The 72,089-nt window shown below is 35.1% G+C and overlaps 1 long non-coding RNA gene across 2 annotated transcripts; it reads right to left on the bottom strand.

Annotated features, from left to right (window-relative positions):
• Nucleotides 1-20,414: 20,414 nt before the first annotated feature.
• LOC110311995 (uncharacterized) lies at nucleotides 20,415-40,935 on the bottom strand. 2 transcript variants are annotated; one of them, XR_002380015.2, is made up of 3 exons: nucleotides 40,877-40,935; nucleotides 24,325-24,383; nucleotides 20,415-21,372 (listed from the first exon to the last, which is right to left on the bottom strand). It is a non-coding gene; the product is annotated as an uncharacterized LOC110311995 (long non-coding RNA). The 2 variants fall into 2 exon arrangements; XR_015045768.1 differs by lacking the exon at nucleotides 40,877-40,935 and adding an exon at nucleotides 25,042-25,147.
• Between the last annotated feature and the right edge of the window lie 31,154 nt (nucleotides 40,936-72,089).

Genomic DNA, 72,089 nt, shown 5'->3' with positions numbered 1-72,089 from the left:
AGAATAAGAATACCATGAGAAATTAATTTTGATTACTTTTTATTTATATACATATGACTGTAATATTTGATTGATACTTTCCAATTTTCCTGAAAATTTTTTAAATATTTAGGAATTACAGCAGGTTTATTGATAGTAATTTTATTTTTCTTACTGTGTAACATTTGAAAAACTGTTATGTTTAATAAAGGTAATTTGGCGGTTTGGATGAGAATGGTCAGCATAGGATCATAAATTTGAATGCTTAGTTTCCAATTGGATGGACTGTTTAAGAAGATTTACCAGGTTGGTCGAGGTATCTTTTTGTTTGGAAGAGGTATTCCAATTCCAAAGGTGCTGACTTTCATGTTTCAAAGCTAGGCTCTCTTTTTACTGGAACATAATAGATCAGATAGAAACTTCACTTAGTGTCCTAGTGCCATGCCTGCCTGCTACCATGATCCCTCTCTTGGTTGTGAAAATCATGGACTAACCCTCTCAAACTGTAAGCCAGCCTCTAATTAAATGCTTTCTTTTATAAGTTGCATTGGTCATTGTGTCTCTTCAAAGCGACGAAAGTCACTCAGACAGAAGCATTTCTCCCAAAGAAGATTAATTGATGCATGCAACATCTAATTTGTAGAATGTTTATTTTACAGAACAATTCTAAAATACATTATTATTTAGTGTCCATGTAATATATGGGAATGGTACAGAAATGTGCAATAAATAACCTGATTTAAATTATTCCCTTTATTATACTTTGTTGTTTGCTTAGGGATTGTTCGTTAATTACCCAGATTTTATATATTTGAGAAATATAAAATTATTGTTTCATAAGCAAATCTAAAAAAAAGGAAAACTAAGTAGCCTTGATCATTGGAAACAAGCAACCCAAGGCAGAATAAGTCTATATATTTTATTTTCTAATGCAGTTCTGATATCTATATACATAGAACCATGTATACTTTTTTTTCCTGCAACATTTTCTTCTTTCAAGGCATAAGTGGTAAAAACCACCAGCAGCACCGCGATTCCCCGGAGACCCTATTAGTTGTTTTGTGTTTCACCCTTTCCATTCTGCCAGTTTTATTGGCTGCTTCTTCTTAGAAACTTGGTACATTTGTAAAACAAAGGAATCACAAAATTATCCTCAACTCCATCAATTATTATCTTCAAAAGACAAGTCTACGTTATGCCAGTTATCCATTATGGGTTTATAGAAACAAGTCACTTTCAGTTCTTGCTCAGCTTCCCATTGAAGACTGATTTCTACAAAAACATTCATGGAGGGTGGTGCAAGCCAAGTCCTACTAGGACTTCTTTTTAAATTGTATGTTTAAACAACCAGAACAATTCTCATGAATACCTTGGTTTTATTTTACTACATTTTATTCTCTTTCGATAATGCAGGCTATGATTTTAGGACTAATCAATTTTATTCTATTTACAGATTTAAATAATAAATCAGGTTTTCTTTCATATAAGAAATATGGAGGCTACTAAATATTCATTGGGAAGGAATGCAGTAGTCTGTCTTTGTTAATGTAGACTTCTGGATTTGGTTTTGTGACTTATTTAGTTAAATCCAATTGAATTTAATTGATTTAGCAAAGCCAGACATAAAATATAGAGAACTGGAGTGCCTTTGAGAGAACAAAGCAGTTGTGAATTCATAAGTAGAGGCCAGTAGAAGAATTAATAATAAGATCCAGGATGTAGAGCATAGAACTTAAAAGAGATAAGCAAAGAAAGTTTTATGACACTTCGGCCTCAATCTATTAGCAGTGCTCTCAACCATTTAACTTGTGCTTTTCAGAGGCAGAGTAGCTTTAACTCTTCCCCCTCTGCAATTTCCTCCTAAAAGCAAAGTTGCTGACTTATCACAATCAACTAGAAGAACGTTTTTATCTCTGACATTTTTACTCTCGTCCCATATGCAAAGTGTTAATTTATTCACTCAAGTATATATCTGAATATTTGTTCTTGTGAGAGATACATAGTTTGTTTCCTAAAATGTGGGATAAGAACAAAATAGAAGACAAAGACAATATAAGAATCATTTTTTAAATATCTGATTCTATAATAGATGTAAAAACAAAGATTGGGGAAACATTTTGAGGAAAGAATTAGAAATACTTAATTGTACTTAAAAATGAGTTCAGACTGCATATATATGTGTGTCTATATGTGAAGGTGAATTAACCTGAGACAGGCTGACTCTATGGCAGACTACAGATTAGCAGTTCAGGAGACTAAGTCTGAGTTTCTACTTCCCAGAAATGGGTAAGTCAGTTACTGGAGCTACCATAGGCTTATGTAAAAGGGACCCTCCCCAGCTTGTGCAAGGACAGTGAGACAAGCTTGGTGCCAAGAGATTCAGAGCTACCACACCTTGACATGAAGTAATAATAGTCTGAATCACAGCATCACTCAGACCCCCAGAGATAGAACCTATCAATCAAGGTATAGGTCACCTAACCCTCCCTGATGTTCTTCCATTTGGCTTTAAAGCTTAATCTGTGAATTCAACTGGGGTCATTCCATCCTGATGGAATTGGACCCTTTCATGATGGATTAAATGCTCTTTAATTCTGTATGTTATTTGAGTCTGGAGTATCATTCTTCAGTGACTCATAGATCTATATATATCTATATATCTACATCTGTATATATATCTATATCTATATCAATATCAACTATATCTATATCTATATCTATATCTATATCTATATCTATATCTATATCTATATCTATATCTATATCTATATCTATATCTATATCTATATATGTGTGTGTATACACACACACACATATACAGTTAGCTAGTTAGCTTGATAGTTAGTTAGATGAATATATAGATGGGAAGCCAAAATAAACTAAATTAAATAAAAATAAAAATAATTTAAATAACATAAATTAAAATAGAAAGGATATATGAAAAGAGGATGTATTACATAAACAACTTTTAATTATAAAACAAAGTATATTTTCTTGGAAAAGATAGATTAGTGGTGCTTCTTTTTTATTCAAAACACCAACTGTCAAAGAAAATGAACAAATCAATCCAACCAAGTATATTTAGCCAAAACTCGATTCATGGATCATGTAAAATATTAAACTGGTAAAAGAACATAGAGCTCCACCAATCAACTGAGAATGGGCCACTTGTTTTAGAGTGGTTCACCAGGGAGTTCTCATATTTGCCTCAAACATTACAAGAGCCATGGTTCCTGTCTACTTTCTAGAATTTAAGGGTAAGACCACATTTCTTTTTTTTTTAATTAGATATTTCTTTATTTACATTCCAAATGTTATCCCCTTTCCTAGTTCCCCCTCTGAAAATCCTCTCTCTGCTTCCCCCTCCCAGTGCTTTGCAACCCAACCCCTCCTGCTTCCTGGCCCTGGCATTCCCCTATACTGGGGCATAGAACCTTCAGAGGACCAAGGGCCTCTCCTTCCATTGATGACTAGACCATTCTCTGCTACATATACTCCTTCAGCTCCCTGGGTGCTTTCTCTAGTTTTCTTCATTGGGGACCCTGTGCTTTATCCAATGGATGGCTGTGAGCATCCACTTCTGTATTTGTCAGACACTGGCAGAAAGAGAGCACATAATTAAATCAAAAAGCATGGTGATCATGCTGCTGTTGCTAGTTATCTTTCAACCATGGTGAAAGTGCTACAAAAGCTATTGGTGGAAAAATGCAGTCATCAGTGTTACTCAGCAATGAACCTCTTGAGCTCCAGTAAGGACTGAGTTAGTATGACCTGCCCACTGGTGCAATAATGGTATAGCCTGTCATGGAAGTTACCAGTAACATTCTCATTGGATTGAAGCTCAGCTCCACAAGATGAACCTCATATCTGTAACTTCATCTAAGAATCTGTGGCAGGAGAGGTCCCATGACCCAGGGGAGAGTCTACTGCTATTATGATATAAAATGGACATAGTATTACGCTAACTCCAAATGACTTATCATTATAACCACCTCTCAATGTATCTCTTAACACATCTGAACATCAATTTTGAATAGCTGGTGATTAACATAGTTGATGATGTTCAATCCCAGTGCAAAGAGTAAAAGACTACAAATACTCAGTCCTAAAAAGAACATGTATACAGTAGTGTCTCTGCTAGTCTCAGGAATCATTATAGAAGAGGGACAAAATGAATGTAATGCATGCATCCACAAAACACTCTTATACCTATGGCTTAGGGAACAGTGTTTAAGAGGGGTGATTGTCAGAGCCAAAAAAGCAGGGGGGTTTCTGTGAGGATGAGCTCATTATTTATGTCAGAAACTATAACATTAAAGTCTCACGAACATGACTACCTAAATATAAACTGAACAAGGATGAGACCTAAGGAAAGCTGAGAGTAAGAGAGATGGCCTGTCCCAGGAAAGAATTCATCAGTTTGTTGCCAAGTGACAGAAAGTCAGTCCTGAAAACATATGTATGGGTACCACTTCAGAGATTTTTCAGGCTATTCTTAATAAATATATGTGTACATACATATGATCATATGTATAAGTCACTTTTGTTTGTCAGATGAAGTGTTGATATGAAACTCCTGTGCAGACTAAGTGAATCCATGATTTGGGTGAGCATAGACCATTTATACTCTGTTCTAAGTATACTTAAGCATAGGTCTGAAAGCTTCTAGCCTTCCAAACCATTTTCATTAAGCTCTGCCTGGCTTCATACCAACTTTGTCAATATGCTCTAATCTTCTTCCTCCTTCTCATTTTGCGGCTAGTTTTGTCTCCACTTCTGTCTAGCTTGATCTTTCTCTAACCTGTCTTTGTAAAACCATCCCATTAGAACAGTCATACACAAACACCATCTTTCTTCTCTGCTGTTGCTCTTAAGCAGCCTCTCTTTCATTGCTGTTCTCGGGTAGGTTGGGTTTATCCTGTCTCTGACTCATTCTTCCAAGTCTTTCTCTGATTCATCACTTTGTCTGCTTCTCAATGAAATGTCATTTTCAAATATGGCCATTTTCTTATACAATTTTACTGTTCAAGATTAAACTTGATACTAAAGGCATCTCTGTATTTCAGCCAGAACATGCTGAAATGCAGGGCTTGTCGGCAATCCAGCCAGATCATATTTTTGGATGTGATCTCTTGCCTGAACAGCCATGATAGAGGATTAAAATTTCTCTACAATCATATCCAAACAGTCTACAGCCTACAGTCACAATCAGCGCAAAATAAACCATGAATCTGATAATCAGTGCGGATGAACATATGGGAGGCCTTGGAAGAAGGGAATCCTTTTGAAAACTTAGCCTAGTTTGCTTTTTCAATTCTCTCCATTAAGTTTTGTCATAACTCAGAAGAAGATGACGATTCTTGTCACTATGTAGTTGAAAATAATTTAAGTGTTTTAGAGGAGTGTTTCTTATCCTTCCTGAGAAAGAATAGTACACAGGCAGATATGTCTTATATGCTTCAAATCATGGCTTTCTGCATTACAACTTGTATAATTTTGAACAAAATTTTCAGTCTTTCTCCGTTTTTCTCAAATAAAATGCAAAGGAAAGCAATAATACCTCAGTCTGATGTATTTTAGATTGAGTGGAAAGCAGTACATGTTATGCACATTATCTGAAACAATTTAAAAGAGTGACTCCTTTGTTTCAAATATTATTGTAAATATTATGATTTTACTGTACTTAATTTGAAATTTTTTTGTAAGATTTCCCTCTGGTCTTAAAAATAGAATTAGGAAAGGGGAACGACAGGGCCACGAAGTGGGAGTAGGTGGGGGAGCGTGTGGGGGACTTTTGGGATAGCATTGGAAATGTAAATGAAATAAATCCCCAAATAAATAAATAAATAAATAAAGACAATATTCAAAATATATCTGCACCATATATTCTGGCAATGAAATGAAATGACATTGTATTTGTTTTAAAACCAACCATTGATTAGTTTCCTCAAATCTCACTATGTTTATCACTGAGGACTTTTTGTTTTTGTTTTTGTTTTACAAAAGCCAACTCTTGTACCCAATCTGAAATCATTTAAATAATTTAAATACAAACTTCTTCACGAGGTCTAGAACAAGTGGTTTCAAACCTACTGTTGCATAAACACTGCAATGGACTGTGGCCTGCTAATTTTGAAACAAATAAAATCGGGAGAATGAAGTATATTGTAAACTAATTAAAACAGAGCACAACAAAAAATATTAATCTCGTGATTAATGACAGCATGAGGTGTCAGTCAGGCAAGGACTGAGACTGGAAAGTTGTCAGATGTTCCTAGTGGAAGGATGATCGATAAGGTATGTGCTTATAAGTACAGTCATATCACCTAAGACTAAACAAAATGACCTATACTCATTGTCAAAAGGTAAAGTAATCCAAATGATCACTTTATGACACATACGTAATATAAAAGGAAGATATTCAGCTAGATTAATGGAAAATTTTCAAGGAGAGAAATACAACTCCGTACCACCAAAATAATTGTCTTGTAATAAATAGTGCTTTTAATTTTATAGTAATTCCATTTAGCGTGTTAAACTTATTCCTAATTTTGATTTCTTTGTTCACTAAAAAGAAGTCACTGCTGTAGCTGCCCTTTGGAAAGGTAAATCCATCAAGCATGTGTTATGTCAATAATAACCCAGCTTTCACATGAAGACATACACATACTTGATATACATAGATACATCAAGTCACAGCCTGATTGATGCAGAGCTTCCTAAACTACAGTTTTTTCTTCCCATAATGGCATCTACTCAGAGTTCATTGCAGTCTGAAAGTCAGTCCATGAGAGTATATCGTCCTAGGACACATTTCACACATAGACTATTGCTCAGTTTTAAATTCTATGCTTTTGAAGAGACTAAAACAGAGAGGAACTGGCAGCTACCTGACTAAGAGTTAGGACAAGTATTTAGCAACTGACTCTGGTTCCTGACTCATGTTTCCACTGGCCTTTCTTAATACAGTGAGGACCAGCTTTGGAAATACAAAAAGTGGAATAGGAGAATGTTAGTGACTCGCATGGAACTTCCTAGAAAAGTTATATTACCGTGGGATGTAACTTCCACAAAAAGCTATGCAGAAATGAATGACTCCCACTATGAACTGGAGTGAATACATTTTTTTTTCTATCTTCAGTAACCATTATGAAGTGGGAAATTTGGCTTTATGCTAAATTACAAAAAGCTTTGGGAGAGTAAATGAAGAAGTAGAGGTTAGTTCTGAAGAAATGATGCTAGACTACATACCTCCCCCCCATTTTTGTTTTTGTTTTGTTCTTTTGATGTTGTTTTGGGGTTTTATTTTGTTATTGTTTTACAAGATCTTTCTATATATCACTAATTCAATATGTAGAAGAGGCTAGCCTTGATCTCACAAAGATATGTCTGTCTCTGCCTCCCGAGTGCCAGGATTAAAGACTTGTACTAGGATGCTTGGCTGGATACCATCTCTTAGCAGTACCTGCAAGGGCAGGTATTTTAATCCCCTTTTCAAATTTTAGTGTGTCCTTCCCTGATTTATGAAAAATTGTTAAAGATATGCTTTTCTATTTCCTTCATTGTTGTATCATGACTACCTCAGCCTCTTTACTCTGATTTACTGATCCAGATCCTTTTGTCTTATGCACTTCAGGATGAATAACAGCCTGGTGGGCCTCTATTACTGCAGACAGCGCTCCACTGCTAACAGCCCAAAATATCCTAAGATTTCCCAAATGTCCTCTGGGGATCAGTCATCCTGAGTGAAGACCAGGCTGCTGTCCATAGAAACTAATAGTAATTCTTACACAGGAAAGGGGATTTCACTCCAAGGTTACAAAGGCTTTTGACCTGGGTTCTCAGCACTCTGGCATTGACAACCAGCTCTACAAATCCATAGTTTTTATGGAAAAATCGTTTTTCACATGCCCATTTCCCAGTAGAGTCCATTGCTTCTATAATATTTTCAAGGACGATATGGACTTTTAAAATGGCTGAGTATTTTCCATGACACAGTAGTGTAATGTGTATGTCAAAAAGGTTCTTGCTTTGGTTTGTTTAACAAAGTTTATGCATGTGTGTGTGCATGTGTGTTTGTGTGTATGTATGTGTGTGTCTGTGTGTATGTGTGTGTACGTATGTATGTGTGTGTCTGTGTGTGTGTGCGAGAAAGAGAGAGAGAGAGAGTGAGGGACAGAGACAGAGACAGAGAGACAGAGACAGAGAGACAGAGAGACAGAGAGACAGAGAGACAGAGAGACAGAGAGACTGAGAGACTGAGACTCAACTCATATATTTCTATAGTGAGGGCATTCACCAGATAATGATCAGAATGCCATCGCATCCTCATGTTGATCCCTGAATGTTTACATGATGACATTATTACTAAAGAGAGGTTTTTTTTTTATGTTGTTCATATATTTCTGAACCATGAGATATTTGATTTTAGCTTTTTCAATGACTATTTTTTTTACTAGTTAAAGAATAGCTAATTGAAACCTTAAATGAACATTTATTGACTAGTTATGTGAAAAATATATCAAACCTCTCCTTAGCATATACTTCATGTGTTAAAAATTACTTTAGAAGTAATTTCATAGTTTAAAATGTAATAATCTAGTCATATGTATGAAAGACATTTTAAGTTTCAAGAAATGTCTTGCTATTCTCACATTGTAATGTTTTTCTTCATAGATCTCCACACAGATGCATATGTACTTCTAATGTATGCCTAGGACATATTTTTGTCAGTGCTGTGAAAAAATGTCATGGGCTGTCATTAGCTGTTGTTATTGATTGCTGCCTTTGCAGTACAAAAAGGTCTAGATGAAACAAGGACCTTTTATGTACTATTATTATGTCTGGTAGCCAAACACTTCTGTACATTTATATAGAATCTTACCACTTTAGAGTATGAATTCTCTAATTTCAGCTGCTATGTTTGTTTGCCAAACATATTTAGGATCAATTTGCATAATGTTATATATAACTACACAGACACTATCAAAAGTTTATGTAGAAGTATATTCAATTCCTATAGAGATTTTGATAGATATTCTACTTTGAAATATTACATATTCTAGACTTTAATTATAAGCTATCAAAACACTTGAGATATATTACTTAATTATTTTAAAATATTCTATAGAAAATTTTATTCCTATTTAAATTATTTATATTTTTAAAACGATTGTCAATGTAATTAAAAATAGTAACCTCATGTAGCTATTAACTTTTGTTGTTGATGCCATACAAATAAAGATAAAACTGATGAGTTGACCTATTTCAAATATGTGATTAAATTATTATTTCAGTTCCATATGTATTCTAGTCTAAAACTAGATTACAACTAACAGCATTTTTGTGGATATTTTTCCTGTATGAATGAGGAAATTTAATTCACTTATGCATGTGGTTGTTGGACGGTTCAAACAGCATGAGAATAGCTAAGTCACAATTCGTCAGAGTTGAATGGGAACCAGGAACATGGACAAGGAGTCAATTGCACAGAGGACACATTTTGTATCTAACTCACCCACTCACTGAATAGCTTATGCTAGTCACAGCATCAGTCTATATGTACGGAGTCACTTGAAGATTTCTTTTTCAATAGTATTCTTCTTTTGAGTCACATGATCAAATACAATGGCACATATGAGTCACAAAAGTAATATTAATCCTATATAGAGATTTCTTGGCTGTAAGAAGTAGAACTAATACAACAAATTAGAAACTCCTTCTCAAATGGACCACCAGTGACCATTCCAACTTGAAATCTATCCCATGGGTGGACAACAATCTCTGCTACTATTAGTGATGCTATATTGTGTCTGCAGACATGAACCTTCCATGGCTGTCTTCTGAGAATCTCTACAAGCAGCTGACTGGGACAGATGCAGATACAGCCAAACATTGGACTGTGATGTTGTAAAACACCATGGAAGAGTTAGAGAAAGGATTGAAGGAGCTAAAGTGGATGGCAATCCTGAAGGAACATGAAAAGTGTCAACTGATCTGAACCCCTGGGAGCTCCCAGAGACTAAGTCATCAACCCAAGAGCATACACAGGCTGGTCTGTGGCTTCCGCCACATATTCAGCAGAGGACTGCTTTGTCTGGCCTTGGAAGAGGATGAATCTAATCCTGTAGGGACTTGATGCCCCAGAGTGGGAGGACAACATGGGGGACCATTCTCTCAGAGGTAAAGGGGAGAGGAGAGGGAGGAAGAATTCTGGGAGGGGTGGCTGGGAGGGAGGCAACATTTGGGATGTAAATAAATACATAATTAATTAAAATCCCCTCCCTTGAATGAATTATATATTAAAAATTTCCAAAATAATGGATAAAGTAGAATGTTTTAGGGAATATGGAAATTATCTTGCTTTGCCCTTGCATGGAGACCTAGGGTATTTTTTTCAGTGTGTAATAATTAATAATTTTTTGTTTCACATTTGTCTGAGAAAAACAAATGTGCCTAAGAAATAACTAAACATTTGTATTAAATGTGATGGCAAATATAAATAATGTGATGGCAAGGATGTTGTATGCTATGTGTATGGGTGGTATATATGTGTGTAAACCATAGAGTGTATGGATGAACATGACAGTGCACACACATGGGGAGGCCAAAGGAAGATGCTGGGTGACTTGTTTTAGCAATGTGTGCTTTATTGCCTTAAGCTTGTCATTTTGGGTAGACTGGCTAGTTAAAGAGCTGCTAAGATCCACTTTCTTCATTTGCCAAGGCTGACCCATATGGCTTGGCAGCCTCTGTGTGTGTGTGTGTGTGTGTGTGTGTGTGTGTGTGTGTGTGTGTATGTGTGTCTGTCTGTGTGTGTGTGTGTGTGTGCGCGCGCACACGTATGTGTGCCTGTGCCTGTGTATGCTGGGGACTTTGGATCAGGTCCTTCTACTTTCATGGTAAATGCTGTCACACACTGATCCATCCCTTGAATGTTGTTCTTTATATCATGTAGAGTTTACAGTTAATTAATGGCTCTTTTACCCATCACAAGTAGTTGCAAATTTCGATATGGGTTTCAGAATGGACTGAATATACACAGACTGCCGTAATTAGAGCTAACATTGGTACATGAGACAGAGGCATCACTTCTGCATGAGTGACATCACAGCAATATCCCTCAGAAGACTGCTCATTTCCATGAAGCACCTGCAAGTTGATTCATACTTACTTTTTTTCTTTTTATTGGATATTTTCTTTATTTACATTTCAAATATTATCTCCTTTCCTGGTTTTCCCTCCGGAAACCCCCATCTCATCCTCCCTCTTCCTCCTTCTATGAGGGTGCTCCTTAGGCCATGCATCCACTCTCACCTCCCCACCCTTGCATTCCCCTAAACTGGGGCATGCAGCCTTCACAGGACCAAGGGTCTCTCCACCCATTGATGTCTAACAAGGCCATCATCCTCTGCTACATATACGGCTAGAGCCATGCTTCCCTCCATGTGTACTCTTTGGTTGATGGTTTAGTCCCTGCAAGTTCTTGGGGGTTCTGGTTGGTTGATATGTTTGTTCTTCCTATGTGGTTGCATATACATTTAGTGCCTTCTGTCTTGTCTCTAACTCTTCCATTGGGGACTCTGTGCTCAGTCCAGTGGTTGGCTGTGAGTATCTGCCTCTGTATTTGTTAGGCTCTGACAGAGCCTCTCAGGAGACAGGTATAACAGGCTCCTGTCAGCAAGTACTTCATGGCATCCACAATCGCGTCTGGGTTTGTTGTCTGAATATGGGAGGAATCCCCACGTGGGACTGTTTCTAGATGGCCTTTCCTTCTGTCTTTGCTCCACACTTTGTCTCCATATTTTCTCCCTTGAGTATTTTCTTCCCCCTTCTAAGAAGGACTGAAGCACCCACACTTTGGTCTTCCTTCTTCTTGAGCTTCATGTGGTCTTTGAATTGTATCCTAGGTATACAGAGCTTTTGGGCTTATATCCACTTATCAGTAAGTGCATACCATGTGTGTTCTTTAGTGACTTGGTTACCTCACTCAGAATGATATTTTCAAGTTCCATCCATTTGCCTAAGAATTTCATGAATTCATCATTTTTAATAGATTCCTACTTCTGAGCCTTTTGTCCATACATTTTGTTTTTCTGCATTCCTTGCTTTCTGTGATGTCTCAATTATATTCTCAATAACTGTATTCTCTATCAAAGTTGGTTGGAGTCCATTTCAGTTTATGTTCCCCAAGATCTTTCAAACGATAATATATTTTATTCATCGAGTCATCTACTAATCAATTTTAAAGCATAAAGTGCTAAAGGCTCTGTGTCAGGCACTGTAGTAAATACTTGATATATGTTTCATCTAAGTATACATAAAAGTAATGAACGTGATTTTTTGTCCCTGTTGCTTCAGTAGGAACTTGATTTGTACATATATATTTTCTAGTACTAATAATGGCTTGTGATGATGATAAAAGAAAGTTGGCTTAATCTTCAATATGCCTGCCATTTTTTTAAACTACCTGATTTTCTGCTAATTTTACAATAATAACTATGTTGCTGAGCCAACTTTTCATTCATTATCTGAGCTTCTGACTTTCATCTGTGACATTTCTAAAGAAAGAGACATTAGTGTGTTCTTATGAGGGAGGTGTTCTCCTGTCATGGTTGATTTTTTTTTTTTGATGGGAAATGTGTTTGAATTGAACAGTGAATGGTTACTGAAAGTCAATTAAAGGGCAAAGTATATAATCAAGTTTTCTTGGCAAAAGCAAAATTACCAAGTGTCTTTATTGCTACATGTCACCTACTTTTTGACTCATTAAAAACATCTTTTCAGATATTGACAGTGTTTCTGTCTAAAAACTTTTGAAACCAGTAAAAATGAATTGAACACATATACCTGAAGTTAACAAATCTTAAGTCTTAAAATACTTGATTTGATATTATTTGCAAATTATTTTTGCATTTTTCATATTTATGCACATATGAACAATAATCTTTTTAATAATTGAGCTCATAATTAAAATATACACTACATTTACCTAAGTCAACATAGCATCAAACTTCATCCATCCTTCTTAGCATTCTCATAGGTAACATTTTCTGAATTCATGTGTGAGATATAACCTCATATATCATGATTTTCATTAGAAGTCTTCTGTATCTTATTGGCTGTCTACTCTAAAAACCAAATAAACAACATACCATACCTCCACCTAGTATTACCTACTAAACCACATGATTTTTTTGTGTGATGTGACTCCCTTGAAGACCAGTGGTGATCATTCATTAATTGTAGAATTGAAGAATACCAGACCGTGTCATTGGTAATGAAGAAATAATTGTTCTTACAGTTCTAATACAGGTCTTGGCAATTTCTGTTAAAAATTAAAATTCCCACATGATTTACAAATCAAAACCTCTACTTAGCAGAAGGTGACTGTCACCATAGTTTTGCAATTCTTATATACATCTCATATGTTCATCTGTAAAATGAAACCAAAATGACCACTCATACTATCTTATTTACCTAGTAAGACTTTCCAGTTTTTCTACATCCATCACTATTCAGAATGTCACCACAGTTGTCCCAGTGTAGTGGTGGAGAGACGAACCAAGGTCAAAACCTTGATTTGAACCAAGATGATTGATTTTGTAGGAGAATGTTCTTAGAAAAAGCATAAACAAGGATAAATCATCAGAATAGGGAAGAAGACTAATATGACTGTGCCAATATATAACATGTTTCTTCCCTTAGGTTTTAAGAAGTGTGCTCTTACACACTGAAAGTAGAAACAATTTGTGACCTATGGCTGGATTCCCACCAATCACTCTCTTGTGGCACCAGAATTTTGTAAAGCTAAACAAAAGGAACAGTGTCTTACTGGAACTAGAGACCAAATGTATGTGAGAAAGGGACTTTATTACACATCTAATTGTGTGAAATTAACAGTTGAACCTCAGAGAAGTGAATTGCTAAAATTCTGCTTTCATAGCACATTCCCCACAGATTATGATTTCTGTAGTTATTTCATTGTTTTCTCCATAGTTATTAAAAATAAATGACAATAACATACAAGACTAGCCTGACAGAACAATTTCATACCAAATATGATTTGCTCCACAAAGTCTTTATTTCCCCTGTCTCAACTCAAGAATACTATTTTCACTTGTATTCAATATAAGCATACACTGTTATTGCTTAGCATTTTGTCTTAAATCCACACATTAATTTTTAATATATTTTTAATTCATTCCTAAATAAAAACTAGTATCTATATATTTTTCAAGTATTCCTATCCTAAAATTGTATACCTATATAGCCTGGATGAGAGGGTCATACTGTCATTGATAAAGAATATTGGAGACAGAAATTTACCACAGAGCCTGTAGATTGGCATGTATAAACTAGACTATCATTGTTGAAATCCAATAATCTCATTTTATATAAACCTCCAGCTCAGCTATGAATTTATTTTCACTTACACTATTGACCTTCAATAAAAGGTAGACTTTAATCACATATGTTTTTTTTTTTCTTCTGTCACCAAATTACAAATAAAAAAGTTGGGGAAAGTTCTGTTTGTACAGATTTGGTTGTTTACAGGATACTGGAACTATGCACTAAACCTCTTGACACTAGGCCTGTAGATCAAGAAAACAAACAGTAGAAGAGACAACTGATCTTAATTATAGTTAAGATGAACGTTTCATAATTTTCTGGGTTGCTTCCTAATTAAAATGCCCACAAACAGGAGCAAAAGTTTTGGATGTTCCAAGATGGCACAAATACAACTTTCCAGATTTAAGCCACAATTATGTACTACATGTATTATGTGAATAATCCACAGAAATAGGAATTTCTAGATTCTTGAGAGAACTGGTAAAAAATTGTGTGATTAATTTTGATGTAGGTAGCCTGAGTAGAGGAGCATTGCCTGGCCCACAAGGATGGGCTTCAGTTAGCTAATTTATATCAGCATGACTCATTACCTGTATTATCAGACTGGCCACTGTTGATGGTGGAATTTTCAATCTTAGGAACACAGAATGTTGCTAAGAGGCCTCAAGAGGATGCTGGTACAACCACTATGGAAATGAGTTTGGCAGCTCCTCAGAAAATTGAACATAGTACTACCAAAGGACCCAGCTATACCACTCCTGGACATATACCTAGAATATGCCCCCTAGTGCAGTAAGGAAACATGCTCAACTATGTTCATAGCAGCCTTATTTATAATAGCCAGAAAGTGGACAAATGGGTACAGAAAATGTGGTACATTTATGCAATGGAGTACTACTCAGCTATTAAAGATGATGAATTCATGAAAGTCTTTGGCAAATAGGTGAAACTAGAAAATATCATCCTAAGAGAGGTAACCCAATCACAAAAAAATACACATGGTATGCACTCACTGATAAGTTGATATTAGAGCAAAAGTTCCAAATACTCAAGATACAATTCACAGACCATATGAAGCTCAAAAAGGAAGATCTAAGTGTGGCTGGGTGCTTTGGTACTTTTTAGAAGGAAACCAAAATATTCACAGGAGCAAATATGGAGATAAAGTGTAGAGCAGAGACTGAAGGAAAGGCCATGTAGAAACTGACCCACCTAGGGATTCATCCCATAAAGAGTCACCAAATGCAGACACTATTGTGGAAGCCAAAAAGTGCATGCTGACAGGAATCTGATATAGCTGTCTCCTGAGAGGCCATGCCAGAGCCTGACAAATACAGAGATGGAGACTTGCAGCCAACCATTGGACTGAGCACAGGATCCCCAATGGAGAAGTTAGAGAAAGGACAGAAGGCGTTGAAGGGGTTTGCAATCCCATAGGAAGAACAACAATATCAACCAACCATACCCCCCAGAGCTCCCAGGGAGTAAGTCATCAACCAAGGAATACATAGCTTCAGTTGCATATGTAGCAGAGAATGGCCTTGCCAGGCATCAATGGGAGGAGAGGTCCTTGGTCCTATGAAGAAGACTCAATAGATGCCCCAGTGTAGGGGCATCATCGAGGGCAGGAAGATGGGTGGGTGTGTAGAGGAACACCCTCATAGAAGGTGGTGGAAGAGAGGATGGGGTGGGGAGTTTCCAGGGTGGTAGGCTGGGAAAGAGAATAACATTTGAAATGTAAATAAAGAAAACATCCAATAAAAATATCTATATAAAAAAAGAGCTCACATACGGACTATAGCTAAGGTCTTTACATTTTAGTGTTGCAAATCTAAAAATTAATTGAATCCATTTTGATCCTGGTGCTCCAGAAAACAATAAGTAGAAGTATTGCTATAGAAAATTTTTCTTATATTCATGACAAAAATATTCACTATTTGTGTTTGTATATGTACAGGTTGTTAGCAGTTAAAATTAAAATTATGAACCACAGAATTTTTGTTGTGGATATTACAAAACTTATTTAGATTTATGAAGGCCAAATCGTCATTATTTCATTGTTCATATCTCCTAACATATATATATTACACATATGTACATATATATAAATATAGTGTGTGCCTTCTAAATCTTCTTCTATAACTTTCCATAGTTCTGTGCTTTGCTGAAATCTGAAGCCCACTTATCTATTGCTTCCATAGATACTAGGACTTTCTTTACTCTTCATTTTATTTCTTTTATATACTCAAAAGTCTTTGTAATAAACTGGGTAAAAAATAGACGAGATAAAACAAAAAATATTAAAGGTTTTAGATTAAAATTTTATGAGTGGCCCTTACACAATCCTAGCTGCACCTTTGCTTTATTGGTCTCTGTGGTTTTGGTCCTGGATAAGTAAGAGGTGAGTGGGGCTGTGGATGGCTGCTGCATTAAAATGTTTGCCCATGTTAGTCTGTTGATTTTCTCTGCGTGGAGGTAGATGTTGACTGCTGATTTTTCCCTTCGCAGCAGATGCTACACTTTGTTCTCCTTGGGGCCTTCAGATAATTGCATGTAGCTCTTGAATAGTCCCATTTTCTCTCTGCGTTATTGCTCAATTTACTTTTTAACAGACTCATATCATTGTTGCCAAAAAGATGTGCTACACTGTGGTAATGAAATCTCCCTGACACAAACAGACAGAAAAGGAAGAAATAGGGAACAGAAATTTCCTTGTTAGCTGCTATTAAGTGATTATAGGTTTACCTCACTGCTCTCTGAGAGCCTTATTAACCAATATAGTATCCTCATCACGGCTTCTCATAAAGATTAAACCTTCCCAAGGAACTAGTCACAGTGCTTCCTGACGTAATCATTACAACCATTACTACACATTTTACTTGCAAGGCTGGGTTGTGACAAGTCTCCCATTCCTTCCCAAAAGTGCTACAGACAGGAACCATGTACAAAACATACAAGTTTTATTAAAATTATATGGCTGAACAAAAGGTGAATTTGAAACCTACTTATGACATTTAAGTGCTTTTATTATTATGTGTTAAAAACTCAAATCTTTAAGAATGCTCATTTTCAGTTTTTGGAGGAATAACGGCCCAGTTAATAATGTGCTTGCTGAAGAAACTCTAGGGTATGGTATGAAATGATTGCTGTGGAAGCTTCAATCCACGTGTTCAATTTTTCAATGTTAGTGGAAAATATATTCTGTGAAGCTTAACAGTACACACATAACTTGGTTTGAGTATTGCTATTGGAAATAAATGAGGGCTAGAAATAGAAATATTTTATGTGGTATATAAGAAGAAAAGGACAAATTCAGTAGAGTCACTAATATAATACATTCTAATTGCAGTTAAACCCACTCCTCCCAGTTCTTTAGCACTTCTATTCCAACCTGGATCCATACCTTACTCTCTCTCATTAGAAAACAATCACAATTTCTGGAGGAAAATAAAATATAAGACAAGATATAATGAGAAAACCAAAACTACCACATCAGAAAAGCACAAAAGAGACAAACAAGAAAAGGAAAAGAGCCCAAGAAAAGGCACAACAAAACAGATATTTTAAAAGGAGTCCCATTTAATTCTTCTTATGCTGAGAGATCCCATAAAACTGGAATCCATAATATATAGGCAAAAGATCTATAGGTTAAAAATATAAATAAATAAATAAATAAATAAATAAATAAATAAATAACATTAAATAATAATAAAATACAGTAACATTTTTTTTAAAAAGCAAGGGAGGGGAAGTTCTGATAGACTCCCAGGAAGCTCAGTTTTCACTTGCAAGTAGTTACCAACTCTGGATAGCTTCTGTGTTAGGAAGGGGAGCATGAGTCCACTCATCTAGGACCATATCGGGTTCAGAGTGCTGTCAACCCTGAGCATGCTTGCACAGTCTCTGGGAGTTCATAGATTCATCAGTCCTGTTCATTTAGATGGCCTTGTTTGCTTCTTGTCCTCTATCTCCTGTAGCTCTTACATTCTTTCTGCTTCCTGTTCTGTACCAATTCCTGAATCCTAGGGGGAAGGATTCGATGGACATATCTGGTTTAGGGTTAAATGTTCCAAGTCTATCAACCTTCGTGTGTTGTCGGGTTGTGGGTATCTTAGCTGTATCTGTCTTCTGCAGGAGGAAGCTTCTCTGATCACAGCTGAGCAAGTATATAATCTAAAATCAAAATAGTAGGATTAACTTTCTGGCTGCATTTTTGCTTGGTTTGTTTCAGAAATGTAATGCTTGATTTTACCCTAAGTCACTGGGATATCTAGTCTCACGTTCTTGGTCACATACATTGTTCCATGTATGGGTTCCAACTGTGAAAGTGGGCATTCAGTCAAATCACATATTGATGAGTTATTTCAATATGCTTAGTGCCACAGTTGTAATATCTTATGTTGTAGGCAAGATATCATCATTATAGATAAAATCATTTGTTGATAAGCTGAAGTTTGTGCTTCTCCTTTGGTGGTGTACACAGTAGGCTCCTATACTAAACATGTGAGGGCATAGCTGTGCAGGTCTAGGTAGGCACCATTTCACCTTTTCCCTTTTCAATGAGTTGTAAAGACAACATCTTCTGCAAATAGAGTCCTGCTGTCAGATTATAGGGAGCAATGTATATTTCTGGCTACATCCAGAGTTGTTTTCATGGTCCCATCAACTCAGATTTAACACAAAATTGGAATGTCTCATACGGTGACAAAAGTTGTCATTAATGAATGTTTACTGTATTAGATTTCCATAGTACCAATGAGAAGGCCCTTAACTTTCTCTTTCCTCACATTCCCTCCTTCATCCCCCTCTTCTTTTTTTCTGAAAATTTATCATTCCATTCCAGCTCCTACAATGCATCCTTGATGATCTATCCAAATTCCTAAGCAGATATATCTACCCTCCCCAAGTCCCTTACTTTATTCCTAACCTCAATGATTCTGTGAGTTATAGCTTGGTTATCATTGACTTAGCAGCTACTATTTGTATGTCGGTGAATATGAAATGTATTTTTTTCTTTGCCTGAGATACCACTCAGGTGTCCTCACTCAGGATAATTCTTTTTTTCTAATTCCATACATTTCCCTGTGAATTTTATGATTTTATTGAGTAAATTAACCATGCTTTTAAAAATATTATTTAAGTTTATTTACTTCAATCTAAAATTATTTTAAGGTTTCTTATACATTTTTTTTCTTCAGACTTATCATCATCTAAGTGTATAGCAGTTATTAATTAGTAAATGGTCCTATGGGGAAAAAATGCAAGCATTCATTTTGACGTCTCAATGAATTTCAGTGATTTAGGGATGCCTCAATGACAAAAGAAATCATGTTTTGTTGTTGTTGTTTTTTGTTTGTTTGTTTAAAAGATTATTCACCTGTTGAGTGGCACTTACATTGTGTCCAGTTTCTAGCTATTATCAATAGATCAACAAAGAACACGGTTGAGCAAGTTTCTCTGTGGTAGAATGAAGCATCTTTTGTGTAAATGCCAAAGAGTGGCATAGCTGGATTTTTGGGAAGGAATGGATTCCAGTTCGAGAAAACAGTACAATGATTTCCATAGTGGCCTTCCAAGTTTGCACTCCCACCAGCCATAGGTGTCTGATCCACTTACTCCACATCCTTGTCAGCCTGAGCTTCATTTGCTTTATTGATTTTAGCCATTCTATCTGGTGTACAATGAAATCTCAAAATAGTGCTGATTTGCATTTTATTGATGACTAAGAATGCTGAAATTTCTTCAAGTGTTTCTCAGCCACTTGAGATTCACTTCTAAGAAATAACTTAATGTCAAGTTTTTTTTCCAACCACAGTTGAATAATATAATAAGGAAGACATGGATTTTGGAGTGGGCACATAGAATTCTCATGTATGACAGTGAGTACATGAGACTATTTATCCATCCTCTGGTAGATTAGAAGGAGCAAAAAGAAAAGCCAGATTTCTTCTTTTTATACTTTTAATTTATATCAGATCACCAATCTGAGGGTGTCATCCACACTCAAGGCTGTGTTTTTCTCCTCAGTTAATTCGGTCCTGTTCACAGATGTACCATATTACATAGTCCTCCATATTTTCATTCTTTACTTTATAAAACATTGCATAAAGTGTCTATCCATATTGATCATTACAAGGAAATTTTGGTTTAAAAAAAATCAAAGATAAGTCACAACAGCAAACTTTGATTAGTGTTTTCTCTATTCTCATCTCTTTGGGGCATATGTACCTACTTGTTAACAACTCTTTGCATTGGTCTTACATACAGCAATTCACTGATGTTAAATATACCCTTCCCTCCTTTATCCTTGCTCTATAGTTCTATAAACAAACAATTATACTTAACCAATGACATGCTTGTAGACCTGATCACGTTATTAACTCCATTGGAATATCTAATGACTTCTAAATCCTTCCTCTTGGAACACTTTTATTGGCATTGATGAAGAGATGAAGAACAAATGGAAACACTATTTTCTCCCGTTTCTAGTTAGCATTAATTGTTAACCAGACACAGCCTAAAATCACCTCAAAGAGTCTCATTGGAGTCATTGGCTTTCTGAGGTTGTTCAGACAAATTGTCATGGTTATTGGAGAGCATCACTCATTCCGTTCACATGGGGTTCTTTCTTTTATAAGGAAGCTAGCTTAGCATAAATGTATGAAAAGCTAACATTCCATATGCCTCCTTGGTTCCTATCTTCCAATTCCTGTCTGAATTCATGCCCCAAGTTTGTGCAATGACTGACTATAATATGGAATTGTAAGCCACATAAATATTTTCCTTCCATAATCTGCTTCAGAGTGTTCTATCTCAGAAAAAGAAATAGCACAAATATGCTTCTCAATATTATATAGTCCTTATTGATGAAATGCATGAAGATAGGGAGCTAATATCACAACTGAGAATAAAATGCACATAGTTATGTTTCTCTTCAGATCAAAAGTCTCTCAGGTGCTGTTAAGTCCATCATAATGGTGAGTTCCCTGTCAATTCTAGACGCTTCTCTCTTCTTCGTATGTAGTTAGCAGTTGTATGGTTCTAAAGAAAAAACAGAATTTAGAATAAAGAATCATTTTAGTCAGGCCTTTAGATGCTCAAAGATAGAATTATATTTCCAATCTGCAATAGCATTATAGCAATCTTGTATCATTTATGACAAGTAGCTGACAAGTGGTATTTATTGTCGAGAAAATCCACTTTGAAAAAGCATCATTATTTAAATAACAGCATTCATTTTGACAGCATTTTTCATAGAATTTTTCTGTTCAGGTGTAGAGTTAAAAGTTATATAACAATGTGTTTTGTAGAATTAGCAAACCTGGATTTTGCCATGGAATGATATTAATATTAACTAAGACAATTTCACTGATTGACTAAAACAAAAAAAAAAGGGAAGGATTTGTGGTGAGGAGAAGAGTAAGGAAACCAACCATTTATGGATATGGTTTGAGACAGGCAGGAAAAGGTTTTTTTGCCAGGCATTGGAAAGGTAGTCACCCTTGGAAAGTATCAGCTTCCTGAAAACTTATCATTTATAACTTATAATTTAGATACCCATCAACCTGTTTTGTGTTAGTCAGGCAAAACAAACTGTAGAAAGAAGAAGAAGAAGAAGAAGAAGAAGAAGAAGAAGAAGAAGAAGAAGAAGAAGAAGAAGAAGAAGAAGAAGAAGAAGAAGAAGAAGAAGAAGAAGAAGAAGAAGAAGAAAGAAGAAGAAGAAAGAAGAAAGAAGAAGAAGGAGAAAGAAGAAGAGCCTTTATACATATCAAGATACATACAGGCTTTTCTATCTTTAAAAGTGTGAGCAGATTCAACAGAAATTCCTTTCTAGTGCTCACAGTGCCAAGGGAATTCTTACCAAGAAAGAGATCTCCTGCTCAGCTGGACCATTCCTAACTCTAGATGCTGCATACTGAATTGAGTAATGGATTTTTGATGGAGAAATCAGACAGTGTGACTTTAGATATTTCCAGTAACTCAAATAGTTATCCCCCCATTTTTAGCACAGGACATTGCTTCAGGAACCACTATTTTTTTCTCTAAATATAAACAGAGGGGTGTGTTATAATACAAGTGCAGAATTCATCCCTTGTGGCCATGATCTGAGGGAATTGACTTATATATCACAGATTTCTCCATATTCTTTTTACTTTTCTTCCTGGTGCCCCTGGAGTTTAGGTTCTGATTCATAAGATCTCCCCATGTCTCTGATACCTTCTGTCATACTTTGCAATTCCCTTCTCTGAGAATAAAACTGTTAAATAACATGCTTATCACTTTTTCTTTTTAGAAATATCCATTTCGCTATCCGTCATGTATCTTTAGGGCTTTTATGAAAAGTTCCAAACTGTATTTTCTATTTTACAGAGTTACTATATGTGTATGTTTAAAGCTATACTCTTTAAGAATCCAATCTCACAACATTGTCTCTGTTTAAATGTTTCCCCTCATTGAGCCTGCTGTTTCTGTGTTACAGTGTCTGCTTTTCCTGGTCTTGCTTCATCAGTCTTGATATTGTTTGGTTGGGACTCCCTGATGAGAACTGAAAGTATCAACATTCACAGAGCTTACTTTGTGAATGCACATGCCTTTGTTACTCCACTGACTGCATCAGATAAACTTTAGTGGCACAAAAATTTCCTGCAAAGACGCAATTACTGAAAAATATATTTGTTTTCCTAATGACATATTAAATTATTTAAATTCCTTGTCTCATGAATCACTATCATTTCTTATTGATTTCAAAGCTACAAAAAATGGAATACCGAGTATTTTATATATATATATATATATATATGTATGTGTGTGTGTGTGTGTGTGTGTGTGTGTACACACACACACACACACACACACTATTGTGTAAGAAGCAGAACCCAAGACAATAACTGTTAATAGGAAAGAAATGGATATAGGAAAGTTTTCTATCAGAAAATGAGCATCAAGGAGTCTTCATCTTGATTGAGGCATGGACAGCTAGTCTGGATCTCTTTAAAGTAAAAGCTACTAGGGGCTTTTTATATCAAAACTGCTCAGAGTGGTAATTGTTTTTACAGAATAGTATTATTTTCTACTTATAAAGCATAAGTAGTCTGTAAATTGACCTGTTTTGGGTTAAAACATTTCTTTCATATACCCAATTATATACATCTGTATACAGAACTTCTTTGATATTCACTGAGTTTTAAACAATCCACAGCTTCACTTTGTAACTTGTATTGTTAAAATAAACACAAAGCAACACTGGTGGCAATTGTCTTTCTCTTTCTAAAAGTTGCACATTTCCTTATGCCTTTCTCATACTGTAGGTTGCTTCAGTGAAATGCCAGGGTCTAAGGGCTGCAGAAAGTACATACACGATTAGGAAAAAAGATTTGTGTCTACTTCTGATGTTCTGAATCCCTCTTTTTGAAGAAAAAAATTTATAAGTGCTAAGATTAATGTAGTTAATAATCTACCTATTCACCCCATAAAATGTGGTTCAATCATAAGAAGTGGCAATTAAGTATGATGTCTCAAAAGCCGAAAGATTTGTGTGTTTATATCTATGTCTGAGGTCAGAATAACCTGAAACTATCAGTGTTCATCATTAGTCATTCTTATACTTAAAAGCAGTTTAATCTTGAACTTGAACTCCTACTGCAGCATTATAATCTACATAATAGCATCATTTAAGACAGTTATGATTCTATAATGGAACTAAAGGTAAGTGTAAAAATATTTTATAGATTCTTCTTTTTTATTGAAAATAGATTTTTTTCATACAGTATATTCTGATTACAGTTTCCTGTCCCCAACTCCTCCCAGATTCTTGCTAGCATCCAGCCCATCCATTATCTTAATTTTTGCCCCAAATAAATACCATGTGTGTCTATTGTTTTATTTTTTTCTTATTATTACTGATTCCTAAAAATAAGCATTAAAGGTGACAAATTGAAATATACATGCTATGACATTAAACATTCAAATCAACAATAGTTAAAGATAACTTACGTTTGCACATCTCTCTGCAGTACATATTAAGCATAATACCTGTCTTCTCACTCAGCCATCTGTTAGATGAAGGTAGAATCAATATTGTTATTATAATTTTCAGATGAACCCACTAAAAATTTAAAATATAAATTATTTCTTAAAATATATTGGTCTGTTTAGGAAACACTGTACATTTTTGGTTAATTATTCAATCACTATTAGTTGTTTACATACTAATATAAATAGAAATAAGTTACATTTGTTTACCTGTTTCACAAAAGTAATCATTGTGTTAATTTATCTTCACAGAACCCAGTGCAATCACTCAGTGTTTATCATTTCCTGAGGAAATCAATTCATATCTGATTTTTAAAAAGTTCTCTCATACTCATTTTTCTCAAACCTTGTTATATTTAGCTATATTAACACTTTTAATTTATATTGCAGGTTCAATCATCATGGGATGCCCCCGCCCCATGGAAAAGAAACATCTTTGTGTTTTTCAGTTTTCTGTGTGAACACTATACTTGGGGAACTGTTCTCAGCTGATTGTACTCTGTCCAAATCATTACAGAGGTATCCTTGGAGGATCTTGTATCTGTTGGGGACAGTAATATGGAACACAATATGTTAACGTGCATTAATTTTTAAAGTTTCTTCTCTATAGTTAGCATGAGATAGGAAACTTCCATTTCCAAAACAAAGCATCCTATGTAGCTGCAGGTTATACTTTACCTGTAATATGACTTCATGAAACATTTAAGGGAAGTTTCTTTCCAGACTCTTAGGCAGGTGGGCAACTTAGAAGTTCTCATAGATGTTCCTACCATCAATTGTAGGAATCAGGATGCCACCTGACCAGACAATAGTGAGATTAAAATACTAGTGTGTGCTTTGCATCTCTATCACTACCCAATGTCTTCTTATAGGTTCTGTTGGTTTTCCAGTTCACATCACAGACAAAATGTGCCAATATATTTACTATAATGTTATTTTCGCAAGGTGGATTTGTGTGCTCATAGAACCAAGGCTGGCTGACCTTCTTATATAAACTGCCTCTATATGATAATGATTATGTGTGTTTTCAGTGAATGATTTGCAATGATAGATTTTGAGTTTCACTCTTGTAGTCCTATTTAGTCTCTGTTGACAGTATATCAATGCATTATCTCTACTTCTGCCTGTCTGCCAGTAGTCATTAGCTGTATTTTCCCCCAAGGTCATTATTCCACTGTGTGTTTTCATAGTCAGTCTTCTTATCGCCACTACCCATCATTGCCCAGTCAATTTAGATTCTACAATTCCACACAAAAAGTGACCAAGTAATATGTATATCAACCAAAAAATAGTAGTGCAAAAAGGAATGCTATTTACTGTTCTGCGCTATTCCAGTCCCGCAGGAACGCACACAGAACACAAGTCAAGACCTTTCGTGGTTACACTTTATTCATAATCGTGAGGTAAAACAAAGAAGGATAGAAACGTGTTGCTATATATACCCACAGGTGTGACGTGTTAATACTACTGGCGGTTCCACCCACAGTCTCAAATGTCCCAGGGGACTGACTAGTGACTTGGCAGGCATTTGCTCCGGCACATGCGCACAATGGAGCTTAGCGCCATCTAGTGACGGCACGTATAATCACGGCTTCCTACAATTTACTAAGACAATAATAGAATAATAACAACAGAAGTGTTGTTCTGAAACCCTGAGAAACCAAGTAATGATGAACATAAGCCATTCAACTTCTACTTCTTGCCCCATTTTCTCCCAAGGGCATCTGGACACTTCAGTTTTCAACTTCATCTTGAATGTTTCTAACATGTAGATAGGTAGATAATAGAATATCAGATAAGTTAGAGATGTATATATTTTAACATACATATATATATATATGTATTTATACAAAGATGTCACAATTGACATACATATATATAATATTCATATAATATAGTAAATATAATTTAATAAATTAGGTGTATAGAAACAGCAATGATTTTAATGTAGCGTTTCTTCCAAAATCAGAGGTGAAACATTAATCATCAAGGTAATAACGTTGTAAGTTAAGGTCTTAGGAGATGATTCTGTTTTTCTCACATAATTATAATAATACCCTCCTAAAGTTTGTTACAAGAAAGGATCTCTTGAAATTTTCTATCATGAAAGAACTTTACATCCACTTCTTTTATGCCTGTCTATTTGCACCACAAAATCATCCACAAAAATGCCTTCTCTAGGAATTATAAACAAACTTTTTCTTGCATTCTCTGGACACCAGTATAAGAAAATTATATTTATTTATATATAACACAGCCATGACAGTTTGTTATATCATAAATGGATATAGATATATTGATTTTCTATCTATCTATCTATCTATCTATCTATCTATCTATCTATCTATCTATCTATCTATCTATCTATCTTTCTATCTATCTATCTATCTATCTATCTATCTATCTATCTTCCTATCTATCTATCTATCTTCCTATCTATCTATCTATCTATCTATCTATCTATCTATCTATCTATCTATAATCTATCTATCTGTATAAAATATACATATATAGAGACAAATGGGTACACACACATAGGGTCATCCCACAGTAAGCATGTGTTTCTATCACTGTTTTTTTTAATCCATATATTAAGCCAATCCTAGATTGTGAGAGGCACAGAGGTTTTATTCTCACAAATAATTACAAATAAGAGACCCAAGAGTGCGAAAACACAGGGTTGTTCCTTCAAAAGGAGGGGTGAACAACCTGTTATCTTCCTAGAAGATGGGTGCAGGCTTGGTTAATAGCCTGCTGATTTTTGTTCTTTCTGGATGGTGAGACCATTCTACAGCATGCCCCACACGGTTATCAGAACCTTGTTTTTTTTTTTTTTTTTTTTTTTCAGACTTTCTATAGAGCCTATATTTAATGAAACTGTCACATGTACTATACAAAAGATTTTCAAAGTAGTCATGTCTTAAGATTTATTGTGCACACTAGACTTAGTTATTACGAAGAAAGTTTTCAACACTCTGTGCTGTGCTTGAATATGCCTACAATAAAATGCCTGGAGTCAGGCTCCAGAACTTTGAACTAACACTAGCTACTGAGTTATGCTGAACCAAAATACCTTCTTTTCTTCTTCAGATCATGACTCGGGTGGTCATTGTTGCAGGAACTCTTGCAATAGAGCAAAATATTCAGATGAAGGAAAAGTTACATCTCCCCTAAATGGGTCTTTTCTCTTGCAATTATTTCCCAAATAATACAATATAACAACAATTTAATAGGCATTTGCACTGTCTTCATGATAATATATCACCGGAGATCATTTAAGCTTATGTGAAGACAAGCGTAGATTATGTAACAATATTTAAGGCATCAATTACTAGCACTTACATAGATATTATATAACAAACTGTGTGTGTGTGTGTGTGTCTTTGTCTGTGTCTGTGTGGTCTGGAATTAATACCCCATGGATATTAAGGAATGACAAAAACTATCCAGTTTATTTGTTTTATATCATAAATATAGCAGAAACATAATGTTTTGTTTTCTCTGAGATTAATGTAAGCCTCACCATTCCTAGAATAGAATATGTGTGCTGCATTTTAAGAAGATGGCTAGTAACAAGCAAACATACCTCTGGATGCAATAGCTCTCACTGTGATGAACAAGTGGCTTATCACATAGCTTTGACAAGTAATGTATTTTGATAGAAAATACGAGTGAAATATTTTCTAAACAGGGCACCCAGAAATGAGGACCCACTTCTTATATTGATTGTGGTTTGCTTTCCACCCAAACAGAGTCTCTGTACTTCCTGCCTTGCAATAAACGGGTTTTATTATTGTTGGTTATACATATTCTCCCACTTTAAGAATTTGATTCTATGACTCAAATAACTGTGTCATTTTACCATTCTGGTGAACATATATTTCAAAGATAAATTTACTCCTGGGTAAAATCATATTTACCCTATTCATTTTGGATATACTGCTCCTTAAGATCTTTTCTTTCTTTTGACACCTTGGTCTATCAATTGAATGTGCTTCTGACAGCTTTGTCAGTTTGTGAACTAGACTATGAAGATTTCTGAAGGTTCAAAGACCAGGAAGTTGACAACTCAGCCTCCACTAAGGTCCCTGTCACTTCAGTTTGCCTGTGTCTTGACAAATGAGATCAAACTGTAAACCACAGGAAAACGCAAAAGGCTTGAATCAACGTTTGTAGTTTATTTCATAATTTCTTAATTTCTTACTGTCTGTTATGAAGGAGACAGAGAAAATATTAGTTCATGAATATATTCCATGCAATCTTAGAGGTAAAGTGAATAAACACACACACAAACAAATGCACAAACCTATGGGCATATATTTGGGCTTATGTTGTATTATATTTAGCAAATACTAGAACTCTACACAGCAAAACAAATGTCATGAAGGATTTACATCACAATTGACACTTTTCTGTTCCTCATTAGGAGAAAAACAGTCCTGATCATGACTGGTCATGATTACCTCATGTTCTTGCTTTCATACAGATGGGCAAAATGATATTATAATATTAGTAGAACCAAGAAAAAAAACTTTCAATTTTCAATGCAATGATATCACTATTTTTGAGTTTTCTCAAGTAAGGACTAGAAAATAAAGTGAAAGTCTAACCCTATGAGTCAAAATTGAGAAACACTTATGAAATTGGATGATAACTGTACTAACTGTATATTCTAATTATATTGTAACAGTTATAGCTAGAGATGTGACATTATATAAAAAATAATTGTTTTTAGAAACAGAAAACAGTGTCATTATTGTGTTTGTCTCACAAATACTGTGTGAGCTTTGCACCAGAAAAAGACAATAATTCCTAAATGTCCAATATTTCATGTGTAATTTAAAAGATCAATCATAATTTCTTTAATACTTTGAGCTGAAATTTTTCAATTAACAAAAGAGTAACAAAACTTTATTACCTGTATCAGTCTATCATCTAAGAACATCATTGTGGTATTAAAAATTAATAAATTCATTTAAAGTCAGTTATTTTTAGAAACACTTATAAATTTAGAAAATGAAGTATATTCATTAAAAAACATTTAATTCCATACAAACATGGTTTGAGTAATAATACATCTACAGTCAATTGCTGATTCAATTCTTGTTTACTGATTTAGCTATATGTATCTGCCTTTACTTGGATGTCTTCAAACACTTCACCTTTTCAACAAAGAGACAGGACTGAACTCCCTTCTTTAGTTTAGGACTTTTCTGTGGCTGATTTGTCTGAGAGAATATGTCAGGAATCAGGCTGTCATCATTTCCAGGCTCATGCTTGGCATGTGATCACAATCCCCACTTCTAATCTTTTTGGAACAATCTCTTCAAGCTCAGCCAAATGTTGAGAAGAGCCCCAAGCAGTATTTCAGAAATTCTCATTAGGAAAGAAGCTGATAACTAGGGCTGGCAACTTCAGTTCAGCTTCCACCAACATGAGTGAGAGGTTGAAGGCCTTTTCCCGCCCCAGCCAGCAAAATCATCTGAGACTGTGTGCAAGCTATCCAACTGAAGTCCTGCTGGAGTGGCGTATCTATGATCAAGTTCAGCATTGCTTTAAGACATTGTTATTGATGAGTGTGACCACACTACTGCAGAAAAACGGAAGATCATCCCAGTTACTTAGTACAACATAGAAATGTCCAACACTCTCCTTGCTTGTGATATTTGGTTATGCTTGCTGATTTTAAAGTATTTTATATATTATTATACATATTTATGAAGTTCAGAGTGATGATTCAGTTTGTGTATGTGATTCTCATAAATGGCTCACACTGTAGGGAACACAGTTCATCTTTCTTGTACAAACGAAAATATTAAGCAGGTATGCTGACCCACGTCTAACCTCAATGCTCTGAAATCAGATAGAGGAATCTCAAGGGCAAGTTGGTTGCTTGTCTCACTGAATTATTGAATTTTGAGTACAAGACAGTGAGATTGCCATAGGAAGATGGGGAACAACTGATGGAATGAATGTTACCATCCAGTTTTTCACAAGCATACAAATATGCATCTTTACTCTCCCAGAGTGCTCCTATACATGTCCTAACACACATAGTACTGTTGCTGCACACACATACCCATAAATAAATTAAACTTAATAAAATAATAAATATCAGTATAAAATGAGTGACAAAATCAGTATATGATTTCCCATTCCTTAAGCATTTATCATTTCTTTGTGTTAGGCACTTTTGAATTTTTTATTTCTACTTATGGTTAAATTTATGCATGTACAGAGAACTATAGTCACTGTGTTGTAGAATATTAGATCTTAGTCCACTTATATAATTATAATTGGGTACTTTTCATATGACTTTACATCACAGTTCTATGATTCATAACCTCTAGGGATGATGCTACACTAATTTGATTTTATATGTATCAAGTCATGTGAGAAAAATATGACTAATAATTTTATGAAACCCAATTGCATCCTATTCCATATAAGCTGTTACAAATGATACTGCATTCTTTTTACCACCAAACAATTCTGTGTATACATATCACATATTCTTTACTCATCTATGAGTAGAAGCCACAATTGGCTTTATAGCTAGTTTGCTCTGAATAGTTCTGGAATGAATATAGATTTCATATGTCTCTTTGATCGATTTATTTCACTTGATTTGAATATGTGTGCAGTGTGGGAATCCTGGACCATTTGGTGCTTCTAATTTTAGATTGAAAAAGAAACTTCTCATTGTTTTTAGTAATGGCTACACTAACATCTTTTTATGGATAACTCTTCTCTAGAGATATATCCCAGAACCTTAGTTTTATAATCTATATTGTATTGTGCCCATAGTATGGTGTAGTATAGTGCACCTATACAGTTCTGCTCTATTTGATACAAATGCTTACCAGTGTCTCACTGTTCCAAGATGATGTTTTTCTGGGATCTCTATGTCACATAGGTTCTAGCTCTCTTAAGTATGGCAGTATTTTTTTTTTCCTAGTAGCTGTGAGTGGGTGCTTCTGGTTGAAAGTTTTTACTTATGCCAATTTCTATAGGTCACATCGGCTAGGCTCTCTCCTTCTATGTCCTTCTTATTACAGTGGAACTAGTTTAGAGTACTCAGGTTCTAGCAACAGTGAGGATAGGGACTTGGTAGTTGAGGAAGATTTAGTGCTATGTTCTTGACACTGTAAATTGAAAGCTTGCCTGTCTGTGCTTCTGGTCAAGGATGGTCTCCATGCTATGAATAGAGAGCCTGTTAGTGTTCCAAGTCCCCATGTGTATATACAGGGGTGCTTAGGGTACTAAGCTACTCAGTGAGGATTGTCTGTTGTTATCCCAGGTAATGGCTGGGTGAGGATGAATACTTTTTTTTTTTTTTAAAGATTTATTTATTTATTATATGTAAGTACACTGTAGCTGTCTTCAGACAGTCCAGAAGAGGGCGCCAGATCTCGTTACGGATGGTTGTGAGCCACCATGTGGTTGCTGGGAGTTGAACTCTGAACCTTCGGAAGAGCAGTCGGGTGCTCTTACCCACTGAGCCATCTCACCAGCCCGGATGAATACTTTTTATGTTCCTCGGTGTTACTAATATTTCCTCCTGAGATCTTGACAGGTACACGAGGCCATGTAAATTCACACGTGTCTTAGGGTGGCAGATATCCTAGCTTCTCTATAGGACAGAATCCTGTGATCAAAGGAGCCCATATGTTTCATTGCAATATTGATTGCATAAACAACTAAGAAACTTTCCTGGTTGTTTTTCAGATCTATTTGAGGGTGAGTTAGGCCCACAAGCTTTGCGGTGAGGCAAGTCTGGCTGAACAACTGGCTTCTTTATTGGACCTTATATTGAATGGAGCTTCAAGGTGGTGCTACGTATGACACTCTCAGAGCTTCCAAGCTGTAGCATTCTTCTGCAATAAACATAACAGGCATCTAGGATGATAGTTAAGATTATCCATGGGCCGCTTATCCACACTGAACAAATCCTTTCTGAGTGTGAAGAAAAGCTACCCCATGTTCTGCCTTAGCATCTGTCTCAGGGTAGAGCCTGCTGATTTTTCCTTGTTTTGATTTATTTCTGTGGAGGTGCTGGCCAGACATTTTTGTTGAATTCCTCTTGAATATTCTTTTAGTCTCTGTTTGTTGTAAGTATAATGAAGCATATTTGATATGCTTTGAACGTAATTTACATAGTTACATTTGTTCATTAGTGAGACAAAGATGTTAGGCCTTTGCCAGAATATGGATATTATCAATAGTTTCTAGCAGCAGCTATATTATATGCCATCAGTTATCAGTTACAATGCATCAGTGTAGTAAAAGTAGTGGGCTGTCTTGGGAAAATGTGAGCTTTCATATTTTTATTCTAATCACCAAATGGTGTAATTTCCAACTGAAGATGTTCTTTTCCCTAAGTAAAGTTTTTGAATATTTGCCACTAATAAGTTATGCTGAAAAGCTTTTATTATTTCTCATCTGATAAAATGCAAATTATAGAAGAGAGAGAGAGAGAAAAAATTGAGAAGACAGACTATAATAGTGACAGAAATATATATATGTGTGTGTGTGTGTATACATATATACTTATAAATAAAGTTATTTTATTTATATATAGTCCTGAATGACAATGCTTTTGATGGATCATTACAAAAATATACATACATAGTGAATGGAAACTGTTGCTATACATGCACGTCTAATGAATGTGTGCAGATAATAAAATTTTATGTTAAAAAATTTTAGGCCAACGACTATGTTGAACAAGTTGGAACTTCCAGGAAGTTAGAAGGAAGAGTGTTCTGGATATAAATTCACCGTGAGAAAGATTGAGCTACAGAAAATAATTATTCTGTATAAAATTAATCTATCTTAGAGTTTATTATGTATACTGAGGGTTGTATGACTGGTAGAATGGCTCAGCAGGATAAGGCTTTGGCAACTTGAATATAATCCCTTGAATCCACATGTTAGAAGGAAGGATCTGATCCCTACAAGTTGTTTTATGAGCTCCTAAGTATGCCATGGCACATGTCTATACAGACACAAAGACACACACACACACACACACACAGACACAAACATAATACAGGTAAAAAAATTTAAATCCTATGTGTTGGTGATAGGTGTAGCTTTATTGGAATACTAAGATGTGAAACATTATAAAATTCCTTGTTTCTATTTTAGTAAATACTTTATTTATATTTCAAATGTTATCCCCTTTCCTGGTTTCCCCTTCAAAAACTCCCTATTTCCTCCTCCCTTCTCCTACTCACCAACCCACCCACTTCTGCTTCCTAACCCTGGCTTTCCTTTATACTGGGACATACAGCCTTCACAAGACCAAGGGCCTCACCTCCTATTGATGACTGACTAGGCCATCTTCTGCTACATATGAAGCTGGAGCCGTGAGTCCCACCATGTGTACTCTTTGGATGTTGGTTTAGTACCTGAGAGCTACTGGTTAGTTCATATTGTTGTTCCTCCTATGGGACTGCAAACCCCTTCAGCTCCTTGGTACTTTCTCTAGCTCCTCCATTGGGTTCCCTGTGCTTGTTCAAAGGATAGCTGTGAGCTTCCACTTCTGTATCTGTGAGTCACTGGCAGAGCATCTCAGGAGACACCCATATCAGGATCCTGCCAGCAAGCACTTGTTGGAATCCACAATTGAGTCTGGGTTTTGGTGGTTGTATATTTAAAGGACATCTATACTTGTTGCAAACAAACAGCCTATAAAGATTCCTATCCAAGAGCTTATTGTGCCAACAGAACTGTAGAGGATACACAATTGTCCTCAATATCCTTATTTTGAAGCACAGTGACTTTTATTTTAACTTGGAGGATACATATTATATATGTTTACAAATAATGTGCCTTTATCACACTTACAATGTGTTTGTATTTAGTATTTGAGTTCATAACTTATATAATGTGTTTTGATCACATCTACCCTTCTTCTTCATTCCTCCTCCTCTCATATTCTCACCACCATTTCTCTTCCCTGACTTCTTTGCTTCCTTTTATAAACCCACTGAATCTAATTAAAGTTGCCTCAAAGGAGCAAAGTGCAGAGTCATTCACTGGAGCAGGGGCCACCTACTACAAATTGTGAATTTGCTCATCATTTGAATGCCTTTTTTTTTTTTTTAAGTTTTACCATTTTGCTTCTATCTCTTTCTGTTTTCCATTACAAAAGTGTGGACCTAGATAATAATCTTTGCTTTTCTTTTCGCTTGCTTTTAAAGTTCATTTTTTTTTAAAGCAGTGGAAAATAAATGAAAGCCCCATTTTCCTTGTGCAGCTGGGATTTTGCACAGTGTATATTACTGACTGCATCTGTGCAGAAAGACCAGCATACGGCTGGGAGGGGCACCATTTAATTTAGTTCATACGCATGAAGTAAATGAAGAGTTGACTATATTTTAAATCCTGCCAAAGCTAAACAACCACATAACTCTGAGCAGGATCCAGAAACTTTCAAAATCAGTCTCGTGTTCTTTCTAGTAAATTGTACCATCTTTGAGGGCTCTTTACTTGCACACTATAAGCAGTCTATCTTCTGAATTTGAAAACACATATTATGTCAATTTACTTTTTTAAATGTTTACATTAGAGGTATTTCCGATTTTTTGTTACTATCTTTTAAATTTTATCTTTTTTGTGTGTGTGTGTGTGTGTTTTCCCAGGTGTTTTAAATATGGTATTTTAGAGGAAATAGAAATTATGGCAGTTATCAAAATTAAAAATGACACAACTGTATATGGAAATAAATGAATATCCTATGAGTAAGGAAACATTGTATGTATGAGAGAGAGAGAGATATCTTAGGTGTTGCGGTTTGTCTTGTGTCAAGCCTGTGAAGATGAAAAGATGTTTTTAAGAGTTGATTCTGACAGATGAAGCACTGGAAGGACTTACAAAGTTATTTTTCAGAGCAAGGGCACTTCAAGATTAAAACCAGGTACCAGTGAAAGAAATTAATATTTTTTTATATTTTATTATAAAGCCATTGGAAATATTCTCTATCTGCTGTGAAGCTAATATTCACCCAATTTTTTTCAGATGCTCATTGAACTTTTAATTCTCTCCTCTATGCTAATAAATGTCCACTAATGAGATTCACGCCCCTGAAAGCTTAGCTCTGTGTTCTATATGGTTTTGAAAAAAATTAAAGAAAAATATAAATATGCTTTTTGGTATAAAAATTGTTCTTTTTGAAATTATATAGGAAACGACAGATATGAACTCCTAAGTATTATTGGTAGAAAGAAGACAATGGAAATTCAATACTACCAGGAAATACCATTTTCAAAAACTGCCCAATGTGGGTATGGAACATGGCAGATTATTTAAGCTCATTGTTTGCTTAAACATTCTGCAATAACACAGCTATGAGAATTACAGAGATTTCTTCATTGTCACTTTGCTGACAGTCGTATGTACTGAAGTTATTTAAGTGAATAGTTCATTTATTCTATTCAACTAAAAATGATTGGCTTGGAAGAAGTAAATAAGCAACCCAAATACCATTAAAAATTAATATTAATAAATCCAACAACAACAACAACAAACAAAAAAAGAATAAATAGCTGGGCAGTGCTGCTGCTTGCCTGTAATCCCAGCACTTGGGAGGCAGAGGCAGGCAGATTTCTCAGTTTGAGGTCAGCCTGGTCTACAAAGTGAGTTCCAGGACAGCCAGGGCTACAGAGAGAAACCTTGTCTCAGGAACAAAACAAAACAAAACAACAAACAAACAAACGAAAATCTACAACAAAATTCCAACAGGGATGTATAGTAACCCTAGATTTTTAAAGACCATTGCATTGTTGGTCTTTTCTTTTCTTTTCTTTCTTTTCTCTCTTCTCTTCTCTTCTCTTCTCTTCTCTTCTCTTCTCTTCTCTTCTCTTCTCTTCTCTTCTCTTCTCTTCTCTTCTCTTCTCTTCTCTTCTCTTCTCTTCACCTCCCCTCCCCTCCTTTCCTTTTTAAAACTTCCTGCTGAACATTCTAGCCAATGTAGAACAGGTACAAGATGGGGCAAAAAAAACATCAGATGAATTGCTAGTCATACTATAAGAGAGAACTAAGTTTTTATCTCCAGCAAAATGGTATAAACAAGTTGTATAGACTTGTGTCTGTAACCTAGGGTGGCCCTGGAAAGGTGGAAGTATCAGTATACACCCTGAGGTCTCTGTCCAGCCAGGCAGATGGGTGAGCTTCAGGTTGAAGGACAAATTCTTTCTCAAACAGTAACATGGATAATGATGATGATGGAGAGAAACACCAAGCATCTACTTCTATCACAGTATGTGTACATGCACCTCAACACATATACATGGACACATGCATATTGTCATACATTATTCTGTACATACACATATCACATATATGACTAAAATTGATTTTACAACCTTAGAAATTGAAAATTTTACACAATATTTTTTAAATAGAAATGAAAATTTGTCTGTAAATTTCCAATTCTTACTGATTTTCCAAATAATAAGTAATTATAATCCACAATTTTGAAGGATAACATAAGAAATGATCCAAGTACATTATATTATACTCTACTCTGACTTTTATGGTTCACACAAAGAACTTTTGAAATTTAAAGAATATAAAAGAAGTATGAAAATGTATCCTGGTTTTGTGTCATTTCTCATACGAAGGTATAATCAAGCCCTGCTTTTATAGACTCTTTCAATAAAAAGAAGATAATTTTCAGTTTTTTTTTCACTGAGTCATTGTAATGGAAGATAAATGTTTTCCTAGCTCACTAGGATGTTCTTGGCCAATTACAAAAGGACACCGGAGCTGAGAATGTGCAGTAATGAATGCACATTCATATAGGCACGGGGAGAAGGGAGGAAAACACTGGTTATCTAGAAGTAATGAATCATTTTGCCAATAAAAATTGAGCTGGGTGATTATAAGCAACCTCTTTAAGTTCACACAACTGAACAAATAACAGGTCCTTTATTGACCTCGGTTCTTCTTTCCAGGTTGAGCATTTTATGTCTTGAATAAAGTTTTACTAAGATCTACATAAAGAAGTGAAGCTTGAATATTTTTTCAAGGCTTTCATTCTCTAATCAATCCCTGAAAGCACTGTACTTATCTTGAAAAAGCTCTCCACTGTTCCCTCTGCCCTAGTCCCATTACCCCATCCTGGGAATTGCATTATTTGATAATTCTGTCTTAGTCAATGTCCTATGGCTGTGAAGAGACACCAAGGCCATGGCAATTCTTATTAAGGACAGCGTTTAATTTGGGCTTGCTTACAATTCAGAGGCTTAGCCCATTATATAAAGGTGAGAAACATCGTGGCACGCAGGCAGCCATAGTTCTGGAGAGGTAACTGTGAGGTTTACATCCACATCAACAGATGAAAGTAAGAGAAAGTGCTATTGGGTGTAGCTTGGGCCCTTGAAACTTCAAACTCCACCCCTTCCTCCAAAAAGCTCATATCTTCTAAAACCTATAAATTAGTCTCACTCCATAATGACAAACAATTCAAATATGTGAGTCAATGGGGGCATATTTCTATTCAAACCACCATATTCCACTGTCTGGATCTTGCAGGTTTGTAGCTACATCTGTCTAATTTCAAAAGGCCCTGTCCACAGTCTGTCCTAGCCTGAAAACTGTTTAAAAGACTGGCTGGAATAGGAGGTCACTTGGGAGCAGGTGTGGAACCCAGTATAGTGGAAAAGCTGTGGTTTGAATGAAGGTGACCCTAGTAAGTAGTCCTAGTAATGGTGGACATGGAGTTTGACTTGGCCATCTTTTGTAGCCCGCAAGGATTCCAGCAGGTAGGACTAGTTTGGATTTAATTGATTTGTTGGCCAAGGAAGTCCTGTGGAGATTTGTCAATAACCCAGGCTGAAACTAGCACAGAGGATCATTTTCTAAAAACCGACAGCAGGGCCCCAGTGCTGAGAACAACCACAGAGCTCATTGATCAATAAAAGGTCAAGCTTTTGCCTATTTGGAAACCTCAACCGTAGATTCTAGTCTCGTAGGTGTGGGATGGTACGCTACAGGCTACCAAAAGAGAAGCATGGACCTCAACATGGCTACACACCCTTGTTGTATAATCCATCGCGGCAGCAAGATGTGCTGGAGAAGATGTGCTGCTGCAATGGTCACACAGAACTTGAGGGAGTGGCCAAGAAATATCTCATTTAATTTGAGACCCCTACCACAAGAGGGAGCCATGTCCTGGATACCTAGGGACTGGAGGCTGGGTAGCTCAGATCCAAACACAAACAGCCAAAATCCAAACAAACTAAACCAAACCAAAAACAAAAAACAGAAGAATCAACAAAAAGATTCCTAATGATATTCTGCTACACTCATACAATGGGGCCATGCCCATTTGTAATCAGAAAAGCTTCTTCCTACAGCAGAAGGGAGTGAGCACAGAGACTCACAGCTTGATATCATATTGTGAGAAAGTCTAAACTGGATGTATCTGTGAGTTTCCTCCTCTCAGAGCTCAGGAAACCTTGCAGAAGAGAGGGGGAGAAGATTGTAGAAATCCTAAGGCACGGAGGACACCATGAGAACATGCTCCTCACTGTCTTTCTTCCACTTACCATTGTGGATTTTTTGTTTGTTTGTTTGTTTGTTTGTTTGTTTTGTTGTTGTTTTTTGGGGTGTGGGGGGGGTTGGGGGGAAGGAAGACAGGGTTTCTCTGTATAGCCCTGGCTGTCCTGGAAGTCGGCCTTGACCTCGGAAATCTGCCTGCCTCTGCTTCCCGAGTGCTGGGATTAAAGGCGTGTGGCACCACACCCGGCCCCTTGAGGATTTTTAAAAAAAGATTTATTTATTATTATACTTAAGTACACTGTAGCTGTCTTCAGATGCTCCAGAAGAGGGTGCCAAATCTCATTACGGGATTACAGGTGGTTATGAGCCACCATGTGGTTGCTAGGATTTGAACTCGGGACCTTCGGAAAAGCAGTCAGTGCTCTTACCCACTGAGCCATCTCGCCAGCCTGCATTGAGGATTTTTTAATCCCTTTTATTTCCTTTAGCACTGAATTTGAATCTAGTACCTTTCCTGATGCTCCTTTTCTCCCCAAACTATACAGTTTGTGTTTTTCATGCTCAGCTTATTACTTTTTTATTGCAGATCTGAGTGTGCATAGCCACTAAAAACCAAGCAACACAGTAAATATTCAGCTGTCTTCTCCCTCAGAGCTGTTAATATATCACTCTTCAATTTAGCCTCAGGCAGAGTTTTTGGACAGTGGGAGAAAGCTGCCAGATTCTTCACCAAAATATTATAAGAATGGTTTATAGGACACATGCTAATATGCTTCTTCTCAGAAACCTCTTGAACTAGGACTCCAGAGCTCAATTCCTCCTCAGTACCGCTGTCTTCCATGCTTCCAATTCTGTGCTCCTGCTACCAGCATTCAACTGTTTGCTTAATATTAAGTCCCAAAGTCTACATTACTCTAAAAAATACCATAGTCAGGCTAGTCACAGTGTATTAGTCAAGATTCTCTAAAGAAACAGAATATATAGGTGATCATGTCTTTGGGGTACATTCTTTAAGTATCTCAAAATTAATTTTGATTTTTGTGGAGAAATAATCCAATTTCTTCATGGTAGTCTGGTTTGTTGAACCCTACTAACAATATTATTCTTTTCTTATCCTTTTGTTTTCAGGGCATTAGTGACCCTTAAACATATTAGAAGCCCAAAGTGACCTGGGCAAAATCTGAGCTTCAGTTTAAATGAAGTCTTTGTCATAGCTACTGAGAGTAGTGTCCCCTCTTTGGAACCAATGCTTCTAGGCCAGAAGAACTTAAGGTCATGGATAAAGAAAGGAATTTTTTTTATCTAGTGGTCCACGTAGAGGTGAGTAAAATTATTTCCCTTTCTACCCTTTGATTCCTGGACTCATGGATACTGGCTATGGAAGAAAACCTAACATATATTGTACTTTGACTCAAACCATATACTGCCTTCTGAAAAACCCTCTTCCAGCCCTCTAGGCTGCTACTACCTAATAGGTTCTGTAATTTGTCTTCAAATTTCATCTCATCTTTCTATCAGGCCAGATACTTCAGAATAGTGGGGAACATGGTGAGACCAGTGGATTTCTTGATTTTTGAGCCCACGATTATACTTCCCTGGTTATGAATTGAGTTCCCTGGCCAGAAGTAATACTATTATCGTGCAGAACCATGTACAAAAAACGTATTCTTAACCTTAGAAGGGATATCCACTGAACTCCAAAGATTTTTGCTGATGTAGAGGGCTCTTCAATTTGGTTAGAGTTATTTCCTTTTATTCTGATATACACAAGTGTTACCAATGAGTTCAATGTGGTTCCTTCCTCCTGCTCACTCAGTTCTACCAGTACAATATCATCAGTATAGTGCAACAATGTGATATTTTATGGAAGGAAAATATGATGATTATCCCATCTAAGTTATGATACAGTGCTGGAGGATTATTTAATGTTATATTACTGTGAAGAGACACCATGACCATGGCAACTATTATAAATGAAAGCATTTAATTACGGTCTACTTACCACTCAGAGGGTTTGTTCATTACATATTGGCAGAAAACATGGAAGTACACAGTCAAGTATGATGCTTGAGAGGTAGCTGAGAATTCTACATCCAAATTGCCAGGCAACAGGAAGAATGAATTCCATTGTACCGTTCTTGGGCCCATAATACCTCAACCACCACCCCTAGTGACATATATTCTCCTTCTAATCTATGTCAAGCAGAACTCCCTAGTGACCAAGCATTGAAATCTATGAGCCTATGAGAGCATCCCAGATCAAATCCGCACACAAACTGTTCTACATGAATGGTTATCTTCTGTAAACAGATTTGACAACCATGTTTTGGTTCTCAGATAGTAATTAGGATTTAGTGCCAGTGAGAAGAAAGTTGGAACTGGTTAATGAATGGCTTCAAACTGACCTTCAGTTGAAAGAAACCTTAGCAACTCTCTGGATGTCTCGGTAATGAAGTTTGCTTGACACAAGACCAAATCCTTGTGCTAAAGTTCATACCCCTTTTTGTATGCTACACTCTAGGTCACAAGATGAATACTGCGAGAAACATGTAACACCGTTTTAGAGCTTTCTGACAAAAAGGCAAGGCCTTGAAGGGAACCTGATAGAGCAAAATAGCACCACATCTCTGTCTATCATCACTTGTATAAAGTCAGTGAACTTCTTTTGTATATTTTTATAAGTTGTACAGGCAATTTTTGTGTCAACTTGACACAAGCTGGAGTTATCACAGAGAAAGGAGCTTCAGTTGGGGAAATGCCTCCATGAGATCCAGCTGTAAGGCATTTTCTCAATTAGTGATCAAGTGGGGAGGTCCCCTTGTGGGTGGTGCCATCTCTGGGCTGGCAGTCTTGGGTTCTATAAGAGAGCAGGCTGAGCAAGCCAGGGGAAGCAAGCCAGTAAAGAACATCCCTCCATGTCCTCTGCATCAACTCCTGCTTCCTGTCCTGCTTGAGTTCCAGTCATGACTTCCTTGGTGATGAACAGCAATGTGGAAGTGTAAGTGTAAGTTGAATAAACCCTTTCCTCCCCAACTTGATTTTTGGTCATGAATTTTGTGCAGAAATAGAAACCCTGACTAAGACATAAGTCTTTAAAAGATTTTAGAATTTTCTAATACTTTTCTTAATTCCATTATATTTTGGATTCCTTCAGTCTCTCTGAAGATTCAGTAAAACAGAGGGAAATCAAGTTTTCCTAATATTCTTCTGTAGCTCAGGCCTTTAAAAACTCACAACACATATAAGCAATAAAGACACCTTGGCCAGAAGTTCATCTTGCCCTTGCATGGAGCCCAGAACAATAGCTTTGATTTTTGTAAATTCATGTAAAAACATGCCTTACTTATACTTCTTCAAACACATTTCTGGTTTTCCATTAGCTGTAGGAATCCAAGTTTTTAATTCACACAGGTTCTCAAAGGAATTGTGCCTTGAAGCCTCATTGAAAGAGTTCCAGATGGTCCGCTTTAACCTCAGCTGAACTCTCCAGCAGTAGTGTTTACTCAGTCACAATTTAGTCAAGACTAAATACTTTACAGAAACCACTACAATCTAACTTCTTACACACTAGCCCCTATATCTTCAACCACAGTCAAATAGAAGTCTGTAAGTAACAAATTCTTCAACTTTCTTCATGGAACAGAGAAGAATCAAGGAATAAAATATGACCAAAGTGTTGGTATTAAATGTATTCAAAGTACTTAAACTTCTTAAATCTTTTGATGTTATTTACTTGAGAGGAATATGTATAATTAAATAAAAAAAATTACATGGGATGACAGGTTTAAAGTTCTTGGCTTACATAGCTCTCAAACACTTTGATTACTTTTACAATGCACTTAGTTTCAATATATTTTCTTTACTGCCCTGTAATTCCAAATGTTCTTTGATATAGCAGCTTCGTATTCACAGTCTTGCAGTAATTTTAACTGGGACTATTAATCATACTCACGGAAAACACTGGTTGAAGAAAGCAGGAGACCAAAATATCTCACCTTCAGTCTTCTCTTATGGATTTTCTTCTTTTACTACATAGACTTGTCATTGCTTCAGAGAGTATTCCCTGTGGGAAGGCAAACTGTAAACCCTCTTCTGTAAATCCTCCTCTTTCTTCTTCCTAAATGCTGCTTCTTCATGTTTCCCATCACTCACACAACTCCTCCTCCACACTGTTGCAATTTTACACTGATCACTAATAGGATTGTATCAAGATTGAAACGATGGCAATTATTAAAGGAGATATGTCATTTTAAAAGTATAAACCATTATCCACTTCTGATTTTTCATGATTTTAGCAAAGATCGAATACCCGAAATACAGTCACTTTCCATCTCCTGGTAACACAGATCTTTTGCTTTTGTTTATAGTTACCTAGATAGATGAATAGGAATGGGATGAAAGAGTACAGATGTGAAAAAATATGTTGACATTGCATCATTTTCAACTCTGAGAATCCATCATAAGGAGGTGGTGAGTGAAATAGGCAACAGCAAACCACAAAAGTAGAACAAGAAAGCCAACAAATAAATAAAAGCCACCTTTTCAGTGTTGCCTTTGTCCCTTACACTATTCAATAAAGGTCAAATAAAAACTTTGAATTACAAATTAAAAAAAATGCATGCACATATGAATTCATGCCTTCACCCATAAATATTTAGAATCAAAAAGGATTTTTAGAGTGTTAAGATATGGTCGTAGGACACTCAGTTTTTTACTGTCAGTCATATACTGCTATATCCATATAGTTAATGAGATAGAAAAGTACCACATTTTAAAAATTTATTTATTGGTAAATAGTAGACAATTTCTTAATGAATAAAGTTATATTGTTTGCTGGTTTTGAAAATTTCTGGGAATTATATCTTGTTTTATATAATTTAATGAGTTATGATCAGAGAAATTCATAAATTTGAAATATAATTTATGTGGTAGCTAAAACATTAAAAACTTTTCAAATAGCATGTTTGTTTCATGTAGTCTTGGGTGTAAATATTTAGACATATAACTAAAATTGTAACTTTAAAAATTAAATTTATAATAATTCTTAATAAGATATTTGATTTTTTTAATGAAAATTAATAAGCACATACATTATCTCTTGTTCTTTTCTGTACTTACACATATAGGATTAAAAAGCAAAAGAAGGACCAGAGAAAACTTAGCTTAGTGAAGAATTACAATATACAAGTTTCATTGCTCTGTGTGTGTCTGTGTGTGTGTGTGTGTGTGTGTGTGTGTGTGTTTGTTTGTTTGTTTTGTTTTGATAAAAGTGCTATAACAAAACCAATGAAGATGGGACAAAGGAGCTTCAAAAACATTTAGATACTCACGGACTAGGACTATCAGTGTGCCAGGAATTGCATGTAGCACAACATGAAATAACTTTTTTAAATTAATTGCCTAACAGTTTTAGTAAAACATACAGAATACAGTTAACTACATTGGATTTATAGGAGTTCCACAGCTGTGATTCATCTACAGAATACTTTATTTCCTGGTTAAGAGGTTAAGGACCCCTATCTGTTAAATACTAACTCCCCATTCCACTCTCTGCATTATCCTTCATCACCTCTTAGCAATTTGGCTCTACTTCCCTCTTCATAAGTTTCACCAAAGACTCCATTGGAATGGAATGGCAGATGATTTGTCTGTTTATGAGTAGCCTTCTTTTCTAGTGCAATGTCATTTTTTATGTTATAAGCTCCTCTGATTTTAGGAGTGAAATATTCCATGGTGTTTGTTTGCACATCCATTCTTTTATGCATTCTGCAATTTTGGCTCCTACAAGCAGTTATGGACTTACAGAGCTTGGTAATTATCTATTTGGTTTGCTGCATTTTGCTATGTATTCCAAAACGGCTTCTTTTGTTACATATTTTTAGTGACATGTGGTAGATTGTTGGACGTATCCTTAGTCCAACCTTCTATTTTCATCTGTTTCTGTATGGTAGGTGTGTCTTAGTAACTGGCACTATGAAATTAGAGGATATTTGGAAATAGCATCCAAATTGTGGACAAGATAGGAAAACTGGAGCAACAAATCAATGTCAGTCACACCAACATTGTCGTTTTCATGACTCAATTATAATTCTAATATTTCTTAATTTATTATCAGCTATAAAATTAATTCTTAACTAATGCATTTTTTTCAATAAGTATTATGTTCCCTGGGGTTGAAAGACCACTGTAGTGGGGAGGCATGCCAGAAAGAAGGGAATATAGAAGGTCCAAATTTATAAGAGTAATTTTTAATGCTAAATAGATTTTCACATTACATACTCATGCATGATATTAGAGAAGAGAAAAACACACTTTAGCGTTATATTTGAGGGAAGAATTTTTTTATACTTTTGAGCTTATAATATAATTACATAATTCCTCTTTTCCATTTCAAATTCATGATTTCTTTTTTCATTAATTTTTTTATTACATCCATATATATGCATACATATATTCTAAATACAATCTACTTGGTTTGTATAGGGTTATTTGCATGTATGATTTCAGGGAGGACCATTTGATATTGGATAACCAATTGGTGACCACCTTCCTGGAAAGGATTATTTCTTCCACTCTCAGCATTTCTTAGTTGGCTGTAAGTCCTTTTTAGGTGACATCTTATGGGCTTTCCTAAGTCTACTTGGGCATGTCTTTTGTTGTCCTGTTCAGATCATGTTTTGGCTGACATGTTGGTGAGACTTCATCCATGCTATTAGGAGATACATTCCCACAGCAAATTTCCTGATCTTAGGGCTTTTTAATAATCTTTCTTCTCCCACTTTCACAATATACCCTGAGATTTCAGTGATGGGGTGTTTTTGTATATGTATTCATTGGGACTGGACTCCATAACTTCTGATTGATTGATTGTAGTTTTATAGAATGGTCTCTGTTACAAAGAAACGTTATTTAGGTTGGGCTTTTATGCACATTTGTGTGCTCAGATTCTGAGACATTCCTACTAGTTGACGAATGGTTGAACGTGCTAGCATCCTCAGTTTGGATTACTTGTTTCAGTGAGGAGAAGATTATTCTGGAGGAAAGTGACTTTTCAAGCTATTGATTGAAATGATTTTCATGGTATTTTGAGTTGGGTCTGGTATATTTCTGCTACAGACTTAATATTTCCTGAGACAGGATAAAATAATAAGAAAAATATGAAAGCCTCGAGAAGAAAAGCTTTCAGAAAATCTAGTTGAATCAAATGGATTAGTTATCAAATCTGATTTAAATGGAAGTATGTGATTTTGGAGATGTACTTCATGAAGATGTTACATAGATCAATTAGTTCTAGCAATGTTAGCCTTGGATTTTTTTTTTCAGTTAGACATTACTTTTCTCTCCTAGAAGAAGCTTTCTTTGCTTTTTGGTTCTATGTCCCCCTCTCATGTTCTTTCTCTTTTCTTCTGATATCCTAGGGGAATTCTTGTTTATCTATTATTCCTTCCTCAGTACCTTCCTTTTTCTCCTTCCTGTTTGGTTTCCTCCACAGGTTCTTGCTCCTAAGTAAAATCATTTCCAAGCAGAGCTAGAATCCAGAACAGAAGTCATCAAGAGAAAATGCAGTATGTTCTCAGAAAAGTCACTTGATAATTTTTACCTGCAACATTCGAAACACTGAGAGTTAAAAAATCTAGTTTACATTGCATGACAGAAGTAAACATCTATTTTATAAATAGAAGTCATAAACACTTGCCAAGTTAAACCAAGAGAGACATATTTGAAGTATTTTTCAAGAATAAATTCAAATTGTTTAGTGGAAGTTATCCTTAAATAAAAGCAGTGTAAATCTTTCAATCTCTAAATACAATTGCAGTATCTTGAGGATAAAACTGTTAGTATTCACCAATGTTTCCTGAAAAATGTGCATTTTATTTTTTTCAGTTAGAAAAACAAACGATGTCACACATAGTAAAAGCAAAATGTAACAGTCAACTCACAGGGATGTGATGTATGAGGGCCAAGTTTGGAAGAATGAGGCCAAATGGAAAAGAAACTTCAGTACAGAAAATCAGAAACTCAAAACTATTTCAATTTCCTTCATTTGAATTATTGTACTTTGGATATATTTAAATTCATATAGAGGCTAACATAAACCACTAGTTTACTTTGAGGATGCCAAACATGACTATATGATAAAATATTTATAATTCGAGAAAATATGTTGTTCATATTTTAGTACAAGCTTATTTCTGTTAGAGGCCAAGTATAAAACATGAAATGATATTACAAGTCAGAAAGGTCAACATGAACTGTGTGATCTTGCACGTTAGAAATGGAAGCCCATTTCAATTCTGGTGTGTACAACAGTGGGGAAAATAAGACAGAAATAAAAAGAAATGAAGATGAAATTAATTAAAGACTGAAAAATCATAAAACTCAGTTAGAACACTGGAAAGTTAATGGGAATCTGGGCCAAAAGAATAGTAAAATGTCTACTAGATGGTAAAGAAAAAAAAGGGGTAAAAAAACTAGCGAAGGATCAAACTGAAAACATACAGAAATAAAATAAAAGGAAATACAAGTTGAAAGATTTGCTAAGGGGAGGTTTGATCCAGGGATTTGTGATTTAACAGTGATTCAGGAAGCTGTGGCCTGCTCCTATAGTTGGACTTAGACCTTCATAGCTCTTTTAAGAGTATCATCTATATTAATGATCCCATTTCACAACCAAATATCTTCCCCAAACTGGCAGGTTGTGATAATTTCTAAGACTTCTGTGGGGGTGAATGTTCCCAGGAGTAAGTCAAAAGATTACCTTTTAATTAGCCTCAGTGCTTTATTAGTAAATTTGAGCAACTGTATTTGAAATGAAGTTGATAGGAGACACAGACCACATTCCCTGACAGGTCAAAATCTAGACTAGATTTCCCAAATATAGTCTGAATCTAAGTAGCTGAGACTTTCTTCAGAAAGTATAACTGGTGGGAAATGGGGTGAAATGAAGGCTTAGTTTCAAACTTTGGGGTTTGGAGAACAAAGAGATCTTTTCTGTGTCACCAGAGCCCTCAAATCCCACCGATTAATTCACTAGCTGGATGAACCAATTAGTCTGAATTCATGAACCTATCACCTATTTAGTAATCATAGCACTAAGACTTCTAGCCCCAAAAGGGTTCAGTACCTACCAACTACCAGCATCCATCCAAAAGGGGTGTGGCTTAACAATACCCTGTGGTATTGTTCAAGGGTATAATGAGTTTCTTTTCCAAGCAGAGCTTGCCTTATAAATCAACATAATTTCTGATCCTAAAGTATAACTTTATGGTATGTTATGAATATGTCTTCTCTATTGAACAGACTTGCTGGTAGATTATTTATCATTGAGGATATTTTTTTAATTCTTTAAGCTTTTTTTTACAGTCCAGTCTTTATCCCCTTCCTTGTCTGCCCTCTGTGTGACCTTAAGTTTGTATAGTTTGATTACCTTATTCCAACTCTCATTTTGGGGTTTAATATTTCTGTGTACCTTTATTTTCTTTTTCTGAAACTCTTTTTTTCAGCTTGATTACTCATAAATTAACATATTTATTTGTTCGCTTCCTGTGTATGTTTTCTTTTCTCTTCTTCTTAAACTTCTCGATAGCAGAGTGAAAGTAGTCCAGATTTTTTCCTACCATTTTTAAATGTAGGTATTTATATAATTATTTTGCCAGAATAATTCACAATAAGTGAACTATACAAGTGTTTTCTTTTGTTTTTAACCATATGATATGCTGATACATAAATAGAACTTATAAAAATTGTCCCATCAATGAAGTACTATACTTTTATTTGAATTAATACAAAGGTTGATAAGCATACTAGCTTATCATTAGCAAAATGACAGAATATTTTTTACAAAGTTAAAATATGAGTTCATGAACTATCAAACTGTTCTGCATGCATGAATATTTCCCAATAAAATCAGGGGTTACTTAAAAACTTATATGAATTTATGTTAGGAAATTGAAAACTGGAAATTCTTGGGTGGTAGTTTGAATAGGTTTGGTCCTTATAGTTTCAATGCTTGGCCATAGGGAGTGGCACATTAGGGAATATGACCTCATAATGTGGAATTCCAGTGTGAAATCTGGTCTCTGCAGAGAGAATCTCTTATATAAGCACCACCTGTCAATAAAACAGCTAATGGCCAATAACCTGAGGCAAGAAATAGGAAGGTAGAACACTGGTAGGAAGAGAGAGGATTCTGAAAAATAGTGAGGATAAAAAGAGGCACAGGGAGAGATGGTGAGTGCCACAGAGAGACATATGTAAATCAGATGAACTCAGGCAGATGCTTAGAAACTCTTAGGAAGATGCTAAGGAAGAAGGACTGGGAATGAAGAAGAGGTAACTAACCAAATGGTAGACATAAAATAGATTGAGTAGGTTAAATAGGGGATGAGGTATTGGATGTGGAACAGTCAGAGGGTAGGCTAGAGGGGGATAAAAATCTCAAGTGTAAAAAAAATAAAATAAAATAAAATTAAAAAAAAAAACTAGTGAGAGAATGAGCTAAAGCTTATTGCCAAAGCATTTATTATAAATGTTCCAGAGTCATCATTCCCAGAATGGGGGTTGGGAAATAAAAGCAGAATTTAATATTTTTTAACAGATCTTCTCCTGGCTGCCTTCTGGTCATGGTATAGAACTCCTCCAGCATCATGCCTGCCTGCATGCTGCCAAGCTTCCTGCCATGACAACTGACTAAACATCTGAAACTGTAAGCCAGCCCCAATTAAATGTGTGCCTTTATAAAAGTTGCCTTGGTCATGGTGTCTCTTCACAGCAATAAAATCTTAACTAAGACATCATTTAAGTTTTAGTAAAATGGGTCATTTTATACTGCTATTTAATAAGTGAAATTGCTAGGATACCCCAAGTGATACGATACAAGTTACCCAAAATATTTTTCCACTTTCTTTATTTTTCATTAAAATCTATTTATTTATTTATTTATTTATTTATTTATTTATTTAGTGTGAGTGTGTGTGAGAGAGAGAGAGACACACACAGAGAGAGAGAGAGAGAGAGAGAGACAGAGACAGAGACAGAGACAGAGACAGACACAGACACAGAGACAGAGACAGAGTTGTGTGTGCATACAGATAACCCAATGTTTGTGAATATCTTTTTTCTAAAGACACAACAAGTTCTTTAAGAATAAAAAAATATATATATATACAGAAGAACTTGTGTTCAGATCTCAGTATTTTGTTTTGTTTTGTTTTTCCCCCTCTTGCAGACAAGAGAATTTCAGGATTTTCACACAATTTTTTAATGTATAAAAAAATGTAAATTATGTTTAGTCTAAACAAACTTCATTTTAACATAGTAAAATATTCTACCTGCACATGAGTAAACATCATTTAATTATAATTTTCTGTAACCATCATTTATATTTTGGAGTTTATTTCTGTTCTCTAATAATAAAAACAACTTATAGTATAAATAAAATAATTAAGCAATATTCTAGTAATAATATATCATGCTAAAATATACCTGAAGTTATCTTGTTTCTGTACCTATTATTTTACATTTTGGAATTCAGTTGATTAATCCTCTTCCTCTAAGCTATAATCAGGCTATGTCTCTATGGTGACATCATTCTGTGCCCATTGATGCTCTCTTTTCTCCTGATCTCCACTTTCCATTATTGTCTATATCTTTTAGAGCCTTTTAAAAAATTGTTCCATCTATATTTTGAAACTATAACAATTCTATTAATTTCCCTTCCCTTTACTTTCTACAAATGCTTCCTTGTTCTCTTTAAAATCTACAGCCTCTTTCTTGCATTTATGGTGGTGTTGTGTGCCTGTATGTTTATATTCCTAAATACAATGGATCAGTCCACCTAATGAGCCTTTTTTGAGGTATTGGATAACTACTAACTGGTGTACTTTTCCCTGGCAAAGACTACTTCTTCTCTCAGAATTCTTTGCTTATAAATATTTATGTAGGGTTGAAGACTTCTGGCCTTCCTCTGTCCATTCTAGCATGAGATTATTTTCTACAACTCTCTGAAACTGGGTGTGATCCAGTAATTATTTTTCCACCTGTTCCTTCGTTTCTGTGCTGTCTTTGATGATTTGTCTACTCTCACTGCTTTAGCAATTACACTGTAGGGTTGTGTCACATCTTTGCCCACATTTGTATTTCATTTAAAAATCTATGCCTAAGTTTGAAATGATAAGCCTAAAATTTTGAATATTACTATTTTTTCAAATACAAGTGCTTGGAATATCAGGTGAAATCACTGCTTCAAATTTTCTGTTTCCTTGAATCTAATTAAATTTCAGAAAAAAAAAAGTGGTTTTAGTACTTTTTTTTTTATCTTCATAGCTACACTATTGATTTTTCCTGATATGTCCATTTCAGACTAATAATGAATTTTTCATTTTATACTAACTCATATTTTACAATAAATGTTGAGTTTAAGTGGCATAATGTATCTGTTGCAATTTATCCTCAGGTCAAGAGGAATTTTTTTTCTCATTACTCCTTGAAATATTTTCTTCACTTTTTAATGAATGAGGCTCATATTATGGATTTCCTATTAAATCTTTGTTGCAATTTTCTAATTAACTCAGAAAATGGGGAATGTGTAACTAATGTTCACTATGTCCTGATATGATAATTTTTCTTTTATTATGTCAATGACAGTGTTACTACAGATTCTTAGTAATGAAATATGAATAAATCCATTATTTTCATTATAAAATCACAGGCCAATAAATGATGGGGTTGCTATTGGAAAATTGCATATTGAAATAAGCTTTGTTTTATTATCTCAATGGCTGTGAGAACATCAGTATTTTTATAAGAACTGAAGGGGATATTGTATTGCAAGGTACTACACATTTATGGGAAAACCATCCTTGACATAACTTTAATTAATATACCAAATGTTCAAGTATAAAATATTATCAACAGTATTTAAAAGTAATGATGAACTTAACATGTCATCTTCCACAAATATGAATATAGAAAATATGGTTATTAATTTACTTCAAGAAAATTGGTATATAGCATTCACACAAGCACATATACTTGTGTTTATACAGTCATATTTAACATGCATATAAAATTTGGAAATTATATAATGAAATAATATCACCATATTTTTTTCTGAATAGAAGTCATCTCATTAAAATTACACTTCCTCCTGCTAATGTAGTTATACCAGAATTTTAAAATGCTTAAGAAAAATAAATTGCTTCTATTGTCAAGTGCATATAATGATGTATTGGCTACATATTTTTGAAATACAATCAAAACATCATTGGTAAACCATGGATAAACATATGTTATATTGTATCAGTACTAGCTGATACCTTTATTAGTTTGAGAACTAGTTTGTACCCTGAGACACCCACTTTCCTCTAGAAAGCTCAGAGGTCAGTTCTTTTTAGTGTGGATTAAGTGAATGATCAGCTTTCTCTTTCACAGGGAACTTTTCCAACATTAGTAGGAAATAAAATTTAGCATGTACAGTGGTCTCCGTTTCATCTCTTCCTTGTGTATAATCATACAGGAGCACATATATTATTAAATCATTCTTTATATAACTTTTACACCAACATAAATATTCATGCACACACACACACACACACACACACACACACACACACACACACATACATATGTTTCAATTATCTCTTCTCATCCCATCACATGGCAGGTACTTTGTTCACTTCATAACTTAAAAAAAAAAAAACAAAAAAACTTTTTCTCCCTGAAGATTAATATTAACTTCAAATTTACTACACGTTTATTTTTAACTGAATGTTTAAATTTAATTTCCTTTTTTTTTTTTTTTTTTTAATTTCAGAGACAGGGTTTCTCTGTGTAGCCATAGCTGTCCTGGATCTCACTCTGTAGACTCAGAAATCTGCCTGCCTCTGCTTCCCAAGTTCTGGGATTAAAGGAATATACCACCACTGCCCTACCTAACTAAATAGTTTAAATTTAAAATTAATTAAATAATGAAAAATTTAAAATTATATTATGCAGTCAAATTTCTCAATTTTGACTTACAAGTTTTATTATAATGTGAAATTATGTAATACAAATCATTAGAAACTAATTTTGTCCTTGTCTCTGTCCCTGTTAATCTATTTCTACCTCTATTGATATCTCTCTCTCCAAATCCATATCATATCTATAAAATCTTTATCTATGTCTATCTCTCTATGCCTCTCTATCCCTATCTATATCACCTCTACCTCTATCTATAAATTATCAATATCTATAGCCATATTTATACCTAAATGTATGTTTATATTTACCTATATCATCTATATTAATATCCATATCCATGACTATACCTATATATGTATATAATCTACCTCTATCTCTATCTGTATCACATATGTATGTACATGCCATAAAGACAGAGAGAGAAGATTCAGTCTATTTAGTGTAATTTGCACATATATGAGTTTTAGGCTAACTTCTTGGAATGGATAACTGACTCATGGTTTTATCCCTGGAAGGGACAGATTAATGTCTTGCAGCAGACATTAACCACATGTAACACTTCATCTACAGTAGATATTTTGAGATTTTACCCCCATATTTCTTGGCATATAAACTAATGTGATTATTATGCAAGTCTTGTTTAGGTAATCACATTTTTGAGAATCTGTAGGTAAAATTATGTGCCACATGTAAAATAGATGAAAAAATGGATATGCTGGTCTGCTGAATTTTTACAATATTCTTGTTATTCAAGATGTCTTCAGTGATGTTCTCTGAGCCATTGGTATAGGGCTTGTGCTGTAGATATATTAATTGGAGATGGACACCACATATACAGTTGATCTGTGTAATTTTACCAATTTGGCGTCTTGTAATGATCTCTATCTTCTGCAAAATGAAATACCCTGATGAAGGGGGAGAGCAATATTTATCTGTGTCTACAAGGAAAATATTTTAAATGCTATGTAAATTTTACTGATTTAGGACAATTTAAGTAGGAGGTTCTATGTTTGGGTCCATCACCTCCATGACCATGGATAGTTGGCTAGGATCTTTGATTTAATTGTATAATAATTATAAATAATATAGTTTGATTATGACAAGTGAGTTAGAATAATATGTCTGTGCACACTTACATTAAAGAAATGCCAATATCTTGGTGTTTTAAATGTACTTTCATAGTATATATTTTTTTCTATATTTTCTCACAAAATATAAATAGGTTGGGTTTGGTGTCTATGCATTTATTCTCATCACTCAGAAGGAAGTACAACTTTGTGAGTTCCAGGCCAGCCAGAGAAACATACTGAGTTCTAGACCAGCACCTACCCCACATGGAAATGCACTATTTAAAAAATACAAAGAGAGAGAGCAAGATAGAAAATAAAATTTGCAAAATAAAAATGCTATGCATGGAATCATACTAAGCATAAATGAGAAAAATGGTCCTTCTAGGTTCTACAATTCATGACAGCTTAACTCTCTGCTATGCATTCACTGCTCAGACTTAAATGTATAATCTTTAATGATATTCAAGGACTGAAAGAACTCTATAATTACTTTTCTCTAATGATCTATTTTAATTATATTTTTAGCTATGTGCAAAAAGGAAGCAATCTAAATGATTTGTGTCTAAAAAAATCAAATGGAATCAGAGACTTCCTATATCCAGGGGATTTCTCAAAAGGTGGCTAATTAGTCATTGCCACAAATTCAACAATTTTGTCTCAAAAAACAATTTTAATCTTTTTAATGAGAAAGTAAAATTTTCACAAATGTATTTATTACAAACATGTAGAATGATACAATTTGTAAGTTCTTAAATATTAACATTATTTCTTAAAACTTGTCAAAAACATGTGATATTTACTTCTACAGTGTATTTCCTTACTTGATTTCACAATGAACTCCATAACTTGTGTTTCACTGTTAAGTTGATTAAATTCCTGTTATCTTAATAATTATCTTAAAATATTTATAGCCATAAAATGATGCAATTTATGAATTACTTCCTCATAAATTACTAAGCAAAATTACAAGGCTTTTCAGAAAAAGTTACAAAGCTTATCAATGTCTTAAAAATATGTTCAAGTATTATTTTGCTAAGGAACAAGTATGTTTAATTGTAAACATATTTTTGTCATTCTTAATACAAATTTCTCTACTTCTCCAAATACAGCAATTAAAAAGTTTATATTGACTCTAAATAAATGTATCTTGTGAGGTCATATATAAATATATTCATCAAAACAATGATGTCACTCACAAAAATTATAACATAAACTTTTCTTAGCATTCCATTGGATGTTTTATAACTCAGGTAAACTCCTTTGATAGACAATGTAGTTTTCAGTACTACTTATTTCAATTTCAGTTTGAGGAAATTAAAAATGAGGAATATATTTTATTTCTGAAAATAGTTTTAAATGTCAAATGTTGGATTCAAGTTATGATAATTATTTTTCCAATCCAAAATTTGATAATTTTATTTCAATATGAATTTACTTTTTACTTTACCTATGAACAAAAGAGATTTATTTACTTCAGAGTAAATAAATTTACTCTTCAAATTTCTAATCATCATTGAGAAAAGGAAAAAAAAATATTTTGTAAGTCCTTTGACAACAACCATGATGGTTCTGATTACTTTCAGTTTTCATTAATGCTGAAGTGCTCTTCCTGTGTTACTTAGAAATATAGAAATATAAGAAACACTAAAAGAGTATTTTGAAATAATTGCATGAGATTATGAACCACACTTAAAATTGAAGCAAGGTATCGTCTCTTCCTCTGTTCTTCATATCTGGGTTGTTCTGATCCACTCTATTATGTTCATCTAAGATAATTCTACCTTCATCTAAGTCTGCTTAACAGGAGATTATTTGTAGATTGGGATGTCTCTTGCAAAACAAAACAAAACAAAAACAAAACAAAACAAACAAAAAAAAACCTGTGAGCTATAAACTTGTTTATAAATTGGGTAAATATCTGTTATATTGCCTACAAGATCCAATTTCATCTATCAATGACAGTTCTTTAAAACAATGTTGAAAGTCCCATGGGATTTGTTGTTCCATCTGAAAAATGAAGACTTGGAGGAGGAAGGACTCATATTGGAGTTAGGGTGGTACTGAACTCTACTTTCTGAATGAAAGGTAAAGGACAAGGGAAAGCAAGCTGAGGACCAACTTTCCATTGAGCAGCCACCTCACACTTGCTGCCATGTTCCTGCTGTGTTGCATGGAGTTCATTCACATGGTAAGGCAGTTTCAAACACTGTTGCTTTTGTAAGTATTTTGTCATAGCAAAAAGAGAAAGTAACTAATATGTCTCCCTACTTCATTGTTACTCAAGCTGAGTTTATGTGTGGAGTGTATCCTCTTTGTAGTATTAGATTTCACAAATTTACACTCTGCCAAACACCATATCTAAGCACTGGGATACCACCTTCTGTGCTGGGACTCCCTTCCTTTATGTTCCCCACAAATCATTTAAATATTGCATTATATTTTCCACATAGTCAATTTAATTTTAAGAATTTCTTAAGACACTGAGTGTATGCTCTAATGTACCATGCTCTAATCCCTATACTTTATATGCTCCCAAACTGGAAAATGTCATGGTTGACCAAGTTAGCCACAAAACAGACAACTTATAGGAAAGCAAATTATCAGCTCTGTGTTAAGAACCAATAGTTGCTAATACACAGAAGAGTTAATAGAGAAAACCAAAATAAAACAGTGAGAGGGAGGGGAAGAAGGAGAGAATAATTTTCAAAGATAACAGTTTATGGAGATTTGGGAATCTTGAGCACAGGTAAAAATTTGCATCCACATAGGACCAATTAACACTGGTCAGTAGGCTAGCATCAAATATCTACAAACCACAGAGAAGCTTACTGACACTGAATGAAGGGATTAGTGTTGGGCACAAGACACCCCAAGAACAAATTCTCAGCACAAAGAAGATTCATTTACCCCAGGGGAGACAAGAGCAAGAAATAAGAGACAAAGAGGAGATACAGAACATGGTTGAAGGGGAAAGGAACAAAGGAGAGAGGAAAGAGTATTTGTCAAATAGGGGCAAATAATTGCATCTGGTTACAGAGGAGACATAGCCCATAGGCAAATGTTGATTTATAATGGCAAAAGATGAAATTCTGTGTTAGGATAAGGAGGTTCATTTTTATTGGGCCTGTTAATTAGGGCAGTCAATAGAGTGTGGAACAATTGACTGCTGGACTTCAATCCTTTGATAGCTAGACCTTGGCAGTCAACCTCACAAGGAGGCAGTGCCCAAATAAGGGAATAGACTTTGGTGACCAGCTTAGAAATTAGACTGTAGAGAACCAAATAACCCTATTAAAAATCGGCTCTAAGCTAAACAAAGAATTCACAACTGAAGAATATTGAAGCACCTAAAAAATTGTTCAACATCCTTAGTGATCAGGGAAATGAAAATCAAAACAACCCTCAGATTCTACCTCACACCAGTCAGAATGGGTACAATAAAAAAAAAAAACTCAGGTGACAGCAGATGCTGGTGAGGATGTGGAGAAAGAGGAGCTCTTCTTCATTGTTGGTGGGATTGCAAGCTGGTACAACCACTGTGAAAATCAGTCTGGCAATTACTCAGAAAACTGGACATAGTATTACCTGAGGATCCAGCTATACCATTCTTTAACATATACTCAGAAGATGCTCCAACATGTAATGAGGACACATGATCCACTATTGTTCATAGCAGCCTTATTTATAATAGCCAGAAGCTGGATAGAACCCATATGTCCCTCAACAGAGGAATGGATACAGAAAATGTAGTTCATTTACACAAGGGAGTACTACTCAGCTATTAAAAACAATGACTTCATGAAATTCTTAGGCGAATGGATTGAACTAGAAAATATCATCCTGAGTGAGGTAACCCATTCACAAAAGAAAACACATGGTACACACTCACTGATAAGTGGATATTAGCACCGAAAGCTGCAAATACCCATGATACAACTCACAGACCACATGAAGCCCAAGAAGAAGGAAGACCAAAGTATAGATGTTTCAGTCCTTCTTAGAAAGGGGAACAGAATGCTTACTCATGGGAGGTAGGGGTGGGATAGATTTAGAAGGAAGAAAGGAGGGAGAGGGGAAAAGGGGGCAAGATCAGGTATTGTAGAAGATGTGGATGATAAAGAGAGGGTCTGAAATTTGAACAGAGATATGTACCAATGGTGACGAACTGGAGATAGCCACCAGCAAGTCCCTGATGCCAGGAAAATAAGAGGATTCCAGGACACAAAGAGGATGAGTTAGCTTAAATGCACAACAAAAGGGAGAGAGAACCTGTAGAGACCATATTCAGAGGTTAGGCAAAGGTTCCGGTTGGGGGATGGGGCCACCCACTTGTCTCTAAATTTTTAACTCAGAATTGCTCCTATGTAAAGGAAATACAAGGACAAATTGTGGAAGTTAATCTGGAGGAAAGGCCATCCAGAGAATGCCCCACCTGAGGACCCATTCCATATACAGACATCAAACCCAGACACTATTAAGGATGCCAATAAGTACTTGCTGACAGGAGCCTGCTATAGCTGTCTCCTGAGAGGCTCTGTCATAGCCTGACAAATACAGAGGCAGATGCCCAAAGCCTGTTCATTGGACTGAGCATGAGAATCCAATGGAGGAGTTCAAGAAAAGACTGGAGGAGCTGAAGGGGTTTGCAACCCCAATGGGAAGAACAACATCAACCAATCAGAACCCCCTGGAGCTTCCAGGAACTAAACCACCAACCAAAGAGTACATATGGAGGAACCAATGGTTCCAACTGTGTATGTAGCAAAGGATGGCCTTGTTTGGCATCAATGGGAGAAGTTCTTGGTCCTGTGAAGGCTCTATGCTCCAGTGTAGGGGAATGCCAGACCTCTGATGTGGGTGGGTGAGATCCCTCATAGAAGTAGAGGAGGGTGATGGAATAGGGGTTTTCTGGAGGGGAAACCATGAAAGAATAACATTTGAAATGTAAATAAATCAATATCTGTTACTTCACTCAAGATGATGCCCTCCAGGTCCATCCATTTGGCTAGGAATTTCATAAACTCATTCTTTTTGATAGCTGAGTAGTACTCCATTGTGTAAATGTACCATAATTTCTGTATCCATTCCTCTGTTGAGGGACATCTGGGTTCTTTCCAGCTTCTGGCTATTATAAATAGGGCTGCTATGAACATATAAAAATAAATAAAATCTAAATATCAAAAATATGCAAATATAAAAGAAAAAATTTATTTTCATGGAAGAGGGAATGGGGGAAGGTCAAGGCCTCTGAGAGCCATGTTTGCCAAGCTCACATCTGTTAGAGACCCTCTAACTTAATGGGATTGAAACTTCTTAACACATGCTAATAGAAATTTAGTCATAAATAATCTCCCAAATTTACAATGGAATGTAAAATATCAGAAGAGACAATGCATGCCAAAGTTCAGAAACTCAGACAGAATTAGAAATGTTATGTTTAAGGCAAAGGTTTTCATTTGAATCTTTAGTAAAATATGGTGTTCACAGAGGAAACTGCTAACACACACACACACAACTTATGACTAAAAATGAAATCCAGGGGAAAACTATCTTAAATATATAGCATACATTTAAATATGAAAAATGAGATTTAATGTAATAAATTATCTAGGAAAGAGTACGAGTGTGTATTTTAGTCATCACTATCCCTCAATGTGCCCAGTTTACTGAAAACACTCTTTTAAAGGAGAGAGAAAAAAAGACATTTAAGCACACACAGATGAAAATAAAAACAGTCAAGAGTAAGTACTTTGATGAGGTTCAGATAACAAACTGAAGAGACAAAGACATTTTGGAAATAGAATTATGTTAAATTTTTACTTTTCAGGGATAATTCATTTATTTATCTTTTTATTTGCTTTACCTTTTGAGATTGCAAATTAATGCTACCATTTCCTATGTCTGTTTCCTCACTCAAAACCATCCTGTAAAATAATCCTTAAACTCTTTGAAAATTTATGTTTATATATATATATATATATATGTATATAATTGTAATTAATTATATATGCACACATATGTATTCCAAAGAACATAATTAAACTTCTACAGTCCTCATAACAGAAATTTTATACATGTTTTTGAACTATCCATTATTCAGCAACAAACTTGTTTGTTCTTCCCCAGGAAAGACTATTTCTCACACTTTCAAAGTTCTGTACTTGTCTGTAGTTCTCCATGTAGGACTGAGGTCCAGTGGGAGAATCTACAATATCACTTTACTAAGTCAGTATAATCCCTGCCTACATTCTACATATTTGTCCTTGATATTCACAGAAAAGTGTAGTCCTTACCCTCCATCAAGGAAACTTGTCTTTGCAACAGACAGGGGCACTGCAATCTGTAAGAAATAAAAATGAAGAATTATGAAGCTGAGTCTCGGTGGATACATCTGCAAAGTGCTTGCCCTCCCTAAGGTACAGGAAACATCACAGAACAAAAGACAGGAAGATCTGTACCAGCCAGAGATCAAGGAATTTGCTATGAGATTTTGTTTCATCTTAACTTCAGGAGCTACAGCTTGAAGCATTACTAACATGACTACCTAAACGTCTTGCGGTTTTACTAGAGATTTAGAGGAACACATTGTATTCATTTATGTAAATATGTACATTTTTTATGTAATATGTCTTTGGATATATTATATGGAGTTCCAATAGTGTTGCGATGCCTGTTGAGCACTTTCCGGGTTTCCCTGTTCTCTTTGAAGGCATTATTTTTCCTTACTTTTTGTCATGCTGAATCGTTTACAGTTTCAAATCATGTTGATTGATAGAACTACTGATAACAGTCTTCACCATCATTTGTATGATCTTTGGGGCACTGTGTTCTGGAAGCTATTTTCTCTTAAATGGAGTTTTTTGATGTAGGCCTTTTAAAAAAATAAACTGATGTTCTAAAAATATGGCTTAAACACTAAAATATAATCTTTAAATGTCTCTTTTTCTCTTGCTCAGTAGTTATAATTCCTTTTACACACCTATTAAAATAAGGGTTTCTTTCTTTTTCTTTCTTGTTTTTTTTTTTTGAGAAACTATACAACTATACTGTGAAGATGATTGTGATTTAATATTGAAAATATAAGTATGAGTTTCTTTGTCCTTCAGGGTGTTACTTTTACGTAAAATTTGCTAATTAGTGGCTTCTTTTTCATGAATACTTAGCCAAAATACATCGTTTTCTCTAAGTTATACTGTTGTTTTTATGTTTATATAAAACCTTACAAATTTCTAGTTTTTGTCCACTTTGTTTTGTATTATATTCTAAGATAACTTTTTACAGAATACAAATTTTATAAGTAGCAATTAAAATAAATGCATTTATAACTTCACATTCCATCTACAAGGATACAAATATATGATTGATTCTTTATCCATCTTTTTCTGCCTAACAATTGCTATCTTCTGAATGTCTTCTTTTCAGAACTATCACTATAAATAAATTTTATGTTATTTAGCATTATGATTCATAACTGCTTTTGTGACTTCATTTGAAATCATGTTAATTTTGCAAATTGTGAAGATGCTTTGAGTGTGTGATCTAAGAGGATATCTAAATTCTGTTGAATAAAAAACAAAACTCGGAATAAAGACTTAATCCTATTAGAAGTGACCACATTTACAGATATTTGCATAGACGCTACTCTCTCCAGACTTCATTTGAAAGGTTAAACAAGTTTTTTAATGATTAATGTTTTTAAAAATATATGAAGTCTAATTAACTAATGGCAGTATTTATAATAATTTTGTTTATTGTTTTATTAGCTAGAATATTAATAATTCTATATAGTTGAACAGACTCTTCAAATAATTAGAAAATTAATTTGAGGTTATAGCTTATCATTACATTATTAAATTTAAAATTAGTCATACTAATGATAAAAATCAAACACAAACAAAGCTACAGATATGGTTGTGTTCCCAAATGCTATCCTAGATTTCCTTAGTAGGCATACAGATGTTTTAATATCTTCTCAATTGGATCCAATATAATGTAAATTTAAACTACCACCTCACTATGTTCAAAGTCAAGTAATTTATGCAAAAGTCATATTTTGTATTTCAAGACAAAACCTTTTAAAGAGTGCTATATTTGTTCCTATTAAAAAAAAAAACTCTTGTACAAACAAAAAAATTGTAGAGAAGGAAAGGTTGAAAAATGGGGATGCTGTGTCATTGTCTTGTGGAGATTTAAAGCACATGTGACCTTGAAAGTATGTATCTTGCTCTACAGCATCCAGTTATTTATGTTAGAAAAGGACGCCTATCATTTCATATCTATAAACTGATCATCCATTATAGCTCTGAAGAAATTTCACAGGATGAAAAATTATCCTAAAATTATTCACAGATTTTTATTTATTTCAAAAGAATTCTTTCTTATTTCTTTTTAAATTAGAGCATCAGTACATTTATGGGAGTAACAGTACAGGAGAGATTTCATATAAAGTGTGATTCGTGGGAAGATAAGATGGCTCACTTAATAAGGGAACCATCATCAAGACTGAGAATTTGAGTTGGATTCCAGTGACCTGTGGGAAAACTGACATTTTCAAATCTTCTCACTTCCACCATACAATGATGTATGTGCTTTCATACACATACATACATGCCATAACAATAATTAGTAAAATATCTTGAAATAGTAGGAATCCTGCTTATTGCAAGAAAAACTTTTAGACTTTATCTTGAAACTCCTCAAAGATATAAAGTTAATAAATGCACTCAAAAGTCAAATCTATTTTTATTTAGTTTTTTTGAAGAATATATTATTACTTCAATAGAGAATAAAGAACATAATATCATGGTTATTCCTAGCAGACATAAATAGTTACACTTATAGATGTGAAAATATAATTGAGGAAGGAATCACCATAAAGGCAGCTACAGACATACAGAACAATTGGAAATTCTTACTAAGTAATTTGGTTTCCTTTAGAATCTCTTCCCAAATTATTTAATTTTATTAATTCAGTATTAAGTATGGAAGAAAGACTTTGATCTCAGACATCTTCCTTCAAGCATAATATAGTAGTGATAGTGAGTGATTTTTTGCACATTGTCAAGATGTTTCAAGTGGTGAGAATATTTTTAGGAACATGAATCCAGAAGAAAGGTTTGAATAAATCTGTGGTCACCAGTCTCTCTCTCTCACCATTTCACTCACCCATTAGTAACATCATGTGACTGCACTGATGTAATCTGAGAGACCTTGAGGACCACTGTGATGCCTGTCACTCTCAGAGCTAGGCAGGATTCTGAGACTCTGAGATGTTGAACGTGCATTCACAGACTTCCCAGTTATTCTTCAATGTAACCAGTGCTGAAATTCAAATAATTAAATTTTAAGAGCTAAGGTTATGAATTTTTTCCTTAGCTAGATATATTTTGTGAAATATAGGCATTTTCTTTGGGGATTTTATAGAAGGATTGAAATAATGAATAGTACTATTCTCCACAAAAATCATATTTCTTGAGTATTATTTAAAAGGGCAATAATCCATCTTTTAAAAAGAAATCACATCCTTTATCATACTGGCCCTAATTGCTTCTATTACTTTGATATTCGTAATTCTGTAAGAAAATGGGTTCTCCTTAATTTACTTGCCTATCTGCATAGCTTATTATAGGCTGGAAATCTTACAAATTCTATTGTAAGGGCTGTTGAAATGGTCTTTGGGTAAAAGCCTTAGATAAATTTTGTGCCACTTAATAGTACTATGCATGGGACATTCATATAATAGAATCAGTTTGAGCTAATATTTCTTGTCTAAGAGTTCAATGGAAATTGGATAATCTAGTACTTTACAATGTTATGGTGGATTAGTATAAGACTACTTATTCCCAGAAAGAACTTGAAGCGTAGCTCTTTTCAAGCATTCAAACAGTGCCATCTTTGGAAGGTTCTATTTTTTTATTATTCTTATTTGCAATTTTGTATCCTGACCATGGCAATGACAAGATGCCAAAATCTACAATACTGTTAGCAGTGTTAAATTGTTCAGTGTGTGTACAAATGTCAGAAATCTATCAAAATCGGTGCTTGACAAGAGAAAGTCTTTCAAATTTATTATTGATAAGGTAATTTGAAGTATTACTTTTTATTATAAGGTCAGAAGACCCCAGTAAACAGAAAGAGGTTTGAGAGGAGGGAAGACAAGTACTGCTGTCAAGAGGAGCACATTTTATTTTGAATCTAAATCTTTCATTGATAATTTACAGAAATCACATCCAGAAATTATATTTTAAACAGTGAAAACATGGATGTGTTTGTACAATAATACAAACATGCTTTCCATATACAAGCACTTTTAATGTTAGTGAAACTTCTTTTAAAATGGAACAGAAACATTTATGCTATAGGGAAATTTTTGTTTTCCATGACAGGTATTAAATTGAATATATTATAAAATCAGTGGTCTTCTAGTGAAGACAAATTATGAGTTATAAGTTCAATTTGATACAAAAAACAGTCTATCAACTTTTTAAATGTCAAAATCTAGGTAATAGGAAAGTTTATACACTAGTTATTTTTAGATGAAAATATAATAATTTTCAGTATGAGGTATATATAATCTCAAATGTAGTATCCAGAATTTGTGTATAATTGATCCATTTTCAGTATAACATAATTAACTGGATTGTTTTACTTTACACATGAATATTTATAATATGTTTAAAATAAAATTGTTAATATTTCTCTCATAAATGAGTAATTTAGTATTGCAAAAATTTGAAGAATTATAATGTCACAAATTATTCTTGATTCTTTTTACTATATTCCCCCACCAAGATACATGTATTAAGAATATGTGTATGTGTGTGTGTGTGTTTATTTCATTGTGACATCATATGTAAAATCTGTATTCTCTCCTGAACGTTCATAGAACTCTTGATATTTTGCTCCATAGCATTTAGTCTTTACGATTTTATATGTCTGTTCCCTTTTCTACCTTCCTGAAATAGCTAACAAAAGAGGGGAAGAATCAGGTATGAGAGGAGCTAGAGGGTCAGGAAATTGAACAGAGGTGTGTAGTAATGTGGAATGGGGAACTGGTGATAGCAACCAAAAAGTCCCAGATGCTATGAAAGCAAGAGCTTCCCAGGACCCCACAGGGATAACATTAGCTGAAATACCCCATAAAGAGGAGGGAGAACCTGTCGAGACCATATCCAGAGGTTAGGCATTGACCCCTCGTTGAAGGTCACCCACACATCTCAAAAATTTCAACCCAGAATTGCTCCTGTCTAAAGGAAATACGGGGACAAAGAGTGGAGCAGAGATTGAAGGAAAAGCCACCCAGAGACTGCCCCACCTGGGGATCCATCCCATATGCAGACTACCAAATGCAGACACTAGTGAGGATGCCAAGAAGTGCTTGCTGACAGGAGCCTGATACAGCTGTCTCCTGAGAGGCTCTGCCAGTGCCTGACCAATATAGATGTGGATACTTGCAGGCAACCATTGGACTGAGCACAGGGACCCCAATGGAGGAGTTAGGGGAAGGACTGAAGGAGCTGAAGGGGCCTTATCTGGCATCAATGGGAGGGGAGGCCTTTGGTCCTGTGAAGGCTTGATACCCCCAGTGTAGAGAAATGCTGGGGGGGTTGGGGGTGGAGTGAGTCAGAGGTGGGTAGGTAGGTGGTAAACACCACCATAAAAGCAGAATAAGGGGGGATGGCATAGGGGAGTTGCAGAGGAGAAACTGAGAAAGGGAATAACATTTGAAATGTAAATAAATAAAATGTCCAATTAAAAATAACCTTAAATATGAGGTTTAACTAACACTACTCTATTTCTCATAGTATGTTTATCCAATTAATAGATTACATTTGACTCATATGCCTTTAAAGGATCATTCTTCATGTGGTTCTGGGTATTTGACTAATTATGGAAGAGCTGCTACTATTTGGTCAGATCTCCTGAAAATCATGCTAATGTTTATACTTCTATGTTGCTTTATCATGAAAATATTGTGTGTGTTGGGGGTGAGGGTGGGGGTGAGAGAGGGAAGGGAGAGAAAGGAAGGGAAGGGGGGAGGGAGGGAGGGAGAGAGCATGGGGAGTGGGGAGGTAGAGAGTGAGTGCTGGCTCTCTAGCAGGGAATTTCCCATGTTGATCAGCTCAGTCTGTCTCAATCTCAAGAGCTCCACCTGTTGCTACTCCGTGAGTATTTTGAGATTGAAGTTGTGGACTATCACACTTGGCTGATCATTGTACATTTTATAAAAATATGTCAAAAATATTACCTCTAACTTATAATATTTATCTTACCCTGTAGCATCCATGTTATGAGTGCAATAATTAACCCTAAATGAGTGAATAGGAACAGAAATAAATGCCAAATTCCTGAATACAATTGAAGTTATAGCATTGAAAGTAAACTAGTCAGGATATTAGCATAACCATAGGAATGTATTTTGTTTTTTGTAGTATCTAATTGCTTTCATTATTCAAAATGACTTTTATTTACCTGAGCCAAAGTTCAACATTGCTTCAGCTTGTTAGTTACAACGCAATATTCTCTTAACTATTTAAAACTTAAATCCCAGTAAAGAAAATGTATACAGTAGCTATTTTCAGAAAAAGAAAAAAAAATCACCACCAATATCAATAATCCCTAACCTGCGGGCTTGAACAACAGGGTTCTCAAGGGAAGGGAGCTGGAAAGACAAATGTGGGATCAGGAGACTTGAAGGAAGGAGAAAAGATGAAAATTCTGTTCAAGCCTCATTTACTCTTGGGTATTGGGGGGTTTATAAAGCTGAAAATCACAAAGGGCATTTGCTCAGGAACACAGGCCAAACTGGTGCTAGGTAACACATTAATGTCAAAGGAATGTCTCCGTTGTAAAAGATCCAGAAAGGAGTGCCCTCATTATAAAATGTCCCAAGTCAATTACTGAACAGAAGCAACTTAGTGGAAGAAGCAAAAGAGTGTTAGATAATGGCCCAGGGACAAGATGGAGGCTGAGATGACAGGGGCTTCCGGGCCCCAACATATGGATAACTAAGTAATTTCCAACTTTATATAATATGAGATGTAATGTGTTTTACATTCAAGGATTCTTTTATTAATAATTTTAAAATAATAAGTGGTAAACTTGATGGAGAGTCTAGTATTTAATGAATGATCTATCTCTCCAAGCATATTTTTAATGATTCACTCAAACCTTAATTTCAAATATTTCTCCCATAAGTGGCAAATATAGAACTTTAAGCTCATAGAAAATCTTGTATGGAAAGATGTCTTTCTTGTTTGCTTCATTATTGCTCTCAATAACAAAACATATGGTTCATACCATGCCATGCTCTGATAGAGAAGCCACATGTTGAGTGGCCATTTCATCACAGGGTCAATGAAAATTGCTATGAGTGCAGTGACAGTTGTAGGACCTGTCATAAAACATTCTTGTTTAGGTGGAATATTAATACTTAACAAAATGAGTTGTTCTTTATGTTTTCCACATTTTTGGAATATATTGTACATATTCTGTCCTGTTATAATTGATCTCAATTATTCTTAATTAAATATAATATATTTTAAATAATTCTAATTTCAAAAAAATTCAGATTTTCTTTTTATTTTAATTTATTTTTTATTAGGTATTTTCCTCGTTTACATTTTCAGTGCTATCCCAAAAGTCCCCCATACCCACCCCCCCAATCCCCTACCCACCCACTTCCCCTTTTTGGCCCTGGGGTTCCCCTGTACTGGGGCATATAAAGTTTGCAAGTCCAATGGGCCTCTCTTTCCAGTGATGGCCTACTAGGCCATCTTTTGATACATATGCAGCTAGAGTCAAGAGCTCTGGGGTACTGGTTAGTTCATATTGTTGTTTCACCTATAGGGTTGCAGTTCCCTTTAGCTCCTTGGGTAATTTCTCTAGCTCCTCCATTGGGGGCCGTGTGATCCATCCAATAGCTGACTGTGATCATCCACTTCTGTGTTTGCTAGGCGACGGCATAGTCTCACAAGAGACAGCTATATCTGGGTCCTTTCAGCAAAATCTTGCTAGCGTATGCAATGGTGTCAGCGTTTGGAAGCTGATTATGGGATGGATCCCTGCATATGGCAATCACTAGATGGTCCATCCTTTCGTCACAGCTCCAAATTTTGTCTCTGTAACTCCTTCCATGGGTGTTTTGTTCCCATTTCTAATAAGGGGCAAAGTGTCCACACTTTGGTCTTTGTTCTTGAATTTCATGCGTTTAGCAAATTACTGAATATACATTTTTACCAGAACTATAATTAATATTTTAAACTCAATTTACCCTTATAATTTGGTATAAACAATGATGTAGAAATAGTCATTGCTTCTTTATGAGGTATTATATATTCTTTATTTAAAATATTTTATATTATGTATGTATGTATGTATGTATTGTGTTTTCTTTCTGAAATAAAATATCACTATGGGGCATAGGTTAAGCTTAACCCACTATGTATCTGAAATTTAAATGGCTTTACTTCATCTGCTACAATCTGGGATTACAGATATGTAAAAAGACTGTTTTTAAAAAGCAATTCATGGGCATATGTGTGTAGAGAGATAAAATTTGAATAATCTTTAAAGTGTTTGGAAAAGAACATTAATATACATTTTTGAAGTGATTCTAGCTCATTTATATTGTACTCACAACTGTATTTTTAACAATACACTATACACACACAGGCAGAAACATATCTGCACACACACTTATATACACAAAATAAATATATGCACAATGAAATAAAAAAAGAAGTCATGAGGAAAAGAACTGTATCAAAATGTGCTATGTCTCTTTGGCACTAAACATGCAGATGAAGGGAGAAGGGTCAGCACAGATGAAGTAGGTACACAATGTGGGAGAAGAAAAGAATACATGCATGCAAAGCAGATATTAACACATAAAAATCATATCTGGCTTATAGTAGGCCTTGTGTATTAGTGTCCCTCTGATAATGAGAGAAAATGAACAGAGCATTAGCTCCAATGTCCAAACACCTAAGCAGGTATAACTCCTCTCATTTGGACTAATTGTAGTAAATAATATAATTTGTAATAATGGTCATCGTCTTTCTGTGAAATAGAGCTTACAACACAATTTAGACTCAAAAATTATGTTATCTTTTTTGGCCTAGTATTAGATTTAAAAACAGTCATTACTAAGGAAAAAAAGCATGGTCATATTATAATGTTAGATACTGTTGTTTGTGCCATTATTATATTCATATGTATGTGCCTACATAATGCTGGATGTGATTTAAGCACAAAAATATGACAATGACTAGAATAATCCTTAGTTAGGAGTGAAGGCTGGGGTTTTATAGGCTGCATATTACTTTTTCAGTCAGTAGGGAAACCACAGATGATAGATTTACTTTCAAACACTGGATCTATACTGTTGCCAGCACTATTCCAATGATTTATTCCAGAATCAAGTCTGCACAGAGCATCTTGCTCTGTTCCCAGGAGAGGGTAATTGTTTCTGTGTCCTTGGGCTCTGACTCTCGCCTCTTGCTAACAGTAGTCAATGAAATAACAATTGTGTTAAGAGGGAACTTAACCTCTGTGGTTCCTTAGTCAATGTAGCAACGTTCTAGATAAATCTGCTCTCCTTAGGAACAATTTTCTCATGTGTGATAGGTTCAGTGGCCTCTTCAGAGAAAGAAAACAACACTGAAAATTTGAATTTCATTTTTTTTAAGATTCAAAATCATGTAATCAAACGGCCTTTAATTCAGATTATTTGCTTTCTGGTTTGTTCATTCATTTTAATAAAAATAGAGTCATACATATACAAGGGAAAATGAGTTTTTATATTTTAATTGGAACATAAAAATCTAGTTATAATTAGTTGAATTATAACAAATCCTTGAAATGATGGTGTATCTTATATAAAAAGCCCTATACTTTAGTTGGGTGATACATATTCACAATTGTATTGATTATTTAGCTCCCTTTTCTTATTTCTGTATTGTTTTCTCACAACTTTATGTTTCATCCTTAATTGTTGGTTACATAAAAAGACAAAGAGTGTAAATGTAAGAGTTAGTATAAACATTTTATTAAGCCTTTCCTAAACATTCTTTGTCTATCAAATATACTAAAGATATTAAAAAATATAAACAATAACAAGTGCACTTAATAATGCATTAAAAATAAAATGTCGCAGTTTCAAAACTGAATGTATTACTGAAGGTATATGGTCATAGAAAATAAGATGTATTATTATTACAGCTTGTTGTCCATTTAGATGTGTATGTTTCAGTGGACAATTTTTATTTTATGTTGATAAAATACTATAAAATACTTTTCAAAAAACAGTATTAAATATTTCCCACATACCTCTAGTTAATAATTTATTCACCTTGCCAGTTGATTTTTATTCTTGCACATATTTTTCTTTAATGTAATTATAATCCTTGCAGAAAATCTATAGTTAGAACATTACCAATGATAGCCATGGAACCTAAAATAAGCGTGTAAATTTTCATGTGATGTGCATTGAAGTAAAATTAACTAAATATGATAACTTTATAAATCTCCATTAGTTTAAGTCTATACTCACAGTATCTTTAACAACTCCAAGTTCATATTCCAATATGCATACTAACAATGATATGGACGTATTTTTCAGTCTATACATGATTAGAAATGTACACTATTACTAATACATGGTCCCTTATTAGATGCCGATTGTAATTTGTTATTTTGAGAAACTGTGATATGTACCCCAGACTCAATTTGAAGTTGCTTGTAACAAAGAATGACCTTGAATTTCTGATCCCCTCAGAGAGCAGTACTTGAGTATTCCATCAGAGGACTTCAGTCAAAAGACGTCCCTCCTCCAGTCAGGATTTTGAGTTCATTTTTGGTCAGGACATGCATCATCTACAAAGTCATAAAGATCACATAGAAAACAACCACGGCAGGCGTTGAATTTGGAGAGTGCTAAACATTAATAAAAGCAAAATTGAATCACATCAAAAAGAATGGCAAAATCCAGGAGTCCGCCTTTGTCTTATGATTTCCCTCTCTGGATTTTCTGCTGTGTTATGTTTACTGAAGTCTGAAATACTGCACGGAAAATTCCAGAAAGAAACTGTACTGGCTATTTTTGTGTCAACTTGACACAGCTGGAGTTATCACAGAGAAAGGAGCTTCAGTTGAGGAAATGCCTCCATGAGATCCAACTGTAAGGCATTTTCTCAATTAGTGATCAAGGGGGAAAGGCCCCTTGTGGGTGGAACCATCCCTGGGCTGGTAGTCTTGGGTTCTATAAGAGAGCAGGCTGAGCAAGCCAGGAGAGGCAAGCCAGTAAAGAACGTCCCTCCATGGCCTCTGCATCAGCTCCTGCTCCCTGACCTGCTTGAGTTCCAGTCCTGACTTCCTTTGGTGATGAACAGCAGCATGGAAGTGTAAGCTGAATAAACCCTTTCCTCCCCAACTTGCTTCTTGGTCATGATGTTTGTGCAGGAATAGAAACCCTGACTAAGACAAATTGGTACCAGCAGAGTGGGGTATTCCTGTGACAACCTGACCATGTTTTGGGGAGGACTGTGGAAGGACTTTGGAACGTTGGGCTTGAATATCCATTCATTGTTAAGAGCTCTGTCAGATGTTGTGTAGGAGCTTGGAAGATAATGCTGAGAACAGTGCAGAAGATGGAGGCCTGGTTTGTGAAATTTCAGAGGGAAAATTAAAGACTCTCTTCAGGGCCATTGCTGTTTTTATTGTGAAGATTTTGTAGTTCTGGTTAGCTGGGGCTGAAGAATCAGCTGTGATTAACAAGATACCAGAACTACTAAAGCAAAAACTTTGCATTACTGGGACTATTGATGCTGGTTAGCTGGAGCTAAGAAATTAGCGGTGATTAAGAAGAGACCAGCATCGTTGAGGTGACATCTTCTGGGAAGTGTTTTCTGAAAGCACAAAGAGGCTGTGTTACAGAGATAGGCAAGGTTGTACTCCTTCTGCAGTGGGACTTGGTAATGTGTAAGGGTCACCCAGGTGGTACTGGTTTTGAAGGCATGAAGGGGTCACACAGCAGCTCAGGCTTGGCACTGTGAGAGGCCATGGAAGGCCATTGGTGAAGGTGCAGCCCCAGTTTTAATTGAAGGCCCAGGACTGAAGGGGTCACGCAGCGTTTTGGAGATGCCAGTACCACGAGATGACCACCAAGAGCAGCAGCAGCAGTGG

Source organism: Mus caroli, unplaced genomic scaffold, assembly GCF_978045245.1.
Source record: "Mus caroli unplaced genomic scaffold, Mus_caroli_1 scaffold_17, whole genome shotgun sequence".
Taxonomy (NCBI): Eukaryota; Metazoa; Chordata; class Mammalia; order Rodentia; family Muridae; genus Mus; species Mus caroli.
Note: the sequence above shows the minus strand (reverse complement) of the source record. Positions and strands in the feature narration are given on the sequence as shown.